The sequence below is a fragment of the Polyodon spathula genome, chromosome 13 (genome assembly GCF_017654505.1).
Source record: "Polyodon spathula isolate WHYD16114869_AA chromosome 13, ASM1765450v1, whole genome shotgun sequence".
NCBI classification, from domain to species: domain Eukaryota; kingdom Metazoa; phylum Chordata; class Actinopteri; order Acipenseriformes; family Polyodontidae; genus Polyodon; species Polyodon spathula.
In genome coordinates this window covers 27,399,743-27,471,099 of record NC_054546.1, presented here as the reverse complement: position 1 = coordinate 27,471,099, position 71,357 = coordinate 27,399,743, and the positions used below count along the sequence as shown (strand labels likewise).

The window sequence follows — 71,357 nt, the reverse complement described above, 5'->3', positions numbered from 1 at the left end:
ACAAAACAAGTCTTTTAATAGAAAGATCGCTTGTGGTTCTTCTGCTAAATGACCGAAGACGTGAATGACGTCTTTTAGATAATTTCTGTGCTGACATCAGTGGGTGACATTGCTGTCAGTGCTCAGCCAGCCTGGCTACAGTAATCAAGGATAGGAAGTATTCTCTAAATACCAGTGTAGAAGGGGAGATCTGTGCTGACTCTGCTGGCGTGTTCACGTACTGCAGGAAGAGGGAGGCAGTCTTCCAACAACTGCCTGTGAGTCATGGCAGTGACATGGCTGAGAGGTGAGTCTTGGGAAATTGCTAGCCCTATAAAAAAAATGCTCTGCTGTTTCCTCAGGTCTGCCTTTGTAGATGCGCTGTGTGTGCGGAAGTGCTGGTCGAGGATGGAGAAACCAGCTGGGAGCAGCGAACAAACCAGAGACTGACAGCGGGGAACCCTTGGGCAGAACCCCGAAATATTGTTTAGAGCAGGCAGGGAGCCGCTAGAGAAGGATGGTGATCTGGGTCGTGCGGGTAGCGGCGACCGGGATAACGCTGCCGAGTGCAGCACCTTTTATTTGTAGTTTTATTTTTCCTTGTTCTTTTCGCCTTCTGTTCTCTATATTATTTTGAGCACCTGTGAGTGCGCCCACAGTTAATTCAACTTACCAGCTTTGGTATTACCGTGGTGTTGTTTATCATTGTTGATAGGCAGCCCACGGACAACAGTGCACTCTACGGGTAAAACAGTGAAAGTGCCGAAAATAAAACTGGGCACCTGGGTGGTGTTCCAAGTACAACTGTTCTGTCTCGTGTGTCAGTGAATTACCCACCACCCTTCCACACGTGGTGTCAGGGTGGGATTCACTGGCATTATCCGTAAAAGCAGTGCACCCACAGAACCGGGACACAGAAGCTATGTATGCCACCCAATTTGCAGCCCTGATGGACCTCCTGCTCCAGACTCTCACTGCCATGACTCACAGGCAGTTGTTGGAAGACTGCCGCCCTCTTCCTGCAGTACTGTGAACACACCAGCAGAGTCAGCACAGATCTCCCCTGCTACAACCAGACATCAGCCATTACTGCAGCCTGGTTATCAAAACGTACCCAGGGACTGACTAGCTATATAGCATCTTTCAGACACTGTTCTGAAATTAGTCCCGTGTGATGGTTAGAAAACTCCAAGTCTGCCTATTTTTCAATAGTTTTCTATATTACACAGTAGTGGCACCAACAATGATTCACACAGTCACCCTGAATTTCAATCTCCATAGTTTTATATATTATACAACAGTGGCACCAACAATGAGTCAGGCAGCTCCCCTGGATCATCGTCATCATCATCACCATCATTTTCTTCTTCTTCTTCTTCTTCTTCTTCTTGGATTATGATCTGCTCAGATCTCAGACAGACCAGAAGCAGCAGTAGGCTCAGACCTGGTCAATGCGATTGTGAAACTTTGGTGTCCTCTAGTGGTGCTGAAAATCATACCAAATCAACTTTATTCAATGTTTAAAAAACCATGGTTTTGTAATATTCTAGTTATCCTAAATATGCCATGAATGAAAAAATAAATAGTGTTTTTACACACTATAACCTATGTACAACTATTGCAATTTAAACATGACAAACAAATACCCCACCCCCAGTCGATCTGCAGTCATTGTAAGCAGGACGTTTTGGATTATAGCTAATGAGTCTTGTTAAAAAGTAAATGCGTGGATTTTAAATGAGTCTTGGTTAGCACTCCTTTAACTGCTAAGACGTAAGAGAATGGGTTTTAAAGGTGATTATCACTCCTTTAAAGGAGGGCGGTGATCATGTTAATAAAGCTAAAAAGAGGTTATTAGTTCTAGTCAATGTGCACGAGATCAAGGATTTACAATGAACAACACAGACTAGACACAAAGGCAGGATCAATTAATAACATCAGTTTATTAAACACAAACACACAAACTGACAGAAAAATTACAAGTCATAGGTACATCTTTAAGTCTATTCTAGGTTATAACTTCATGCATTACTGTCTAAATGTCCTTGTCTGCAAATAGCAGGTCAGTGGTAACTTTATTACAGTTACTGATACTATTAACACAAACGTCATTCAAAAGGATCTAGACAGCATACAGAACTGGGCAGACACATGGAAAATTACATTTGATATAGAAAAGTGTAAGGTACTGCACTTGGACAACAGAAATGGCCATTATAATTACCATATGTAAATGTGACAGAGCCTGAATGACGCTTGGTGTTAGATCTCCCTCATGACCTCAGAGGGTGCTAGATAAAGGGAGCAGAATACCCTGGACTAAAAGGCATGACACTTTATTGCCATGGGTAGGTCGAAGTCGGCCGGCTAGAAAAGGGATTGAGCTACAGTACCCGAACTCAATGACCCGAATGGGAAACCGCATGGCATCCGCGCATTGAAGGAGTGAATGCGCTCGTTAACAAAGGGGTCATGAGCGAGGGTATAAAATAGGGGTGTACCAAAGTAATCTGCTCCTTTGTAAATGGTTGGCGTTAACCTAAAAGGAGTAAACATATTTCTGAGAACCGTGAGTGTTTGTTTTGTGTTTGTGTAAGGTTGTGTGATTGGGCGGCTGGTGTTTGTGTAAGGTTGTGTGATCGGTCAGCTGGTGTTTGTTTTGTGTTTGGGTAAGGTTGTGTGATCGGGGAGGCTGGTGTTTGTTTTGTGTTTGTGTAAGGTTGTGTGATCGGAGCGGCTGGTGTTTGTTTTGTGTTTGTGTAAGGTTATGTGATAGGGTGGCTGGTGTTTGTTTTGTGTTTGTGTAAGGTTGTGTGATCGGGGGGATGGTGTTTGTTTTGTGTAAGGTTGTGTGATTGGTGGGCTGGTGTTTGTTTTGTGTTTGTGTAAGGTTGTGTGATCAGGGGGCTGGTGTTTGTTTTGTGTTTGTGTAAGGTTGTGTGATCGGGGGAATGGTGTTTGTTTTGTGTAAGGTTGTGTGCTCTGACAGTTCCTCAGCCTTTTATAAAAATACATAGGAGTCTGCCCACAATGTCCCCACTATCACTATGTTTCTTTCTTTTTGTTTCTTTTCAATTTCATTCCCGGTTTGTCTCTGTCCCGGTCTTTCTCGGTTCCTGACCCGGGCTTCCATATACCTGGTACGTCCTAGAAGGGCAGATCTGAGGAAACAGTAGAGTGTTATTTTATAGGGCTAACAATCCCCCCTAGACCCACCTCTCAACCACTCAGAGAGAGGGAAAGTCCACACACACCCTTTCCCCCCTCCCCGTGTCACTGCCATGACTCACAGACGGGTATTGGACAACTGCTGCCCTCTTCCTGCAGCATTATGAACACGCCAGCAGAGTCAGCATAGATCTCTCTCCCTGTTACATCATTAAACCAAACAAGCACCAGGTGTAAAACACAAGACCAGAATACTCAACTATCTTATACTTTCACTATTAGAGCATTTGCAGGAACATTGCTACCTGCTGTTTCCTTCTAGAGATCCCCCCCTTTAAATAAGCCACCCTCTCCTATTTATAGAGGCTGGCATTATAACCACACCCATGGACTGGTCCAATATAAATACAAGCAAAACATTATCATCTTGCGCAAAGTGCTTTCATAATGCTTAAACTTCCTACAGTTCTCTAGCAGCATTAATATTACAACAGTTAAACTTTTTTCCCCAATTGCATAACCCACTCTACACAACTAGTTATACATTTAGAGCTATCTTCAGCTCCCTCCATTCACTAACATTCGTCGCGTGCCCGTGTATTTGAATGTGGTCGTCAGTGCGCACTGCCCCTTAATGGCCTCTCCTACTATTATCATGCCCATGTGCACACACGCTCTGGATTCAAACCAAATGGTAAGTATTTTAAAATAAAATGCAAGCAGTACTGGGCATTAACTCACACAATATGTACACCTATTATGCAAAATAGTTTCTAGCATGCCATGCCAGCTGTGTTACTATTTTATTTGCATTTGTTTTTACAGGTCTTCCTGCATCCCGATTCTCCGGGCACCGAGGTAAATTAACAACAGGTATTATTATTCACATTTCTTTTAACATGTATATAGAATATTAACATTGACAGTCAGCAGCAAACCTTTTAAAATATTGTTGATGTTTTCAATACACATTTTAAAGGGACAGTATACATAGTAAAATGCATGGCAGGTTTAAAAGAGTCAGTGTTCCGCGGTAAAGATGGACAAGGGAATCTGCTCCATCACATTTCCCTCACCCTCTGGTTTCTCACTCTCAGGGATGCAAGAAAGAAAGTCTGCCATTTTGTTCTGACTCCCGGCTCTGTACCAGATTTTAAACTGCTACGACTGCAAGGCCAAGAACCAATGAGTAATCCTCGCATTTGAGTCACATTTTCCCCAGCCCCTGAAGTGCATAGTGGTTGGTCTCCAGGAAAAATTCTCTTTCCAACAAATAGTAACAAAATGAATCCAGTGTCCACTTAATAGCTAAGCACTCCTTTTCGACAGTTAAATATCGATTCTCTCTTGGAAATAGTTTTTGGCTAATATAGGTGACTGGTTTCAATTTCCCTGGCTCCCCTTGTAGCAACACTGCTCCAAGACCAACCCTAGATGCATCTGTTTGCACCACAAATTGATTTTTAAAGTTGGGGCTGCAAAGAATTGGTTCGTGGCACCTTGTTTCTTCTACAAACTGAAAAGCTTTCTCACAGTCTTCAGTCCAGTGATTATTAGGTTCTGATTTCCTAGTCAAATTAGTTAAAGGGGCTGTTATAGTTGCAAATTCTGGCACAAGTCTCCGATACTAGCCTGCTAAACCCAGAAATTAACAGAGATGCCTTTTTGTGACGGGTCGTGGACATTTCTGGATGGCCTCCACTTTCTCTTTTTGGGGTCGAATTTTACCAAAACCCAGGACATATCTTAGATACGTGGCCTACCTCCTTGCCAAGGCACAGTTGTTTTGATTAACAGTAAAGCCGGCTGCATTTATTTTCTTTAAAACACTATTGACATGTTGCAAATGTTGTTCCCAGGATTCACTGTAGATGACTATGTCATCAAAATAGTCTGCTGCAAAGTACTCAGCTCCCCATAGAACTTCATCCATTAGCCGCTGAATGGTTGTAGATGCCGCTGAATGGTTGTGGGTGCCAAATGGCATAACCATAAACTGAAACAGACCTTTCTTGGGAGTCCTTGGTCAAAGGGACCTGCAAATATCCCTTGCATAAATCAGGTGTGGTTATATATCGAGCATCTCCCAGTCGTTCTATGAGATCTTCTAATCGTGGCATGGGATATTGATCGAATTTGGACAGTCCATTAACCACATGAAAATCTATGAAGGACCACATACTGTTTTTGGGAACTAAATTATGGGGTTGCACCACTCACTAGCAGAAGTCTCAATGATGCCTTCTGATGGCATCAGCTCCACCTCTTCCCACAACCCTGGCAAAAGACTGTGTGGGATTTGATACAGTATCTACCTCACTGGCTTAGCATCCTTTACCGTAATCGTATGCTGTACTAGATGAGTTCAACCTGGCTTTTCTTGGAACAGACCAGTGGCAAGAGAGCATTGAATTCTTGTTGCCTTTTGGTAGGTAAATGACTGAGGTCCAAGCTTCCAGTAGCATAGCTGCAGGGAAAATACTGCTCCGGAGTCTCCTCTTCTTCCTCTATGGCTCGCACATAAAGCTGTTGCCCGCTGGTTTCCTCTCTAGCCTTCCACTCCTTAAGTAGATTAATGTGGAAGGTCTGCTTGGGTTTCTGGCATTCCGGCATGTCTTTCTCATAAGTGAGGGGACCCATTTTCATAAGGACCCTGATAAGGCCCCTGCCATTTTGCAAGCAGCTTACTTTCTTCAGTAGGTAGTAACAAAACCTAAAAACAAAACATAACCTGCTTCCCTGGCTGGAAAGTTAGAGTCTTGTCCTTGAGGTCATACCACGCTTTTTAAGCTTGCTGGGCCTTCTCCAGGTTGTCATGTGGTAGTGCAGACATCTCCTCCAACTTATTCCACATGTGAAGTACATAGGATACCACACTCATGTAATCAGTTTGATTTGATTCCTACATTTCTTTGAGAACATCAAGCGGTCCTCTTACCTGCCTTCCATTAAAAGTTCAAAAGTTGAGAAGCTGGTGGACGCTTGTGGCACCTCCCGGTATGCAAACAGTAGATAGGATAGCCACCGGTCCTAATCCTTCCCGTTCTCAGCCACATATCTGTGCAGCATATTCTTTAACGTTTGATTAAAACATTCAACAAGGCCACCTGTCTGGGGATGGTAAGGGGTAGTCTTTATGCCCTTGTGACAAAGACGACTGTAGTGGGGACATCAGACCAGAAGAAACACAAAGATCCCACCACTATCATCAAATGTAAGGTTGTCTGATTAGGTGGCTGGTGTTTGTTTTGTGTTTGTGTAAGGTTGTGTGATCGGGCGGCTGGTGTTTGGAGCAGAAAGGCGTCAGGAGACAAGGTTAAATTGCAAACTTGAGAAGTTTATTTAAGTGCTGAGTGGCACATGAGCATTGTTTATCATCCCGAACAGCTTTCAGGTTAATAAATAAATACAAAAGTGCAGAGGAAAATAGTAAATACATTTGTGGAAGGGTGGTGGGTAATTCACTGATACAGGAGACAGACAGGTATACTTGGAAACACCGCACAGGTGCCCAGTTTTATTCACAGGGTGCTTTTTACTTTTTAGCCCACAGAGAACACTGTTGACCATAGTCTGCCTACCAACGATGGTAAAAACAGAACCAAAGAAATATCACAGGGGGTACATGGCAAGTGAGGACGCACTTACAGGTGTTCAAAACAATAATTCTAAAACCAAAGGTGAAAGGAAAAAGGAAAAGAAAACACAGTAATCAAAACTACTGAATGGTTGTAGATGCCGCTGAATGGTTGTGGGTGCCAAATGGCATAACCATAAACTGAAACAGACCTTTCTTGGGAGTCCTTGGTCAAAGGGACCTGCAAATATCCCTTGCATAAATCAGGTGTGGTTATATATCGAGCATCTCCCAGTCGTTCTATGAGATCTTCTAATCGTGGCATGGGATATTGATCGAATTTGGACAGTCCATTAACCACATGAAAATCTATGAAGGACCACATACTGTTTTTGGGAACTAAATTATGGGGTTGCACCACTCACTAGCAGAAGTCTCAATGATGCCTTCTGATGGCATCAGCTCCACCTCTTCCCACAACCCTGGCAAAAGACTGTGTGGGATTTGATACAGTATCTACCTCACTGGCTTAGCATCCTTTACCGTAATCGTATGCTGTACTAGATGAGTTCAACCTGGCTTTTCTTGGAACAGACCAGTGGCAAGAGAGCATTGAATTCTTGTTGCCTTTTGGTAGGTAAATGACTGAGGTCCAAGCTTCCAGTAGCATAGCTGCAGGGAAAATACTGCTCCGGAGTCTCCTCTTCTTCCTCTATGGCTCGCACATAAAGCTGTTGCCCGCTGGTTTCCTCTCTAGCCTTCCACTCCTTAAGTAGATTAATGTGGAAGGTCTGCTTGGGTTTCTGGCATTCCGGCATGTCTTTCTCATAAGTGAGGGGACCCATTTTCATAAGGACCCTGATAAGGCCCCTGCCATTTTGCAAGCAGCTTACTTTCTTCAGTAGGTAGTAACAAAACCTAAAAACAAAACATAACCTGCTTCCCTGGCTGGAAAGTTAGAGTCTTGTCCTTGAGGTCATACCACGCTTTTTAAGCTTGCTGGGCCTTCTCCAGGTTGTCATGTGGTAGTGCAGACATCTCCTCCAACTTATTCCACATGTGAAGTACATAGGATACCACACTCATGTAATCAGTTTGATTTGATTCCTACATTTCTTTGAGAACATCAAGCGGTCCTCTTACCTGCCTTCCATTAAAAGTTCAAAAGTTGAGAAGCTGGTGGACGCTTGTGGCACCTCCCGGTATGCAAACAGTAGATAGGATAGCCACCGGTCCTAATCCTTCCCGTTCTCAGCCACATATCTGTGCAGCATATTCTTTAACGTTTGATTAAAACATTCAACAAGGCCACCTGTCTGGGGATGGTAAGGGGTAGTCTTTATGCCCTTGTGACAAAGACGACTGTAGTGGGGACATCAGACCAGAAGAAACACAAAGATCCCACCACTATCATCAAATGTAAGGTTGTCTGATTAGGTGGCTGGTGTTTGTTTTGTGTTTGTGTAAGGTTGTGTGATCGGGCGGCTGGTGTTTGGAGCAGAAAGGCGTCAGGAGACAAGGTTAAATTGCAAACTTGAGAAGTTTATTTAAGTGCTGAGTGGCACATGAGCATTGTTTATCATCCCGAACAGCTTTCAGGTTAATAAATAAATACAAAAGTGCAGAGGAAAATAGTAAATACATTTGTGGAAGGGTGGTGGGTAATTCACTGATACAGGAGACAGACAGGTATACTTGGAAACACCGCACAGGTGCCCAGTTTTATTCACAGGGTGCTTTTTACTTTTTAGCCCACAGAGAACACTGTTGACCATAGTCTGCCTACCAACGATGGTAAAAACAGAACCAAAGAAATATCACAGGGGGTACATGGCAAGTGAGGACGCACTTACAGGTGTTCAAAACAATAATTCTAAAACCAAAGGTGAAAGGAAAAAGGAAAAGAAAACACAGTAATCAAAACTACAAATAAAAGGTGCTGCCCTCAGCAGCATTACCCAAGCCGTTGCTACCATCACGGCCTGGGTTTTCGTCCTGCTCTAACCATTCCTCAGCCTTTTATAAAAATAGACAGGAGTCTGCCCATGATGTTCCTGCTATCACTACATTTCTTTCTTTTTGTTTCTTTTCAATCTTGTTCCTGGTTTGTCTCCGTCCCGGTTGTTCTCGGTTCCTGACCTGAGCTTACGTACACCTGGTATGTCCTAGAAGGGCAGACCTGAGGAAACAATAGATTGTTATCTTTAGGGCTAACAATCCCCCCCAAGACCCGCATCTCAGCCACTCATAGGGAGGGAAAGCCCACATCCCCCTTTTCCAACCTCCCTGTGTCACTGCCATGACTCACAGGCGGGTATTGGATGACTGCTGCCCTCTTCCTGAAGCACTATGACCACGTCAGCAGAGTCAGCACAGATCTCTCCCCCGTTACAACATTAAACCAAACAAGCAGCCCCCCCCCCCCCCCCCCCCCCCCCCCCCCAGAAATGAGCCACTCTCTTCACCAGGGAAATAGGAAAACCACCAGGGAAATAGAACGTCAGAATAGCTGGGTTCAGGTAGACAGAAGCAGGGAAAAAAAGAAACTTTGTCAAACACAACCACCAGAAATCAAAACAACCAACAAATTTGAGTCACTTCAAAATTTTAATGAGCAAAACCAACAACAAGAGCATGAAAGGAAGAACATCCAGGACTCTATTGACAGTGGTGGCCAGACAGCAAAAAGAAGGGAGGTCATGATTGTTGGGGACTCCATATTGAGAAACACAGCAAGTTCAATTCGCAGTTTGGACCCACTTATTACAACAGTGTGCTGCCTTCCGGAAGCCTCTGTCAAGCACATCACTGAGAACGTGAACAGGCTCCTAGAACGAACAGGGGACGAACCGGTAGTAGTCAGCTACATCGGTACAAACAACATTGGAAGAGACAGACCAAAATCCCTGCAAAACAAATTCATAGAGCTAGGAAGGAAATTTAAAGACAAGACCAAAACTGTGGTATTTTCTGGTGTACTACCGGCACCTTGCAAAGGACCATATGGACAGCTGGAAATAATTAATCTAAACGCATGGCTGAAGATGTGGTGCACACAGGAAGGCTTTACCTATCTTGATCATTGGACCACATTCTACAACAAGGACTATCTGTATAGACGGTACGGACGCACTTAAATAAAAAGGGAACCAGTCTACTTGGAGAAAAGATCCTCGAGCAGGTTCAGAAACATTTACACTAGAAAGGAAGGGGGGAGAAATCAACAAAAAATTTTAGAACTTGAAGCTACTGCACTAACAATTAACTATGATGTGATAGGTGTTACAGAAACTTGGTTGTCTGAGAGTGATGGGGACGAATATAATATTTGTGGGTATACACTGTATAGGAAAGACAGGCAGGATAGAAGAAAGAGAAGGAGGGTAGCGCTATACATAAGAAACAGTCTTGAAGCCGAGGTGATAAACCTGGACAAAGAAAATAAAGCCAAATCAATATGGGTCAGAATAACGGACAAAAATTCAAAGGGCATAATAAGATGAGCATGAAATGCGTGTAGCAAAGGAGAAGCCATATTAATGGGGGATTTCAACTTCCACTATATAAAATGGGAAAACTCAGTGAGGAGCACGACGGATGAAATTGAAATGGTGGAAATGACAAATGACTGCTTCCTAATACAATTTGTCAAGGCACCGACTAGAGGGGAGATACGCCTTGATTTAATCATTTCAAATAAAGAAGACAGAATAACTAAAACACAGGTCAGAGAACCACTGGCAAACTCAGACCACAACATGGTCTCATTTGAAGTGTTTTTTAAAACCCCCAAAGTATTGACTAAAACTAAGGTTTACAATTTTAGAAAAGCAAACTATGAAGGTATGAAACAGAGACTAACAGAAGTAGATTGGAGTAAAATAGAGAAAACATCCACAAAAATGTACTACTAGAGGCGCAAAACAATTACATCCCTAAAGTAGATAAATCTAAATGTAAAACTAAATTGCCAAAATGGTTTAAAATAGATCAATTAAAAAAAAATATTCAGTGAAAAAATGCACTTTACAGAGTGTGAAAAAGGGACCAAAAAGAAAGTACACAGAAAGAGTACATGGAATTGCAAATGCAAGTCAAAAAAGAAGTTAGAAAGGCCAAGAGAGAAATAGAAATGAACATTGCTAAGGGGGCTTGTGGCAAAGTGCCTGCCCCTGTGTATATTTTGTGTTATGTGTTGTGTTTTAATGTTGGTGTTTAGTCATTGGTACACAGGATATAAACAGGTCTATGTAACATGAGTGTTTAAAATGTATATTTGTATTTAGGCACAAGGATTGCACAACACTTCACGTGCAACTAAAATGTAATAATATGTGACCACGGGGAATTGCACTTTATTAATTCACGTGCAGTTGTACCGCGACTGCAATTGAATGATTGATTAGCAGTCGAGTCTCAGTACAGCTGCATAAAAGCAGCATGTTTTCACCCACACGGGGTTGTGTGTTCGGTAAGTGGAGAAAGGGATTGGAGACGGAGGTAATACTTGTGATAAGAATAGTAGTTAAATATCTGCTTACCATGTTTTGTTTATTCCATTTTCTTTGTCTATTTATTTTGGTGAATGTGCCGTGTTCTGTTTTTGTTTGTTACAACCGTTTATTTTCTGTCTGTCGTTTCATTCATTAAATGCTGAGCAAGACCATTCGCTCAGCTCCACCAAACTCCTCCTCTCTGTTGCTTATTTCCTGGCTCTGGTCTGACATCACCCACTCTGGCCGTCTTTGTGACATGTGGTGTCAGAACCAGGATTACCAGTGCCCCCTAAACGCAGACCAGAGCAGAAACCACAATTTCTTGTTTAAAAAAAAATGTCAGAAGACGTCGTCAGGCTGAGGGACTGGATCCGGGACAATGCTGGGCTGGAGGCACAGTCCATGCCCATAGCCATCCGGGTCCTGTGGCTGATGGACAGGGAGCGATGGGAGACGTACGAGAGGGAACGCACCCCAAACTCCCTGGAGGAAGGGGTGAAGTTGGTCCTTTGCTACCTGGAGGCAGCTATAAATAGAACAACAGCCCAGGTAGCAGGGTCTCCAGCGCCCAGGCGGGTGGACCGTGGGGATCCAAAGCCCGAGAGGGAGCTATCCCCATCTCCACCAGCAGTGGGTGAGTGCCTGCTGGGAACACTTCCCCTACCGTTACCACCTGGAGAAGAGGAACAGGTGCTTCCTCTGCCTCCATCACCTTCCCCTGCAAGTGAGGGACAGCTGCACCAGTCCCCTGCAAGTGAGCGAGAGCCACACCATTCCCCTGCAAGTGAGGGAGAGCTGCACCAGTCCCCTGTAATAAGGGTAGACTACACGCCGCTCCCACCTCCGCCGCCAGGAGACTACATTCCGCTCCCACCTCCACCACCAGAAGACTACACACCGCTCCCACATCCCCTACTGTCACCACCTGGAGAAGAGGAGCAGGTGCGTCCTCTGCCTCCATCACCTTCCCCTGCAAGTGAGGGAGAGCCGCACCAGTCCCCTGCAAGTGTGGAAGAGCCACACCAGTCCCCTGTAATAAGGGTAGACTACACACCGCTCCCACCTCCACCACCAGGAGACTACACGCATCCGCCACCTCCACCGGCAGGAGCAGAGCAGCAGGAGCTGCCCCTGCCTCAGCCACCTCCACCGCCAGGAGCAGAGCAGTAGGAGCTACCTCTGCCTCCGCCACCAGCAGAGGGTGAATGCCTGCTGGGTCCCTGTTCACCAGCAGAGAGTGAATACCTTCTGGGTCCCTGTCCTCTAGCAGAGGATGAATGTCTGCTGGTTCCCTATCCACCAGCAGAGGGTGAGTGCCTGCTGGTATCACTTTCCCCACCATCACGAGGAGAGGAGCAGGAGCTGCCTCTCCCTTCACCAGAAGGACCAGGACTAGATGCTGGCGGTCCTCAGCAGCCCTTGTATAGGCTGCTGAGGGAACCACAGGGAACAACCACCCGGCCGCAGTGGCTGAGAAGAGGGCCAACACCCACACCCCAGCTTGTCCTTGTCTCGCTTCACCCAAGGATGCCTGTCTCGCTTCGCCCAAGGATGCCTGTCTCGCTTCGCCCAAGGATGCCTGCTTCGCTTCGCCCAAGGATGCCTGCTTCACTTCGCCCAAGGATGCCTGCCACACTTTGCCCAGTGATGCCTGCCACGCCTCACCCAAGGATGCCTGCCAGGCTTTGCCTGGGGTTGCCTGTTGCTCCTCATCGCCTGGGGTTGCCTGTTGCTCCGCATCGCCTGGGGTTGCCTGTTGCTCCGCATCGCCTGGGGTTGCCTGTTGCTCCGCATCGCCTGGGGTTGCCTGTCGCTCTGCATCGCCTGGGGTTGCCAGCTGCTCCACATCGCCTGGGGTCGCTGGAACTGCTTCGCCAGGGATTGTACTCAGCTCTGCTTGGCCGCAGGGGTCAGTGTGGCCAGAGCCCCACCAGAGGGAACTGCCAGCTATGAAAAAGGGGGGAGAGGTCAGGAGACCACCCTTCCCCGCAGCAATTTCGCTGCAGGAGTTCTGGGGGCTGGAGTCCCCCCAGAGGGAGCTGCCAGCTATCAAGGGGGGAGAGGTCAGGAGACCACCTTCCCCCGCAGCAGTTTCTCTGCCGGAGATCTTGGAGGAGGTCTGGAGACCACCAACCCCAGCAGCTTTTCCGCTGCTTCACTTTCCCCGTCTGAAGGAGTCAGTCTGGGAGCTGTCAGCACATCTGCTGACAGCCGCTCCTTTAACAGCATTTCCGCTGCCAGTGGTACAGAGGGAGAAGAGATTTGCCCCACTGTCAGCACGTCTGCTGACGGCATTGCTAGTAGCAGCCTGGCTACTCAACATTGCAGCCCATCAACCCCTTAAAGTCCCTGTTATTGGCCAAGGATTTTGAGTGAGACTGTTGGGACTTTAAGGGGGGAGGTGGCCATTGAAGCAATGTGTGCTTTGCACAAGGGGGGGTATATGTGGCAAAGTAGCCACCCCTGTGTATATTTTGTGTTATGTGTTGTGTTTTAATGTTGAAGTTTAGTCAGTGGTACACGTTATATAAACGGGTCTGTGTAACACGAGTGTTTAAAATGTATATTTATATTTAGGCACGAGGATTGCACAGCACTTTATGTGCAAGTAAAAAGTAATAATATGTGAGCACAGGGAATTGCACTTTATTAATTCACGTGCAGTTCTACCGCAACTCCAATTGAATGATTGATTAGCAGTTGAGTCTCTGTACAGCTGCATAAAAGCAGCATGTTTTCACCCACTCACTCGGTGTTGTGTGTTCAGTAAGTGGAGAACGGGATAGGAGACGGAGGTAATACTTGTGATAAGAATAGTAGTTAAATATCTGCTCACTGTGTTTTGTTTAGTCCGTTTTGTTTGTCTATTTATTTTGGTGTATGTGCCCTGTCCTGTTTTTGTTTGTTGCAACCGTTTATTTTTTTTCTGTCTGTTCACTTATTACCAAACTCCACCTCTCTGTTGCTTATTTCCTGGCTCTGGTCTGACGTCACTCACCCCGGCCATCTTTGTGACAGGGCTAAAACCAATTCCAAAATGTTTTTCCAATATTACAACAGTAAGAGAACATTCAAAGAGGAGGTTAAATGTCTAAGAGATACAAATAGCAAAATCATAGATGAAGAAAAAAATAGCAAATATATTAAGTAATTACTTTTCACAAGTTTTTACAAAGGAGGATATGGACAACATGCCCCACATGTCATCCAGTTCCTATCCAGTTTTAAATAACTTTAGCATAACCCAGGCAGAAGTGTTAAGGGGACTAGGAGCTCTTAAAATAAACAAATCTCCTGGGCCGGATGAGATCCTCCCAATAGTACTCAAAGAAATGAAAGAAGTTATTTACAAACTGCTAACCAAGATCATGCAACAGTCTCTTGACACAGGGGTGGTACCGACAGACTGGAAAATTGCAAACGTAATACCGATCCACAAAAAGGGAAACAAAACTGAACCAGGTAACTACAGACCAGTAAGCCTGACTTCTATTATATGCAAACTTATGGAAACTATAATAAGATCCAAAATGGAAAATTACCTATATGGTAACAGTGTCCTGGGAGACAGTCAACATGGTTTTAGAAAAGGGAGATCGTGTCTAACTAACCTGCTTGATCTTTTTGAGGATGCAACATCAATAATGGATAATTGCAAAGCATATGACATGGTTTATCTAGATTTCCAGAAAGCTTCTGACAAAGTCCCGCATAAAAAATAAATTCTCAAACTGAACTCAGTAGGGATTCAAGGAAACACATGTACATGGATTAGGGATTGGTTAACATGTAGAAAACAGAAAGCACTGATTAGAGGAGAAACCTCAGAATGGAGTGTGGTAACCAGTGGAGTACCACAGGGATCAGTATTAGCTCCTCTGCTATTCCTAATCTACATTAATGATTTAGATTCTGGTATAGTAAGCATGCATAATTGCAACATACCAATTAAAGATGCAGTTGTTGATTGCCATGGATTTGGTTGCACTGCCAGCTCTGCTTCCCTCATGTTATACTGCAGTTGATGACATGGTCCACAATTACTGCCCGGATTTCATTTGTTACAGCAATACACTGTGTCGAATACCACAAAACCACCACTCCCATGTGTGGAATGTGTATTTAAATTGTGTGTGTTAACCAGAGAAATGTGTTTGTAGTTTTGCAAATGAGGAGTCAGTTTTGGTGTTTGTGTTACCTGTTTTGATTGTGCTAATATTTTCAGGAATTTTGATTTAGCAATTGAGAAACTGTAATGAGCTAATGTAACTGAATTTGTTATTCAAAGAAAGAAAGAAAGAAAGTAAACACGGGGTGTGAGTAGTGGGCTGAAGCTGTCTTTCTATTACAATATGGTTAATCAGTCTCTGTTTCTCCACACTGGGTGCTGATATGACTCTGACATCATCAGCAAACACATACCTTGTTGTGGGGTATTGAGGCGAACTCTGCTTTATTGATTGAGGTATTAGTGCTGTCAGTCCCTGCAGATCCCACACAGCATATCACTCTTTAATGAATTTTATAAAACCTTGACATGACTTCACTAAGCAACACAAGCCTGTCTATTCACTACTGTGACACAGATAAAGAAACAAACCTTTTTATCTGAGGCCCTATCAGGTTGTACCATCCAAGAAGTAGTACTCACCAGGCAAGTCACTCTCTCCCTTTCTCCCTCTGTCTCACCAGGCAAGAAACTGTCCCTTCCTCTCTCCCTTTCTCCCCCTCTCTCTCACCAAGCAAGTCACTCTGCCTCTCACCAGGCAAGTCACTTTCTCCCTTTCTCTCACCAGGCAAGTCACTCTCTCCTTCCCTCTCTCTCACCAGGCATGTCACTCTGTCTCTTCCTCTCCCTCCTTCTCTTCCTCTCTCACCATGCATACAACTCTCCCTCTCACTCTCCCTCTCTCTCTCTTTCTCACCCGGCATGTCACTTTCTCTTTCCCTCTCTCCCTCCCCCTTTCCATCTATCTCTCTCCCTCCCTCTTTCTCCCCCCCCTCCCCCACTCGCCATCTCTCACCAGACATGTCACTCTCTTTCCCTCTCTCCCCACTCTCTCCCTGTATTCATTTATACATATTTTTATTGACATTTTATTGACAAGTATGATAAATAACAATAAGGATTCTAAACCGGGCTGTACACACTAATTCAGTACATCCTGTCTCTATTGTGGGACGGCATTGCCAGTATTCTATTGCTAGTACTTTACACAGCCTCTCCTTTCAACACTTTGATAATATAAGCAGTCATTCAGTCAGTCTCACACATGCACAGCCTTGCTTATCTCATGCAGTAAAAAAAATAATAATAATCAGTATAAAAACAATCCTTTTTCTTCAGAAGAATTGGAAGAGATTCAGAGCGTGGAAGTGGTTTGTGCTCTGGTCTTGTTTGCATAGAGGCAGTCTGAGCTCAAATAAGCTCTGCTGTCTAAACAAACATGCTCCCCTGCCCAGTGTGCCGTGAACGCTGTGTTGACTCCGTTCTCATCTCATCTTTCTTGTGTGCTGCTCAGTGAAACCCTACTGCGCAGATTGTCAGATGCACTTCATTAAATCTCGTCATTTATTCAAAGTCAAAGTCATTTTGTAAAACTTCTCAAAGGCTGGTTGCAATGATGCAGCAAGCTGAGTGGCTATCCCAGAACTAGAGAGAGTTTCTTGTGTGAAAAGGTTAGTGTAAAGTCTCTACTGTCTGTCTATCTGTTTACCTGTTCATCTGTCTGCTATAGTAAATATCTGTCCATTAATCCACTATACTTATCCTCAGAATCTATCTCTGTACTGCCTGTCTATGTTGTCTATCTATCTATCTATCTATCTATCTATATATCTATCTATCTATCTATCTATATATATATATATATATATATATATATATATATATATATATATATATATACTATATATATATATATTATATACATAAGCTGTCATTCTGTGTGCCTGTCTATCGGTTCTTAGTGCCTCAGTGTATCTGTTGGTCTGTCTGTGAGTCAGTTATAATCACATGACGCACACAGTGACTTTTCTACTCCTGTGTCCCCCATGCATATGTACGTTTGTCACACTTCACGTTTTTCCAAATAGCTGGAGAACCGCTTCAATCCAATTGTCATGAACATTGTTTTTAATGATAACTTTTTAATCGTGTCAGATTCTGTGGTGTAGGGAGTGTCTTGTATAACATTTGCATGTTTGCATATACTGGAGAATCGCTTATATAACTGATTAAACACGTCATTGCATTTCTTATTGTACGCTGCTTTGTTGATGTATGTCATGGTCATGGACTATCCTCACACCGATGGCTCTGATTGTGAATGTGCTGCCATGGTGATGAGGGGGGTGGGGGTGGTGGATGTTGCTGACAGGCTGGTTTCTGTTCTACAGATCTTCTGTGAAAATGGGTCAAGCCAGGAGTGATGTTTTTTTAGACTGCTGATTGCAAACTCACAATAACCTGAAGACTTTCTGTGTATAGTGTACACATAAAAAAGAAAAAAAAAAACAGATTAAGCTGTTTCCCATCAACCGTCATAAACTGCAGTAACTGCAGACAATATATACAGCTGGAATTTGCCCAACCAAGGAAACAAACTGGAGTTACAGCATTTGTCCATCAGTAGTGGCAGTGGCACTGCCTGTTATGCAAAAACATAATTATCAGAAAATTGTGAATAAATATACAGATCACAGAAAGATAATTTCAGCTGTAATATCCAGACTGGTTTTTGCACCAGAAGAAATTTGGATAACTTACCCAGTCTGATAAGTCTGATTACAAGTCTGCTGAGACACTGAAAACTCACCGGATCTTGGATAAAACACCACTGCAATTGTTCATAGCGTAGACACTTTGAAAAAATATCAGAATTGTTTGGATTGTGCTGCAGTCTTGCAGAATCTTGTAGGACACTCCACGGCGTTACTCTAAAATGAAACAGCCCAGCATCTGGGGTGTGCCCGTGGACATTCGCAATCTGACTATCAGGAGATCCCAGCAGCGCCTCACAAACCAGAGCTACGTGTGGGGCGAGCTGGGAGACACTTCGCTGAATCACAAGGTCTTCATAGCCATCATCTTCCCTGCCTGCCTGGTACTCATCCTGTTCATAGCCACCGGGAACGTGTCCATTCTGAAGGTAGGTACCTTCCACTGACAAAGTTTGAATTATTGATGTGTATGTTGGAGGGAAAAAAGTTTTTTTTTTTTTTTTTCTGGATTTATGCAAAATGTTTAAATGATTATGATTTTCTTTCTACACAACTGAAGACTTTTGTCTGAAACATCGTGAAATCTACGCATGTCTGTGTCCCTGTCTCTATCCCTGTCTCTCTGTGTCCTTGTCTCCCTGTCTCTGTCTATGCCTGTCTCTCTGTGTCCCTGTCTCTATGCCTGTCTCTCTCTCTCTCTCAGGTGCTGCTATCTCGGCGCTGTTCCTCTCGTGATGTCACCACACTGGTTGTGATCTCTCTAGCGTTCACTGACCTGGGTGTGTCTCTCAGGTGCTGCTATCTCGGCGCTGCTCCTCTCGTGATGTCACCACGCTGGCTGTGATCTCGCTGGCATTCGCTGACCTGGGTGTGGGGCTGTTCTCTCTGCCCCTGCTGTTCCTGCTCGCACTGGAGCTGCCCCTGCCCTTCCGCTCCTGCCTGTGGCTGGCCTGCCTCACCTTCTCCTGGGCCGTGGTCTCCACCCTGCACCACCTGCTCATCGCAGTGGACCGCTGGCACATTGTGGCATACCCCACCCAGTGAGTAGCGCGGGAAACCGCAAGCCAAGCACCGCCGTCTTAGCTCTGGAGTCTACAGCCTCGAATAGGAAGAGGCTCCACAGGGAGTCAAAATGGAGCATGCAAAAATGCTACTGTCACAGTGCAGTGTTATTCTGTGTGCCATTATTACAGTTTTTCCTTGTGCTTTTCCGATGGTTATGTCATGTTGTTGTGTGAAATTGAATTACTTTAAATTTAAAATGAAGTTGATGTGGAAGTAAATAAGACAATTACTTCACAGAGTAATTTCAAAAGGTCCTTTATTATTTTCACACACACACACACACACACACACACAGTTACATACACAGATGCTATACTGCGAATAACGATATCCCTAACGGGACACAACCCAACAAGGTTACATACAAAGATTATATTAATCACAGATCAATACAATCCATGAGACGCAACTGAACTAATTCTTACCCTTCCAAGCGGATCGGGAGAGCCCTTCGACCCTGGTAAGAGAAAGCAGCTGTCTCCAAAAAACACCGAGCAGGACTGCGCGCTAATCCTCACGGCTGACTCTCATCAGAGCAGGGGAGAACCCCGTCCTTTATAACTTACCAAGTTAGGCTTGTGCGTGCAAGAGAGTAATTGGCCAGATCACTCCCTCGAGGCTCGGCCCTCTGAAAAAACCATACCTTTCCCTAGAACATTCTGACAAAAACGAGTTATATAAGCGTGACAAAAACAAGTTATATAAGATACAGGGTTATTATAGGGCAAGGGCACAGATGAACTCGAACGCATTTCTAGAACTTTCTAGAACACACTTTTTTTTTATTACACATGTATTTACCATAGTTTACCATGGTTGGCAATGTTTTTAATATGCTTTATCAAACCTCTCTGTGCTTCAGAGTGCTATGCTCGGCTATGCTTTTCCTGTGGGACGGTGCTATGCTGTGCCCTGCTTTCCCTATGGGACTGTGCTATGCTCTGCTGTGCTTTCACTGTGGATTGCCCTGTGCCCTGCTTTCCCTATGGGATTGTGCTATGCTCTGCCATGCTTTCCCTATGGGACTGTGCTATCTTCTGCCATACTTTCCCTATGGGACTGTGCTATGCTGTACCCTGCTTTCCTTATGGGACTGCTGTGCTCCATTCTTTCCCTATGGGACTGTGCTATGCTCTGCCCTGCTTTCCCTATGGGACTGTGCTTGCTCTGTCCTACTTTCCCTGTGGGACTGTGCTATGCTATGCTCTGCCCTACTTTCCCTGTGGGACTGTGCTATGCTCTTCCCTGCTTTCCCTATGGGACTGTGCTATGCTCTGCCCTGCTTTGCTTTCCCTGTTGGACTGTGCTATGCTCTGCCCTGCTTTCCCTATGGGACTATGCTACGCTCTGCCTTGCTTTCCCTGTGGGACTCTGCTATGCTCTGCCATGCTTTCCCTATGGGACTGTGCTATAGGGCTGCACTGATCCCTGCTCTCCTACTCCTCTAGGTACAAGTCCCTCATGACTCGTGGGAGGGTGGTGGCTCACTTCACTTCCTGTTGGCTAGCTGGCATCGTCGTCTCCTTCCTGCCCGTTCTGGGGTTCAACAACTACTCCAAACAGAGACACCCCCATGAGCCGGGCTGCCGCGCGGGGGACCCCCGAAATGACACGAGCAGCAGTCCCGTCCCCGGCTGCAGGTACCGGGAGGTGATGGACTTGCGCTACCTGGTCTACGTACTGTTTGTGGGCTGCATGCTTCTGCCCCTTCTGGCCATGTCTGGCCTCTACACCAGCGTGTTCCTGAAGGTCAGGGCGCACAGCCGGCAGGCACGGCGCCGGCTGGGGAAGCTAGGGCAGTTCTACTGCCGGCAGCGGCGCATGGCCTTCGCCATGGTGAAGGTGGTGAGCCTGTTCTCTCTCACCAAGCTGCCCTTCCACCTGCTAAACCTGGCCCTGCTGCTCTGCCCTGCCTGCACCCTGCCCTTCTGGGCTCTGCCCTCCGCCACCCTCCTGGCACTCTGCAGTGCCGCTGCCAACCCCTTCCTTTACTTCTACGAGAATCAGGACATGATGCTGGCCCTACAGAGCATGCTGAGGCAGCCCGAGGGCCGGGGAGGCCAGGGCAGGGGGCCCGAGGAGTTCTGATGCTTTCTTTACATCATATTATGTATATTATGTAGCCCATTATTAAATTATCATTTCCTCTTATTATTCGTAATATAAATAGCCTGTGAGAACCATCATAATTCAATTAATAAGTGCGTTCTATAGTTGTTATCCCTCTCATTAAATGTGTGCTTTTTAACAAAACAGCCCGTGGTTAAATGCTTGTTTGATCTTCTTATGCAAGTAGCCCATCGTTTCTCGTGATGCATATCATGTCATCTGTCACCTGCATATCGTTATATCCCTAGCTGAGAGTCTGGTTCTTTACCCGGTGCAACTAATCTTTGAATACCTTGTTGAGAAGTATTAGGTGGCTGATAACTGACTTATGACTAAGAGAACCTAATGAGGCTGCCTCTAATCAAGCTAAGAGTGTTTTATTCTCACACACTTTGCTGTGTTGGGGGGTTAAAACAACACTCTCCACTAGATTAGCTCTAGCCAATGTAGAAACACAAGTCATTAAGTAGGCATTTTAAGTTATTTATTATGGATGACACTGTGTAACAATTTTTTTTTTTTTTTTTTTTGTTCCTGGGTAGTAAGTGTTATTTCCTAATTGCTTATCCCTCAAAATCAAGATTTACAATTATACTGACAAAATAACTTCACTGACAAAAGTTTCCACTAGAAGTCTTTCTCAGCGTCTTCAATGCAAGTTCTGTGGCAGAAGTTTCCATTAGAAGTGTTTCTCAGTGTCTTCAGTCTCTTCAGGTTTGTTAGTGTGTGTATTGCAGTAGGTTTCTCGTTGTCTTCAGTCTCTTCAGGTTTGTTAGTGTGTGTATTGAACTAGAAAGGTTGACACTGGAGCACTGCAGTACAACTAAAGGCTGACAGCAGAATGCTCCTGAACATACAATATAAGACTGTTGCATAAACGACTGCCTTCTGATTTCTCTCACACATTTTAATCTTGTGTCTCTTGTAATCCTGAAGACATTGTGACAGCTGTTTCAATGTAATTCCTTATCATTCAAAATAAACTTTACTTGCACTATGACTTCTGTTTATTCTGTGTCTTGTGTTACCATTATTATGACACACTCGTGCAGTTAGACATCACAAGTTATATTTTTGACACCAAAAAATTAGATGACCCACAGAGCTGGGAAAATCTATCTGTTTTTTAATTTTTTTATTTAACATTCCTTTTTGTTCAGTGTAGCACAACAGGGCAAGAATTTCAATTGTAAAAACACCCGCACACTGATGCATGCAGACACACTCCTTCCAGTTCTTTCCTCTCGCCCCTCCCACTGGTTCATCTCCCTGCTCCCTGCTTTTCTCTCCTCTCTGGTTCATGTCCCTGCTCCCTCCAGTGCCCTCTCCAGCTGCTCTGTCAGCAGTCTGATCTCCGTCTCGTCTCCATCCCTCCTGGCTGCGCTCAGCTTCTGTGTCAGTGCTATGACCCTGGAGTCGCTCATCCTTGTGAGGAGGTCCTTCAGGTCTCCCTTCACGGGGTCACGGGCTGCGCTCATGCTTCCCACGGAAACGACCTTGGGGTAACCCCGCCCCTCCCCCCCCTCAACCCCACCACTCTGTGTTACCGGCTCCACACTCCCCCCTGGCTTGTTCCCAACGCCCCCCTCTCTTTGTCCCTCTGTCACTCCGATCAGCACGCTCTCCTGCAGCCCCCCCTTCATCCCCAGAGGAGCCTCCCTCCTCAGCGCTGCCTCCTCTCCCTCTCTCCCCAGGGGAGGCTGCCCCCTGGTGGTGGGGTTGCTCTCTGAGCTGGTCACTGCAGACAGGGTGTAGGTATCCTCAATGAACCTGCCAGTGCAGATTGGGGACAGTTAAATATTTTCAGTAAGTTCATCCTTTACAGCCATCCGTAACTATTAAACATTCAATTGTGATGAATTTAGAAACACTTTAAAGAAACTGACAAACTGTGATAGTAGACTGGTACAATACAGTACAATGCAGCTGTGACACAGTGCGAATGGTACAATATAGTACAGTACAGCTGTGATACAGTGTGAATGTATAGACTCCAGCAGCCGTGTTGATGGAGCAGGATGTGTGCAGGTTACAAGGTTATTTATTCAAAGTCTTCTAATGTTGTAGTGCATCATAGAAATACTGAAAGAAACTTCCTACATTCAATGACTAACGCTTCCATTACAAGTCTTTCTCAGTGTCTTCAGTGTAAATTCAATACAATCATCTGTAATTATGAAGCAACATTTAAAACTGTAAAAGGATTAAGGTTTTATTTTTATGCAAGATGTTTCATTTTTCATTACATTGTTTTTAATTATTTTTCATTGGTATGTTTTGAATACTTGTGTGAATTTGTGGAAGGAAATCCCAGTGCTGTTAATCCCTTAGTCCAATTGTGTGTCGCCGGATATTTTATAAAGCTTGATTAAGAAGAAGAACGTCACACAGCGAGCTGGCAGGACATGCAGAACAACAAACCGCTCATGTGAGCATGGAAGCCTGGGCTTGGTAGTGAGAGCGGCAGTATGGGTTTTGACGAAATGCTACTTTGTGTGTGAAACGGGGTGAGCTGTATGTGCAGTTTCTAAACTAGTGTATACTGGCAGTGGTGTGTATCCACCTACAGCAATTGTAGCTCATGTGTTGCTACTACTGTTCAATTCTTAGCCCAGCATCGGCTCTGACTGTGGGGGGGGGGGGGGGGGGGGGGGAATTAGAATGGCTCCTGTGTGAATGTTTATCCTGTAAATTGAAAATCCAGTTCCTTTCTTTGACAAATGTGAGAATGGGATTCTTTAGCCCATAGATTACGTGCCCGATGCTCGATATCTGAAGTCCATTGGTGAGATTGAGGTAGGTTTTGTTCCCGGTTCAGTTAGAGCTCCAATTTATTTGGATTTGAATATCTTTCGATGAGTCATCAACCACATCTCCAATTCACCATTTTATTCTGCTTAGGTGCCCTTCAGTACTTTACAAGCTGTGGGGATGACGCTGTGCTCCACCTTGCATGTCCGATTTAACATTCCCAATATGTTAAAGTTTAGCCCTTTCATGTGTGAAATATTTGAAAATAGGTTAAAAAATAAATTTAAAAAACAAATTCAATTCCTTTATATGGCGGGAGAAGGCATCTTCATATGAGGCTGTCATGTATTTGCGTCTTCCATATCAAGTTTTGTGTCCGTCCCCATATGAGGTCGCCATGCATGAAAGGGTTAAAGGTTTTACCGAGTTTAATCCTACATTTGAACGGTCTGGGTAATGATGCGCTCTCCCCCTCACCTGGCAGCCTGATCCAGTCCCGTAGCTTCCAGCGCCCCCCTGCTCAAGATGGGAGGGGTCGTCCTGGGCCAGGCCCTGGGGGAGGGGAGAGTCAGACGGGGGGTTAAGAGGTACTGCTCCACCATCACGCTGTCACAGTCAACCCTCTGAAAGCAACAAGACAACATGCTGGTATTAGTATTATTAGTAGTATTTCTATTACTCAGACTATTATTATTATTATTATTATTATTATTATTATTATTATTATTATTATTATTATTATTCTCTTTCCTCATTAGCACAAATAACTAGTATCACTGCCCCCCTTTAAAGTGCCAACCAAGGCTTCTTTAAAATTAATTCTCTTACGTCTGTTTAGGTAACAAAGCTAATAAGAGGAAAATATTACACAACAGCAACCCTTTTAAAACTTTACCACTATAAATGTGCATGCAGTATTCCCAGCTTTTCAAATGGTTATGCTATACATTTACTGCAGTTTCTACCATACCCTTCTGGGCTGCAATTCTAAACTGTGCCTGCTGACCATGATTTTACTACTCTTTGTTACTTTGCTGTGCTATTGCACTGTGCTGTGCTGTTACACTGTGCTACCTGCTCTGTGTTTTAATGCCTATTTCCCCTGGTTATTGTTGGCTCTACTGTATGGTCTCATCTTACCCTGGTGAAATACTTCTTGTTGGTGCATCGATAGACTGCGAAGGCGCAGAAGTCTGGGAAGGTGGGGTTACTGCGAAGAGCTGCACAGACCAGGCCTGCAGATCAAACACAGTCAGAGCTGCACAGACCAGGCCTGCAGATCAAACACACAGTCAGAGCTGCAAAGCCACAATCACCAAGGCAAAGCAACTGAGCCTCTTAGAAAAAGTTACTGTAGTAATATTACATGGTAAATTTGTAGTTTCCCCCATGCTTTTCCCATTGTTATACAGTACTTTGCTTTTACCAGTTTCCCTGGTTTGTCGTGTTCTTTTACTATGCTTTACCACACCTCTCTGTGCCTTACAATGCTTACCTATGCTACAACATGGTTTCACTCTGCTTCACTACACTTTGCTGTGGTTTTACTGTGGGCATTTTTATAAGAGGTGCTAAATTTCTCCTTAATTTCAGAAGAAGATGAAGTCTATTTCAATAAATAAAAAGAAAATGTATGTTCATGGGCTATACCCACTTTACAGTCCCCAAAACCTCAGACCCTTGTACATCTAATAACATGCATGACAAACACTATATGCAAACACACCCTTTCTTGTGGAAGGACATCTGGGTTATTTACTATGTTGTCATTTAACTTTAGTATGTGTTGTAATAGATAGACCCAAACCCTCTGAGAAGAGCATCAAGAGGCGATTTCAGAGCCTTAGAAATCGCCTTAATTCAGTGGTAACCCCACTGTAACTAATATGTAATTTTAAATGTATTATTAATAGCGTTTTAATTAAATTATACCAAATCACGTTTTTATTTATAATGAAAGGAAAACATAATATATGTTTTCAATATAAGCATCTGGGCAACATAGTATATGTTCCCTTCATTGTAAATAAAAACGTGATTTGCTATAATGAAAACGCTAATAAATGAACAATGGTTGTAGCATCAGTTTTTAAGTACTCTGTAAATATTCTGTCTAATAGTTAAAAAGTACAACGCTTATGGGGCTGTCTTGTTTTCAATAGATAGAGGCACGGGCATTGCATCCATGGAATACCTTGTGTGTCTTATATATGGTATGAGTGGAGTGTCTGGGGGGGCTGAGCAGACCCCCCCCCACCCCCAACGAACCTAAAAGAAGCTCAGCCTTGCTATAACGTTTCTTTCAGCAAGTTATACAGCATCTGTGTTGTTTTGCTGCACACAAGACTGACAGCTCAAAGTGTGGCTACCAGACTCTGTGTTCTGTGATTGGATGTTTATGTTCTGCTCGTGTGTTAGGCACACTAGACTTGCAGGCAAAAGGACAGAACTGTAGGGAAGGGTTAGGGTTAATAATAATGTCGGTTTTGTACGGTCACGGAAATCATGGAAAAGACATGGAATATGAAAACAGCGATTTCCAGGCCTGGAAAAAGTATTGTAAAAGTCATGAAAAAATAGCCTGAAAAGGTTTGCACTATATCTTGTTTAAGACTACCATTTTTTTGTTGTTTTTTTTTTTCTGTCTGTCCGTTTCCTTGGCTGTTTCTGCGGATATTATTTGTATTTTCTGTGGTTGCTAAGTAACTAACTTGGTAACAAAGGCATATTCGCCATTGTTTAACCATTGCCAGAAAAGTGAGGGGGTTAATTATTTTTTATTTTTATTTTTTTAACGCATTGTAGTACACGTATGAATAGACCACGTGTACAATTTTTAATTGGTACAAGTTATAAAAAATGACACAAGCTACGTATTTCCTACGTTGGTGGATAGTAATTTTACATTAGTGGTGGCTTGTCATGACAGCGTATTCGCTTGTAACCGCTTCTTATGCACAACGTAATTGGCATAGTAGCCAATATTTGGTGTATCGTTTAGACAATAAGACATCAGTTTACAATAAGGAATATCACAAATATTGGCGAAAGGTTTTCTTCTGCGCTGCAAGCATACATTTGCTGAGTACAGCCGTCTCATTGAGGTTTGGCATTTGTTATTTTACGTGGCGTGACAGGAACCATATTTATTATCAAGTATAATACATTTGATAATAATTGTCTATCAGTCTCCTGCTTTAGTGTTATAAACAGTAAGGGTAATCACAATCTATTATTATTATTATTATTATTATTATTATTATTATTATTATTATTATTATGCTGATGATGTACAGCGCCAGGGGTGATGTAACATCACTAACATCTTCAAATACTAATATATTCAAATGCAATCATGGAGAAACCATTAACATACAACCTTATAGCATTAACATAACTAAATTGCAACATTCCAGCAGCATCGTTAAAAAGTTCTGCAGTGGGTATTAAGTAACAGTTATGTTTTATAACACAATGCCACTGTATTGTACACCCCCAAAGTATAAAGCAAAATATAAACAAGAATATGCAAAACATTAGAAAATAAACAAGCAGAAGAAAAACTGAATTGCATCTACCACTGTTAATAATAACAAAAACAATAAAATCCACTAAAAAGACCACATTCATTGTAATGCGCACTTAACTCGCCGTTTACAAAAGACCCTGCGATTATTGGAAGTTTTAAGGTGACAAGTAAAAACGTATTGCAGGAAAAGTAAAAGGCATATTAAAAAACATTGTATAAACATAAGTTAAATAATTGGAAAGACACGTTAAAAAAAAATGTTTTGAGACGGCTTTTAAAAATATTCAAAGGCTCAGATTCCCTGATTACTTTTGGAAGAGCATGGAACATGTGAGGCGACTTTTCATTGGATCACTAGGACACGTACTATTTTCTTTAAATTCAGTGGCCCAAATTTGTGCACATAGTAAAATAGTACGTGTAGTTTACAAAATAGAATGCATAGTGTATCACAGTACTCACTACATGTATTCATTTACTTGAAACGCGTGCTTAACAGCACAAGTTTTTAGCGCGGATGGCCTTCCATACCTTCTCAGCTTGCTCCGTTTTATCCGAAGGTAATGGGTAGAGCTCTTAATATATACCCATGTGACTTTAGCTATATTTGTGAGATAGCAGGGAGGGGGTTAAAATCCTTCCCTGCTAAAAACCTTGTGAGAATGCACATTTGGGTGTTATGGGGTTTAATTGGGTAATTGTTTTATTGTTTAGTAATCCCCTGCACCTGGTGGTAATTGTAAATTAGAGCCAGGTGCAGGGTATAAGAGAGGCAGCCAGTCTGTTCCAGGCTGCTGCTGAGAGAAGAGCCCGACTGTGTGAGTGAGCAGTCGTATTGAGGTATTGTGTGAGGGTGTGTTTTTGAATGTTTGTGGCAGGTAAACGGTTTAGCCGTCCTGCGTGATAGTTAGGTTCCTGTTTATGTTTAGTGAGTGCTCCAAATAGGAGCTAGGTGTTTGTTTTGTGTTTATTTCATTTTGTGTTTATTAAAAGTGCGCGTGAGCGCTGTTTCAGTAGAATCCTGTGTGTTGGGTCGTGATTCAGAAGGGAGAAGAACCCGTGAGACGCTGGCAAAGGCTTACATTTTTGCTTCAAGATATAGGGGTAATTCTATAGGGGCAGATATCGGTCATACCCGTGGCGTTATTATTGTCAAGTGTTTACCTGTCGGCACCAAGCCGTTGTTAGCTTAGACGCTGGCAAAGGCTTACATTTTTGCTTCAAGAGGAGGGGTTTCTGGAGGGGCAGATATCGGTCAGACCCGTGGCGTTATTATTGTCAGTGTTTACCTGTCGGCACCACGCCGTTGTTTTCGAACTGGTCCAGACGCAGCATCCATTTGTGGCTACACCCAGAGGCCAGCCGGATGCTGCAGATGGACTCAGCCTTGTGTTCTGGGCGCTGGAGTTGGAAGAATTCAGCGTACTTCCATCGCGGGAGCGGGGAGCCGGGAACACCCTCCCACGAGCCCAGTTGACCGGCTGTGAGAGACTGCGACCCGGGCACTGCGCTACACACTGCAAAAAGTCTTTATTTTATTACTTTGATTTGTTGGCTGCCAAAAGCAGTGAAAATAAACGTTTAATAGGTCAAAATGTCAAGGTTATTATACACATACATACATACATACAGTGGCTTGCAAAAGTATTCAGACCCCTGAGCAATTCTCTCTACTGAATTACAAATGGTACATTGAAATTTCGTTCTTTCGATATTTTATTTTAAAACACTTAAACTCAAAATCGATTATAGTAAGGTGACATTGGTTTTATGTTGGGAAATATTTCAAAGAAAAATAAAAAACTGAAATATCTTGCTTGCATAAGTATTCACCCCCAACACATTCATATTTGGTAGAGCCACCTTTCGCTGTATTAACAGCTTTAAGTCTTTTGGGGTAAGTATGTACCAGCTTTGCATACAGTGTCAGAGTGATTTTGGTCCATTCTTCTTGGCAGATTTGCTCCAGGTTGTTCAGGTTGGTTGGACGACGCTTGTGGACTGCAATTATCAAATAGTGCCACAGATTCTCAATGGGATTGAGATCAGGACTTTGACTTGGCCACTGCAGGACATTCACCTTTTTGTTCTTGAACCACTCCAATGTTGCTTTGGCCTTGTGCTTGGGATCATTGCCTTGCTGAAAGGTCAATTTCCTCCCAAGCTTCAGTATTTTAGCGGACTGAAACAGATTCTCTTGCAGTATTTTCCTGTATTTTGCTCATTCCATTCTTCCTTCAGTTGTAACAAGATGCCCAGTCCTTGCTGATGAGAAGCATCCCCACAGCATGATATTGCCACCACCATACTTCACTGTAGTGATGGTGTGTCTTGAGGCATGGGCAGTGTTAGGTTTGCGCCACACATAGCGCTTTGAGTTTTGGGAAAAAAGCTCTATCTTGGTCTCATCTGACCACAAAACCTTTTCCCACATTGCAGCTGGGTAACTCTCGTGCTTTCTAGCAAACTCCAGACGTGCTTTCAGATGGTACTTTTTGAGTAACGGCTTCTTTCTTGCCACCCTCCCATACAGGCCAGTGTTATGCAGAGCTCTTGATATGGTTGACTGGTGCACCATTACTCCACTCCCAGCTATTGAACTCTGTAGCTCCTTTAAAGTGATTGTTGGCCTCTCTGTGGCTTCTCTCACAAGTCTCCTTCTTGTTTGAGTGTTGAGCTTTGAGGCACGGCCTTTTCTTGGCAGTGCCTGGGTGGTGTGATGCAGCTTCCACTTCTGATTATTGATCCAACTGTGCTCACTGGGATATTCAAACACTTGGATATTATTTTGTACCCTTTCCCTAATCTATGCATTTGTATTACTTTATCTCTAACTTCTGTAGAATGCTCTTTGGTCTTCATTTTCCTTCAGATTCACAGCCTTACCAATGATCCTTCAACAGTGGGGTTTTTATCCAGAAAATGTGACAGCAACTTTAATGGTTCACAGGTGGAGGCCAATGGTGAGGTAATTGTGTCCTCGTTAGGGCAATTTCTTTCATCGGTGCAAACTGGGAGCTTCCACAGCACAGGGGTTGAATACTTATGCAAACAAGATATTTCAGTTTTTTATTTTTCTTAAAAATATTTCCCAACATAAAACCAATGTCACCTTACAATAATTGATTCTGAGTTTCAGTGTTTAAAAATAAAATATCAAACAGAACGAAATTTCAATGTACCATTTGTAATTCAGTAATATGAGAGAATTGGTCAAGGGTCTGAATACTTTTGCAAGCCACTGTATATATATATATATATATATATAGATAATATATATATATATATATATATCACGAAGAAAATATGTGTCTTGCTTGTTGCAGTGCTTCTTTTAGTACACAGGAATGGCTGATACATGTTGGCATGGAAATGTTTCCCTGCCAATGCTACTGGTCACTGCAGTTACGTAAGCTTGTTTCAAAGCTTGTTCATCACGCCTTTTAAACCAATTATGGCTCAATGCTGACACCTACTGAACACAAACACGGGCCTTCTATATACAGTATGTGTGTGTGTGTTGTTTCTAATAATGCTGTAGTCGTAGTAGTAAATATAGTATAGAAATATTGTACTGCTACTAATAATAATACTAATACAGTACTAATAACACTGTAGTAATATTAATAACACTAATAAATGTACTACTACTAATAATAATATTTCATATTCTTACCCACATATAGAAGAACAGTAAGAACCTTCATTTCACTTCTCTAATATAATATTTCATTTATTCAACTAAGTTGTCAATTTAAAAAAACTGAAAAATTAGTTAAAAGCTGAACTCCACGCTGTCTTGGTTGATTCTGTTGGCTGAGAGGTTGCTAAGTAACAAAGTGATTGTGAGCTCATCAGAACGAAGAAAAGAACAGTGCCATTGTGACATCAAAGGGGTCACTAGTAAAGCTGCCACCTCCTGTGAAAGTTTCCATTTAGTTTACTACTAATAAACTTTTCGAAAATCCATAAACTACAACATTAAGCAGCTGACAAGTCTGTATCACCTTTCACCGGTATGCAAGTTATTTTTAAGAAACTACAGCCATGCACCTGACTAGACTCAGCTTAGTCCCATAAGAAGTGTAAAGTACCTTACTGTATATCACGATGTAGTATCAGCATTTTCAGATCGTTCTTTTTTCATCCAAGTTTGGAAAAGGAGACCACATAAAAAAACATAATCACAGTTCAGTGATGTTGTTTCAGATGATATAATAACCCCCTCCAATACGATCGCTAATAATATATATCTTTTAAAAAGAAGCCCAGTCTTGTAAATCTAAAGCAGTTTTGTGTCCAAATAAGATTCTTTTTATTCTTAATTTGCTTGTGGAAATGACCTGTAGATTTGGAGTTGATGTGTGCTGAACATCAGGATTGTTACCAGCACCAAGACAGCTGATTCTATTCTGCTGCTGCCAGTAGCTGCACAAAACACTTTCTTAATATAACCAAACATTTCACTTTCATTAAATGTAGTCAATATAATGTCAACATTTCTCTTTCTTCAGCCCTGGTGTTAAACTTTTGGCAGCAGTCTTTATGGGGCTTCTTACTGGCAGCAGAATTTGTGCTGGGACCAGGAAACCCCCAAAACACTGCTGCCAGGAGACTTTCTACTGTTTCTAATCACTGTTCTGTTAATCAGACATGAGGTTTTCCAGGTGCCCTGTACTTCAACACGGAAGCACTGACTTTTCCTTATGTATCAAATGTAAATGTGGTAGCCTTTGTCACTTGTGATGGAGATTGAAACTGTCTAAATCACTGTTGGTGCCACTTCTGTATAATATATAACGATGGAGATTGAAACTCAGGGAAGCTGTCTGAATCATTGTTGGTGTCACTGCTTTATTTATATATATATATATATATATATATAATTTTAATAAACTTTTGACAGTACCAGTCAAAAGTTTGAGTACACTTGCTGAAAACTAGGTTTTTTTCATAACTGACAATGTTTTACAATATACAAAACAAAACAGGAGTATCAGAGCAATGTTCAAGAAAATTTAAAATTGTCTCTAAATCTTGGATTCCTCAAAATAGCCACCCTTTGCCTTAATAACAGCCTTACAAACATGAGGCATTCGGTTAACAAGTTTCAGCAGGAAATCAGCCGACATGTCTTCTCAGCTCTTCTGCAGCAATTCCCAGAGATGCAGGGCTTTGCTTTGACTCTTCTGTCCAGGCCAGGTCATTAGATTGAGTTGTCCTTCACTTTCCTTCTTTGCCAGATAGTTCTTGCACAACTTTGAGGTGTGTTTCGGGTCATTATCTTGCTGAAGAATGAAGGACTGCCCAACTAGCCCTAATCCTGATGGAATGGCATGCCTCTGAAGTATGCTATGATAGCCATGCTGGTATGATAACTCATGCGCTCACACTCTCTGCGTCTTACAAATACTCAGCGATTGGACCCAAATACTTCAAATTTTGACTCATCGGTCCATAAGGCCGACTTCCACTCCTCAAACGTCCAGTTTCTGTGTTTTTTGGCCCAGACAAGTCTTTTCCTCTTATTCTACACGCTAAACAATGGTTTCTTTGCAGCAATTCTTCCAGTTAGGCCAGCTTCACGCAACCTCCTCTGAACAGTTGATGTTGAAACACCTGTACTTCTAGTAGCATTTAGCTGAGCTTGTATTTCAGGGGCAGTTAATCGCCGGTTTCGCAGGTTTGTGACTCGAACGAACTTGTTCTCTGACTCTGAGGTCACCCTTGGCCTGCCTGACCTTGTTTGGTCCTCATGAGTGCCAGGTTCTTCAAATTGTTTGATGGTCTTGGCCACAGTAGTTACAGACACTTGCAAAGTTCTTGCGATTTGTCTTAAAGATTGACCTTCATTTCTTTAAGTAATTAAAGAAAAAGCAACGCTGATGTACAGGTAAGTAAGCTGGGCTGAGCTGAGTGGGGGATGGAGGGGGGTGATGCTGGGACACCAAAATCACGGTTGAGTCCTCTTGAGGTGTCGTGGGCTAGTTAACGAAACACCAAGGATGGAAGGTGCCCACTTTAAGACCCCAGAGATGTACCCTACTTAGTTCAATCCAGACGGTTGTCATGCTAATGCGCTGGGGAGACCACACTGGGTTGATCCCCGGAGCCAGCATCGCAGCCGTTGTGTGTGCTGATCCCTGGAGCCAGTATTACACTTCAGCAATCAATACACTTTGCCTTCAAAACAGCATCAATTCTTCTAGGTACACTTACACAAAGTCACGGATTTTGTAGGCATATAGTCAGGTGTATGATTAAACAATTACACCAAACAGGTCCTAATGATCATCAATTCAATATGTAGGTTGAAACACAATCATTAACTGAAACAGAAACAGCTGTGTAGGAGGAATAAAGCTGGGTGAGGAACAGCCAAACTCAACTAACAAGGTGAGGTTGCTGAAAACAGTTTACTGTCAAAAGTTATACATCATGGCAAGACTGAGCACAGCAACAAGACACAAGGTAGTTATACTGCATCAGCAAGGTCTCTCCCAGGCAGAAATTTCAAGGCAGACAGGGGTTTCCAGATGTGCTGTCCAAGCTCTTTTGGAGAAGCACAAAAAAACAGGCAACGTTGAGGACTGTAGACGCAGTGGTCGGCCAAGGAAACTTACTGCAGCAGATGAAAGACACATCATGCTTACTTCCTTTCACAACCGGAAGATGTCCAGCAATGCCATCAGCTCAGAATTGGCAGGAAAGTGGGACCCTGGTACACCCATCTACTGTCTGGAGAAGTCTGGTCAGAAGTGGCCTTCATGGAAGACTTGCAGCCAAAAAGCCATACCTCCGACGTGGAAACAAGGCCAAGCGACTTAACTATGCACGAAAACACAGGAACTGGGGTGCAGAAAAATGGCAGCAGGTGCTCTGGACTGTTGAGTCAAAATTTGAAATATTTGGCTGTAGCAGAAGGCAGTTTGTTCGCCGAAGGGCTGGAGAGTGGTACACGAATGAGTGTCTACAGGCAACAGTGAAGCATGGTGGAGGTTTCCTGCAAGTTTGGGGCTGCATTTCTGCAAATGGAGTTGGGGATTTGGTCAGAATTAATGGTCTCCTCAATGCTGAAAAGTACAGGCAGATACTTATCCATCATGCAATACCATCAGGGAGGCATCTGATTGGCCCCAAATTTATTCTGCAGCATGACAACGACCCCAAACATACAGCAAAAGTCATTAAGAACTATCTTCAGCGTAAAGAAGAACAAGGAGTCCTGGAAGTGATGGTATGGCCCCCACAGAGCCCTGATCTCAACATCATCGAGTCTGTCTGGGATTACATGAAGAGAGAGAAGCAACTGAGGCTGCCTAAATCCACAGAAGAACTGTGGTTAGTTCTCCAAGATGTTTGGGCCAACCTACCTGCTAAGTTCCTTCAAAAACTGTGTGCAAGTGTACCTAGAATAATTGATGCTGTTTTGAAGGCAAAGGGTGGTCACACCAAATATTGATTTGATGTAGATTTTTCTTCAGTTCACTCACTTTGCATTTTGTTAATTGAAAAATATAAACTATTTACATGTCTATTTTTGAAAGCATTCTTACTTTACAGCATTTTTTCACACCTGCCTAAAACATTTGCACAGCACTGTGTGTGTGTGTGTGTGTGTGTGTGTGTATATATATATATTCCATTTGGAATCAAACTTGTTTTCGAATTTAAATGCTAAAGGTAGGCCAGTAAATGCTTCGCTCATTCTATATGGGAAAATAAATGGAATAGATGTGTATTATACACACACACATGCACACACACACATACACATAGAGACATAGTGTACAATGTCTCTGACTGACCCTCCCTCCCGATGCTCAGGGGGTTTCCGTGCCCACCCAAAGGACATGATCGTGGCGCCGGTCTGACTGAAGGGCTGGCGTGGGAACAAGCTGGAGCGCTGCATCTGCAAGAATAAGCTGGTTGGAGACCGCACGTTCACAGAGGACCAGCACAACCTGAACAAGAGGATCAAGTTTCTGTACAGGAGATTCAACCACTACTGCAAGCATCGCTGAGCAGAGCAGCAATACAGCAAGCCAGCACCACCCGCTCTCTATTCTCTGTTACAAACACTCAAAGAAACATATAAAGCTCTGGAGATTGAAACTTAGGATGACTGTCTGAATCATTGTTGGTAACTGAGGCAAAGTGGCTTGCATTGGTCAGGTGTAGTGGTGATGCAGTGCTCAAACAACAACAACAAATTCAGTTCACGGTCCAAATAGTTCTTTATTTTGTTGCATGGTTTGGCACTGTTAAATAATAATGCTGGCAACTACACAGAAATGTTTAATTGCACAGCTAAACAAGACAGGGTTTCAGTCCCAAAATAATAACAATACAGGCATGGCTCTGCGTCCTTTCTCACGGTGCTCCCGTGCTGGTGGTGAATACAGTGATTGTGATTGGTGCAGTATTTATAATCCAGGTTGGATGCTGGATTGACAGTGACAGCTCCCGGTTGTTAGCCGTCTACTAATGACAAAGCAAACACTATTAATACAAACACTCACAAAAACACTCATAGTTAGTTTACAGTTTTTGGAACGATAACCATAACAAAGGAACAGATCGCTCAGCCACATCCCGATATACCCTCAGTCACGCCCCTTTCGGTAGTGAGTGCAATCACGTCTCCTCCAATACATAACTGACACATCGCCTAATGCAGTAAAGCAATGACTTCTGGTATTGTGGCTCCGGCCCCTTCCTGGATGGCTGACTTCCAACTGACATGGGAATTAATTGTCAAACCATTCAGTCCAGGGCACACTGTTCCTGGTATGCAGCACCCTCACAGGCTCGGATTCATTCGCTCTCTGTCACAGTGCCACTGCTGTATAATATATAAAACTATGGAGGTTGCATCTCAGGGGGACTGTTTGAATCACTGTTGGTGACACTGCTGTATAGTATATAAAACTATGGAGACTGAAACTCAGGGGAGCTGTCTGAATCATAATCACTTTATTTGAAAATTTATATGATGCTTCACAACAATATTGGTCAAATGAACTAATTGATGTGAGGATCATCATGAGCACTTATCCTACAGGCTCATATAATAATATTGATTAAAAGTCACATCCCCACTGGAAGCCATTAGTGACAATTACGTTTATAACGTTGCAGAGCATGTAGATCTCACATTTAGAATGCATTAGAAACATTGAAACCACAACTGGTTCTATAGAAACAAGAAGTGTGTTAATATGAGCTTTTAGCTTGATCTTGCTGCCTTTGTGCTTGCTGATTACATGTCTGATATTAAGAATTGGATGTCACAAAACTTTCTGCATCTTAAGTGTGACAAGACAGAAGTTATGTTGCTAGGTACTGCACACCAGTTACATAAAAGTAATGCTGTAAACTTGTCAGTCGATGGTACTATGCTTGAGTTTAGATCCAAAATGAGAAATCTGGGAGAAATGTATTATCCTGGATTAACTTTTGAACCTTGTGTGCAGAATACTGTTAAGGCATCATTTTTCATTCATCGCTAGAGTGAGACCTATGCTTTCTGCTTCTGTAGCTTTTGTTTTTTGTTTTTTCGTGGATTGATTATTGTAATGCTCTGCTTGCAGGCATCTCCAAAAGCACACTGTCCAAATTACAACATGTTCAGAACTCAGCAGCTCGTATCCTGACAAGGTCACGTGCGAGGGATCATATCACTCCTGTTGCAGAGTCCCTGCACTGGTTGCCTATCAGGTTTCATGTTGATTTTAAAATTGTACTTCTTACTTTTAAGGCTTTACATGGTTTGGCTCCACAGTGTTTATCTGCTCTCACAGCTTGCTATTTCCTTTCAGCCTCTCTCCCCTCTCAGTAATACAGACAGAGCTCCACGGTCCCTCTCATGCTCTCTGCCCCAGGGAGAACGAGAGAGAAAGAAGAGGAAAAGGAGAAAGAAATAATCAACGTTCGGTTTGACTCTACAATGGAATTGCTTAAGCCCAATTCACACAAGACTAAAACCACATAAAAGATTGCCTCTGAATTTTTACCGACACCGCTGAAATGTAGTGCTGTGCGAATCTGCCATTTAATTTTAGTCCAATCCCATGCTTTTTTCTTCATCTGAATGCATTTCAATATAATTTTAGTGGATAAATTTAGTGGCAAAGTGTAAATTTGACAGCGGGCGCAGAACAGCAGGTGAACACCATTCTTTACATACAGTAAAATCAGACTTTACAGCTGCTAAACATGATTTATGGCAGCATTATGGGGAGTTAGCACTCGCAAATCACTTTGCACCTATCCTTACATCACCCCTGTATCTCTTTACCTTGAAGCCAGTCTCTCTGCAGCAGTAGTGGAGAATGGCAGGGAGCCACTTCTTTTTCTCTCCTTCTCATTCTTCTCTGAAGGTTTTTCTTGAGTTGCAGAAAGCAGTGATTTACCTAAAAATCAGCATGAAGACACAGTAGAGATCAGGACAATGGCTATGGAACTGTTACAATCACCAATAGTCAAAATTTGTTTTGAATGCTTGGTCATTGACACTCTGAGTGTGAGATCGACACTCTCAGTGACACTATAAGTGTAGCTGCTGCTAATAGGCTCTACTGTGGACTTGACTTGTAATCATGTTTTTAAAGAGTTTTGGAACGTGAAGAGTGATGTGTGACCTGCGATGTGCTGGCTGGAGCTGTTGAAAGGGTTCCCTATGTCCCTGTTTCTCTGCTGGGAGACACTGTCCCTGTGTCTCTGCCAGAAGACACTGTCCCTCCCTTTCTGCTAGGGGGCACTGATGTTCTTGTTCTTGAAGTCCCTCAGGAGCCCCAAGCTCGACTCTGGAGGTGAGGGTGTCTCCCTGTGCGGGGCAGCAAGGTTGCTACTCTGGGTCTCCTTCTCCAGAATCATCTGCAGAAGATCCTGCAGCTCTGCCAGACCCCCGCTGCTCCACAGAGTCTCCTGAAGAGGAGATGCAGCAGTCAGCATGGCTACAGCAAAACAAGTAGCACTGAACAGAACACACAGGTCTGTGTGACTTTACTGCATTATCAGGCGTGACACACTGCCATTACACATTCTCTCCCCTGACAGTGAGATGAGATGAGGTTAAAACTCTAGAACAACGAGTGCAGATAGAAGACAGGCAGGTACGTAGGACAGGCATACAAGCTGGTATGTAGGACAGCAGACAGAACACAAAAAAGTCCATAATGTCAAAGTGAGAAATAAAATCTACAAATTGTTCTAAATGAATTACAAATACAAAACAGGACTTCTCTGTACTATGCTGCATCCACTTTGCCCTCTATCTTCACAAGCTTTCCAGGCCCTGACGCAGAGAAGTATCCCCATAACATAATGCTGCCACCACCATGCTTCATGGTAGGGATGGTGTTCTCAGGATGATGTGCGGTGTTAGGCTTGCGCCAAACATAGTGCTTTGCGTTGAGGGAAAAAAGCTCTATTTTGGTCTCATCAGACCACAGAATCTTCTTCCACTTGGTCTCAGAGTCTTCCACATGCCTTCTGGCAAACTCTAGTTGAGATTTGATATGAGTTTTTTTCAAAAATGGTTTTCTTTTTGCCACTGTCCCATAAAGGCCAGTTTTTTGAAGAACCTGGGCTATTGTTGCCGTATGCACTGTGTCTCCCAGCTGAGCCGTGGAAGACTGTAACTCCTTTAGAGTTGTCATAGGCCTCTTGGTGGCCTCCCTGACTAGTGCCCTTCTCACACGGATACTCAGTTTTTGAGGACGACCTGTTCTAGACAGATTAACAGTTGTGCCATATTCTCTCTGTTTCTTAATAATGGACTTTACTGTGCTCCGGGGGATATTCAATGCCTTGGAAATGTTCTTATATCCTACCCCTGATTGGTGCTTTTGAAGAACCTTATTCCAGATTTGCTTTGAATGTTCCTTCATCTTCATGATGTAGTTTTTGTTAGGAAATGTACTAACCAACTGTGGGACCTCCCAGAGACAGGTGTGTTTAACCTGAAATCATGTGAAACACCTTAATTGCACACAGGTGGACTCCATTCAACTAATTATGTGACTTCTAAAGACAATTGGTTGCACCAGAGCTTATTTAGGTGTGTCATAGCAAAGGGGGGGAATACTTAAGCAATCAATTATTTTCTGTTTTATATTTGTAATTAATTTAGAACAATTTGTAGATTTTATTTTTCATTTTGACATTATGGACTTTTTTGTGTTGATCAGTGACAAAAACTCCTAATTAAATCCATTTTGATTCCATGTTGCAAAACAATAAAATATGGAAAAGTCCAAGGGGGGAGTGAATAGTTTTGAGAGCCACTGTATGTACGACAGGTGGACAGACAGGCAGCTATGTACGACAGGCAGACAGGCAGGTATGTAGGACAGTCAGACAGGCAGGTATGTAGAACAGACAGACAGAAGCTATTTAGGGCAGACAGACAGGCATGTATGTAGGACAGGCAGAGAGGCAGGTATGTAGAACAGACAGACAGAAGCTATTTAGGACAGATAGACAGGCAGGTATGTAGGACAGGCAGACAGGCAGGTATGAATGGTCCTAAATAAGTAAAAAGAGTCCAGCATCTTTGTGAAGATTCCAGGATCTGGAAATTACAATTAAGAAGGGAGTTGGAGACTAGCTGGCCTCGTCTCTATGACAACGAGAGAGCTAAAGTGAGGCCCCTGTTCTTTTGGGTTGAACTCATTTCTAAATGCACTGCATCTTCAACATTGTAACAAAAAGATGAGAAAGGGAGAAGGGCTAGCTCGGTAACTATAGCAACAAATGATAATGTGAGGCCCACTGCCCAACCAAGAGGGCCTCCTTCAGATTCCCAGGTGCTGGTGTCCGAATTCAATCAGCTATTGGAAGTAAGGTCAGGAAAGAGTTTTGTTTGCTCTTAAGGAACACAATAAATGGGTGTTCAAATATTTGTTGTGCCGTGGTTCTAATCAAAGGACAGCAAATTTTAACAACAGACTGCTAAAGAATTGATTATGATTTCATAACATGCCATTAATTAGAATTCACTGTATTTATATTAATTTATTTACTGACTCCTATTTACTCAAACAGTTATCCCGCTGGCATATTAATGAAACATCTGCTGACTTAAGAGCATTATTAGTTCTTATAGAAAAGACAACATATAGCTTTATATTGTAGCTTTCATGCATAGTTAATATTTGCACTGAAGCAGAGAATTTGCCTGATCATTATTGCACATTTATGCTGTTTTCAAATGAACCCTCTCTTCTATTTTTCTGCTGTATTTTTAAAACTTTTGATAACATTTCAAAAAGATATAACAATGATGCGTATTTTGTTGCACATTTGTTTCCGTTGCAATCTTGAACTCGTTTGGGAGAGGTTTGTAATTAAGTGCCAACTGAGTTAAAGCAGTATCTAAACACCAATTCTCCCTAAAGACAGAGAGATAGACAGATAGGCAGGCAGACAGACAGACAGACTCACATGGAGAGCAGTGCTGTTGCCTCTAGTCTGGGGGTCCAGCTGAGGGGGGGGGGGGGGGGGGGGGGGGGGGGGGGGGGGGGGGGGGGGGGGGGAGAGAGGGGGGGGGGGGGGGGGGGGGGGGGGGGTCTCAATGGCCAGCCCCTCCAGTGCTCTCTGTGCAGTTCCACTGGAGCCCTGCCCCTCCATCCCCAGCTGTGCTGTTTCACGGGAACCCTCTCCCTGTGTCCCCTCTCCCAGTCTCTGCCCTGCTGGCACTACAGTGTGGTGCGCCTCCTCTCTCTAAGACTCTGCCGTGCTGCCAGCTCTTGTGGAGGTGTAAGTGACACGGGGGCGGGGAGGTGAGCCATCAATCTCATAGCCCACCGGACAGACCACCCTCTGGAACAGAGCGAGAGAGACAGAGCAGGAATGAGACAAATCAATCGATGACATAGGGACACAGTGTGGGCAGGAACAGACCCGTATATCTATATATAGCAGAGCTGACAGCGGGGTGCTGCGAAGTGAGGACCCAACCACAGGGGGAAGCAGAGATGCACAGCAACACAGCACTACACTAAAACATACAGACAGGACAGTCACTACAAGACACCCCAACACAGACAGGGACAGCACTGCTACTGAACCAACACAGACAAAACCAGCACTGCTACTGAACCAACACAGACAGAATCAGCATTACCACTGAACCAAAACCGAATGGACCAACCCTGCTACTGAACCAACACAGATAGGACCAGCCCTGCTACTGAAACAACAGAAACAGGACCAGCCCTGCTACTGAAACAACAGAAACAGGACCAGCCCTGCTACTGAAACAACAGAAACAGGACCAGCCCTGCTACTAAACCCCCACAAAGACAGGACCAGCCCTGCTACTGAACCCAAACACAGTCAGGACCAGCACTAGCACTGAAACTACACACACAGTACAAGCACTGCTATTGTACCCCAGCACAGAGAGGACCAGCACAGCTACTGAACACCTACACAGACAGGACCAGCCTTTCAACTGTACCAACACAGACAGGACCAGCCTTTCAACTGTACCAACACAGACAGGACCAGCCATGCTACTGAACCAACGCAGACCGGATCAGCATTGCTACTGAACCCCAACACAGGCAGGATCAGCATTGCTACTGAACCCCAACACAAACAGGACCAGCCCTGCTACTGAACCAACACAGACAGGACCAGCACTGCTAGTGAACCAACATAGACAGGACCAGCACTGCTAGTGAACCAACACAGACAGGACCAGCACTGCAACTGAAAACCCACACAGATAGGACCAGCCCTGCTACTGAACCAACACAGACAAGACCACCCCTGCTACTGAACCACCACAGACAGGACCAACCCTGCTACTGAACCCCAACACAGACAGGACCAGCCCTGCTACTGAACCCCAACACAGACAGGACAAGAATTGCTACTGAAACAAAACAGACAGGACCAACCCTGCTACTGAACCCTAACACAGAGAAAACCAGCCCTACTATTAAACCAAAACAGACAGGACCAGAACTGCTACTGAACCCCAACACAGACAGGTCCAGCACGGCTACTGAACCAACACAGACAGAACCAGCACTGCTATTGAACCCCAATACAGACAAGACCAGCACTGCTAAAGAACACCAACACAGACAGGACCAGCCCTGCAACTAAACCAACACAGACAGGACCATCCCTACTACTGAACCCCAACACAGACAGGACCATCCCTACTACTGAACCCCAACACAGACAGGACCAGCCTTGCTACTGAACCCCAGCACAGACAGGACCAGCCCTGCTACTGAACCAACACAGAGAGAATCAGCCCTGCTACTGAACCAACACAGACAGGTCCAGCCCTGCTAATGAACCCCAACACAGACAGGACCAGCCTTGCTACTGAACCCCAATACACGACAGGACCATCACTGCTAATGAACCCCAGCACAGACAGGACCAGCCCTGCTACTGAACCAACACAGAGAGAATCAGCCCTGCTACTGAACCAACACAGACAGGTCCAGCCCTGCTAATGAACCCCAACACAGACAGGACCAGCCTTGCTACTGAACCCCAATACACGACAGGACCATCACTGCTAATGAACCAACACAGACAGGTCCAGCCCTGCTAATGAACCCCAGCACAGACAGGACCAGCCCTGCTATTGAACCAACACAGAGAGAATCAGCCCTGCTACTGAACCAACATAGACAGGACCAGCCCTGCTACTGAACCCCAAAACAGACATGATTAACACTGCTACTGAACCACAACACAGATAGGATCAGCATTGCTACTGAACCAACACAGACAAGACCAGCACTGCTACAGAACCCTAACACAGACAGGACCAGCCCTGCAACTGAACCCCAAAAGACAATACCAGCCCTGCTACTGAACAAACACAGACAGAACCAGCACTGCTAGTGAACCAACACAGACAGGACCAGCACTGCAACTGAACACCAACACAGAGAGGACCAGCCATGCTGCTGTACCACAACACAGATAGGACCAGCCCTGCTACTGAAGCAACACAGACAGGACCAGCCCTGCTGCTAAACCCCAACACAGACAGGACCAGCCCTGCTACTGAAGCAACACAGACAGGACCAGCCCTGCTACTAAACCAACACAGACAGGACCAGCAGTGCTACTGAACCCCAACACAGACAGGTCCAGCACGGCTACTGAACCAACACAGACAGAACCAGCACTGCTATTGAACCCCAATACAGACAAGACCAGCACTGCTAAAGAACACCAACACAGACAGGACCAGCCCTGCAACTAAACCAACACAGACAGGACCATCCCTACTACTGAACCCCAACACAGACAGGACCAGCCCTGCTACTGAACCAACACAGACAAGACCACCCCTGCTACTGAACCACCACAGACAGGACCAACCCTGCTACTGAACCCCAACACAGACAGGACCAGCCCTGCTACTGAACCCCAACACAGACAGGACAAGAATTGCTACTGAAACAAAACAGACAGGACCAACCCTGCTACTGAACCCTAACACAGAGAAAACCAGCCCTACTATTAAACCAAAACAGACAGGACCAGAACTGCTACTGAACCCCAACACAGACAGGTCCAGCACGGCTACTGAACCAACACAGACAGAACCAGCACTGCTATTGAACCCCAATACAGACAAGACCAGCACTGCTAAAGAACACCAACACAGACAGGACCAGCCCTGCAACTAAACCAACACAGACAGGACCATCCCTACTACTGAACCCCAACACAGACAGGACCATCCCTACTACTGAACCCCAACACAGACAGGACCAGCCTTGCTACTGAACCCCAGCACAGACAGGACCAGCCCTGCTACTGAACCAACACAGAGAGAATCAGCCCTGCTACTGAACCAACACAGACAGGTCCAGCCCTGCTAATGAACCCCAACACAGACAGGACCAGCCTTGCTACTGAACCCCAATACACGACAGGACCATCACTGCTAATGAACCCCAGCACAGACAGGACCAGCCCTGCTACTGAACCAACACAGACAGGACCAGCCCTGCTACTGAACCAACACAGACAGGACCAGCCCTGCTAATGAACCCCAACACAGACAGGACCAGCCTTGCTACTGAACCCCAACACAGACAGGACCATCACTGCTAATGAACCAACACAGACAGGACCAGCCCTGCTACTGAACCCCAACACAGACAGGACCAGCATTGCTACTGAACCAACACAGACAGGACCAGCCCTGCTACTGAACCAACATAGACAGGACCAGCCCTGCTACTGAACCCCAAAACAGACATGATTAACACTGCTACTGAACCACAACACAGATAGGATCAGCATTGCTACTGAACCAACACAGACAAGACCAGCACTGCTACAGAACCCTAACACAGACAGGACCAGCCCTGCAACTGAACCCCAAAAGACAATACCAGCCCTGCTACTGAACAAACACAGACAGAACCAGCACTGCTAGTGAACCAACACAGACAGGACCAGCACTGCAACTGAACACCAACACAGAGAGGACCAGCCATGCTGCTGTACCACAACACAGATAGGACCAGCCCTGCTACTGAAGCAACACAGACAGGACCAGCCCTGCTGCTAAACCCCAACACAGACAGGACCAGCCCTGCTACTGAAGCAACACAGACAGGACCAGCCCTGCTACTAAACCAACACAGACAGGACCAGCAGTGCTACTGAACCAACACAGAGAGAATCAGCCCTGCTACTGAACCCCAATAAAGACAGGACCTGCCCTGCTACTGAACCAACACAGAGAGGACCAGCCCTGCTATTAAACCAACACAAACAGGACTAGCCCTGCTACTGAACCAACACCGACAGGACCATCCTGCTACTGAACCCCAACACAGACAGGACCAGCACTGCTACTGAACCCAAACATAGACAGGACCAGCACGGCTACTGAACCGAATTACAACAACAGCACCATAATACTCTAGCAGTGAAAGTTTAATAATAATAATAATAATAATAATAATAATAATAATAATAATTACCATTATATAGAAATACATGTATATTCTTCAGTGAGAACGATGTGTAAACAAACAGCAACCGATGTATTTTTTTACCATTCATTTTCTTGTTTTGAGGAATTAAATTGTCAAAATATTTACAGAAACAGCTTAAATTAAAAAAACGAAGTATTAGTTTTATAAAACTTTGTTTCCATAGCAACACTGCCATTGTGATGAAAACTTTGTGATGTCACAGTTCAAGTCCTGTGATTTAGTGGCAGCTATGTTCTAATAAATGATGTTATCATCTAGAATACACATTTACAAGTGTAAATAAATAAATAATTAAACTTAAAATAAACAAGAGATTAATAATCACTTATCAGTTTTTTTTCAGTTAGTATAAGATTCTCCCCGAGCTGTTTGTTGGTTCCTGTCGCTTTAAGGGGGGACGAAGAGGATTGTGGGATTACTACAAGATGGCTGCGCCCTGTGCAATGTCATGTTAGAAATAGAAATATAGAGGAAAAAACTCCAAAAACATTCACATCTTTATTCGAACCTCAATCAGAAATAATTTCTTGATAATTCCTTTTTAATTTAAAAGAATCGACTTGGACAGGTAGGTTGGTAGCGAATGTTCGTTTAAAGTGCTTTCAGAATATATACATTATTATGCGGTACATCCTGTACGCCCAACGTAAATTAGCGTGGCTTAATCATGCCCTTCAATTCAAAACAGACCGATTCAAATGGCAGGTGTAGCACTTGACAGTACCACCGTAAAACAATCTGGGTTTTCATTGAGATACACAATAGCATAAGCACGTTAACCCGACACGACAGCTCCATCATGTTAACTTGGCTTACAAAAAGCGCTTAATTTACAGAAAGTGAAAGCAAATGTCTAAAGGCTTTGCAGTAAACAACTAAACACTACCGTTCCAAAAAATGAGGTTCTCAGTAGCTAGGTTTGCTATTCTCAGTTTCTGGGGGTTTGCTTAAGCCGCGTTAAGCGTTTTAAGATGTGCCTGGTTTAATTGTGCATTGGTAAATGCAGTTTCATTTGAAATCTCTGTTTCTTTCAAAGTGAAATGATCCCTTTTTTTTGTTTGTTTTTTTGTTTTTTTGTTTATATGCACTGTAGACTGCGGGAATGTGCTCTGCGTCTGTCCTGTTAACTTTTTTTAACGTGATTTATACTTTTTTTTTTTTTTTTTTTTAATGGATACAAACTAATATTGCCACAGTGAATAATTGTATAGGGCGGTGGTGTCTATTTAGTGCGTTTAAAATAGTAAAACTGATTTATAGTAGGAAATCAGTAAAATCATCGGCATCAGTAAAAATGTTTTCAAGCTTAGACTTTATCTCTATTCTAATACCGGGTTTCACTTGAGTTTATTATTTAATGGCAAGTGTTAGTGTATCGGGAGATTCTTGCCGTCTGTAAGCAGCGATGGAAAGAAGACTCCTACTGCACACCAGTTAGTCTCATTCCAGGTTTAACTACCATCTTGATTAGCCACAGTGTGTTGGTAGCAAGCTCAGGAATGTCTCAGTAGACTCATGGTAAACCCAGCAGTGGATCAAACTGCTGTGTAACGGGTCCTATTTCCACCCCTGCTAAGGCAACTGATTTTGCTGCTGCCAGTAACTGCACAAAAAAACACATTCTTAATATGCACATATACACTTTCTCTCAACTCACAATAACATATCAGCATTTCTCTTTCTTCAGCCCTGATGGTGTTCTACTCCTGGTTTCTATGGTTTCATACCAGCCGTAGTATTTGTCCCGGTATCAGAAGCCCCAGTGAGGCTGCTGCCAGTGGCTTGTTGATACTGGTCCGCTTTGCTCAGTAGAGTTTGTTCTTGATCTTGCAGGTGAATCATGGCCAGTCTGTTTGCTCTGCTCAGTAGAGTTTGTTCTTGTTCTTGCTGGTGAATCATGGCTAGTCTGTTTGTTCTGCTTAGTAGAGTTTGTTCTTGTTCTTGCTGGTGAATCATGGCCAGTCTGTTTGCTCTGCTCAGTAGAGTTTGTTCTTGTTCTTGCTGGTGAATCCTGGCCAGTCTGTTTGTTCTGCTCAGTATTGTTTGTTCTTGTTTTTTTCAGGTGAATCGTGGCCAGTCTGTTTGCTCTGCTCAGTAGAGTTTGTTCTTGTTCTTATTGGTGAATCATGGCCAGTCTGTTTACTCTGCTCAGTAGAGTTTGTTCTTGTTTTTTTCAGGTGAATCGTGGCCAGTCTGTTTGCTCTGCTCAGTAGAGTTTGTTCTTGTTGTTATTGGTGAATCATGGCCAGTCTGTTTACTCTGCTCAGTAGAGTTTGTTCTTGTTTTTTTCAGGTGAATCGTGGCCAGTCTGTTTGCTCTGCTCAGTAGAGTTTGTTCTTGTTGTTATTGGTGAATCATGGCCAGTCTGTTTACTCTGCTCAGTAGAGTTTGTTCTTGTTGTTGCAGGTGAATCATGGCCAGTGTGTTTGCTCTGCTCAGTAGAGTTTGTTCTTGTTCTTGCAGGTGAATCATGGCCAGTCTGTTTGCTATGCTCAGTAGTTTGTTGTTGTTCTTTCCGGCGAATCATGGCCAGTCTGTCCCAGGGGCGGCGCCACCCTTGGGCCTGTGTGGCCTGGGCCCACCCAGTTATGGAGCGATTGAAAATTAAAAACATTTCATGCCAAACCGTATCAGGCTGTAGCTCATCCTCGTGGTTCAAAAGTATATCCGTCCCACCCATCTCAGTACCGTTGTCATGGTTATGAAAAAAAGATTGGTGATTGGATAGCTGAGATATGAGATCTTGCATCTTTGATAGTATAGTATCGAAATTAAGCGCGTCAGCAGCAAACGTACAGGAACTTTTCATTCATTGCAAGGCACGCAAGCAACCAGCTTGTGCAGCTACTGTTTAGTTATTTATACTGTATAAATGGGTAATTGTATGTACAAAATAATGTGATATCTTGTAACAATTGTAAGTTGCACTGGATAATGGTGTCTGCTAAGAAATATAATAACAGAACGTTTAGCCAACTTTGCAGTAAACCAGAGCTATATATGTATCTTAGGCATTAGCTACTGTATGTCCTGACAAATTTTGTAAAAAGAAAACACAGACGATCAACAAAAGCGCCAGAAATGTAAGTACCTACATTTAATTAACAATTTGAATTCAGTTGACTGATGCAGCTGAGATGTATGTTATGCTCAGTTCATGCTTCTATTCCTGTTTTGTTTTTGTTCCCATATAACTGATACTTTTCTAAAGCTCAAAGGGAAGTATTGACATTCACTTTTAGTCACTGTATGAGAGCTTTGTAAATTTAAGTTCATTTTGGGAAGTCGAATGTACGTTTGAGAGCTTTTGTCAGCTTTTGTCATTTTCTTTGTGTGGTAGTGACTTGTAGCTCACTAACGTTACGGAATTTGTGCTGCAATCCCTGTTGGTGGTAAATCGGATGTCTGACTATCAGTGTTTTGGTAGAGGGTGCGTTCTTGGAGAATATGGTGCTATTTCTGACAGTATAGACTGAGTGTCCTCAGTACGCATATTGGTAATTACATAATTACGTTTACGCCATTACGTCATAAACGGCCCGTCCGTAAAAATTTGGGGCCCAGCCAGGAATTAAATCCTTCCGCCGCCAATGGTCTGTCCGCTGTGCTCAGCAGAGTTCGTTCTTGCAGGTGAATCATGGCCAGTCTGTTTGCTCAGCTCGGAGTTTGTTCTTGTTCTTGCAGGAGAATCATGGCCAGTCTGTTTGCTCTGTTTAGACCTGGTCTGTCAACTTTCAAGCCGCTGGCGTCGAGGGAATTCTCCACAGGTGATAAAATAAACAAACAAACAAACAGTGGACTAACTTGTGAGCACCCACTGATGTGATTCTAGGTTTTATTAGTATTGTTGTTATTATTATTTTATGCCAATCACTAGGAATTCTGAAAATCACCCTCGCATTTAGTCCTGGGTCTCTCCCTCTGCCTGAAGTGTTTTCTGTGGACAAGCTGACACACAATCCACTGTGTTAATCCTGGAGGACATCTCAGCTCAGAGCCTGGCTGTTTCCCCTCATAGACCACAATGTTAAACCTGATTGTTTCACTCCATAGACCCCAATGTTAAAGCCAGCCTGTTTCACCAGGTTTCAGGTGCAAGGCTACTAGAAAGAGCAGGTCAGTGATTCTATAACGGGGATATTATTGCCAGCTGTTAATCAATTTAAATAAATATTTTCTAAAAATTAAAATGTTTGTGCTGGCCATGCAGTGCCAAGAAAAATATCTTATTGCCAACTTCTCATTTTTAAATAAAATAAAAAAGAGAGTTTTTTTTGGGAGGCTTCCGATTTCCCATTCCCGTTCTGATTGCGATGTCTGTGTTTCCCGTCAGGATCATCGTGTTTAATCAGGATGCACGCCATCCCTGAGCCCAAACAGATAGACAGGTGGACGGAGAAGAGAAACATGTTCGGAATATACGACAACATCGGAATTCTAGGTGAGCAAAAAAATACGTATTGTCAATTAAAACTATGTGGTGATCGATTTTATAATGTATAGTAAAAGTGAATCTGTCCAGTTGACCCCCTTTCACAGTCTCTTTTGGTACAATATTATATACAGGGATGGAAATCGGACTTTCATTGCATAGCATTTAAATCCATTCCTGGTTTTACTGTGAGATGCATCTGAGCTTGTCACCTATACAATGGGATTAAAACTTGGAATGGGTGAAACTGCTACTCAGTAGGAGTCTTCTTTCCACCCCTGATATATAGTGTCTCTGACCTGGGGTCAATTACAATTATAAACGCAATTACAGAATGGTTTAAAATTACAATTATAATGGTATTTAATTAAATTACAATTAGTTACACTAAAAAGTAACAAATGGCACATTAACATGTTCACTAAAAGTGTATGCAAATATAAGAATAATGATCGAATGACAAATCAATGCCTAATTGAACTGTGATTGATCAATTCTGTGGTATAATTACAATTACACAGGTGTGCTGAGATTGAACTGCAGTCACCATTACGTTGTCACTGCAGTGAAGTACAGATTGCACAGTTTCAATTGGGATTGTTTCATTTTATATGACTGACTCTCCCTCCCGATGCTCAGCGGGTTTCCGTGCCCACCCGAAGGACCTGATCGTGGCCCCAGTCTGGCTGAAGGGCTGGCGTGGGAACGAACTGGAGCGTTGCATCCGCAAGAAGAAGCTGGTGGGAGACCGCATGTTCACAGAGGACCAGCACAACCTGAACAAGAGGATCAAGTTCCTGTACAGGAGATTCAACCACTACGGCAAGCATCGCTGAGCAGAGCAATACAGCAAGCCAGCACCGCCCGCTCTGTATTCTGTTACAAATACTGAAAGAAACGTTATAAATTCCAATTGAACTCAACAGGTTTCTTTTAGTATTTCCAAATATAGACTCCCTGCTTCGTCAACACGGCTGCTGATGTTTGCAGGTTACAGGGTTATATTTATTCAAATATGTCTTTCTCTGTGTCTTCAGTGTAAATTCAACGACTAATGTTTCCACTGGAAGTCTTTCTCAGTGTCTTCAGTGTAAATTCAATGACTAGCGCCTCCACTAGAAGTCTTTGACAATGTTTTGAAGATATTGCATGTATCCCAATTTCTAAATGCAGCACTGTTGACTGTGTAATTGTTTGGTGTGTCTTTATTCATTGGTAAGTTGAAGGTAGCATTTACATTGGTGTAAATCACAGCAGTTTAAATGAAGTGTCTGACCTCTTCGGTGCAATATAAAAAAGGGTCACCGCAGTCTTTGAACATGTTGAAGAATCAGGAGCCCTGATCCCAGCCCTGCACAATGCCCAGCCCAGCACAGACACACAGCAAAGTGTCCTTGTAGATCATCATGCTGCTGAGGACAAGGAAGAGCCTGTAAGGCTGGTGCTGTCCATACCTCTGCCCTGCTCTCCATGCTCTCATTTTACATTAGAAGTCCCGCCCCCATTGGAACCTGTTAGCAGCAGCTACATGAATAGCGTATCAGAGAGTGTAGGTCTCAATCTCCATGACAAAAGCATTTGAAACGTTTAAACCACAACAGATCCTACAAAAACAGATTCAATACATGAATAGCAGCTTTTTGTCTGTTTTTATTTCGATATAACAGACTCTGTTTCTAAGTGTTCTCTGGCTCCCTCTAATCAAGCTGAGAGGATGTGCTTTTTCCTGCACTATTTGTATGACAGACACTGCAAAGAGTGCAAGAGAATGAAATCCATTCTCAACTTGATTAGAGGGAGACACTCAAACATACATGACGGGCCAGGCACCAAGAAGACCTTCATTTAATGTTTTGTAGATGAAAACCAGTGAAACCATTTTGTTTCTTGCACTGGACCAGCTGGGAGCAGTAAACTAGGAATTTAGAGCCAAGATGGCAACATAGGGCCACAGTTTCATAACAGCATTCAATGAGTGAATGGTTTTGGATTGAGGTGGGAAAGGCTAATAAAATCAATATATCCCTGGTTCTTGCAAAACAAGAGAGGTGCAAGTCTACTAGTAAACAAAATGATTACACTGTAACAAAAAAAAAAAAAAAAAAAAGTTGTTCCTGGGTAGTAAGTGTTATTTCCTAATTGCTTATGCCTCAAAAGTATAGAACATGGCTATTATTCCCCACAAACTTTGCTTTTGTGACCAGGACAGTGATATTTCAAAATATCACTATTTCCAATGGGAAAATGGGCAAATATGTGTCTTTTTGTTCACATAAAGTCAGAAAAAAACAACATATGAATCCAAATTAACATGTATTTATACTAAAGTAATACAAAGATGACTACAAAAGATTTAGAAGTGAGTAGTTTTTCGAGATTTACAATTATAGTGTAAATACAGTATAATTGTAAATCTCGAAAAACTAGTAGTTTTTACCCCAGTTTTCTCCCGAATTTGGAATGCCAATTATTATTTTTATCCCTGTTCACCACTGCAACCCCTGGGCGACTCTGTAAATACAGGTGTTTGCCGAATGCCTAATGTCATTGGCTAGTGTTGCTTGGTTTTTATACATCAAGTTCCAGATGTTTCATCACAGGCAGACAAAGAGCTTAAACACCTGCTATGTGAGGATGCATTTCCTTTGTAGCCAGTATGATACAGAACTGGACCCGATAGCCACAGGCAGCCCCTTGGACGAGCCATGGAAAAACACTGGTTATTAGTTGCTGTGAGCAGCCATAGCCGGGAGTGCCAGGCAATGGAAATTTCATTATTAGTGATCACATACTGGTAAGTGGGCAATGCATGCCTGTGGTTCTTCACTGTCTTTTCCATGTATAATGAAATGCTGTAACACATGCAGTCTTACACATAGATACATGTTGCAGTGATTCATAAACAGTGCTTGAGGGCTGCTTGTAATGCTTTCCCGATTGTTTACAAGCATTCCCAACATGCTAAACCTGAAATTAATGGAGAACCTGTAATAAATTAAATAAGCATTTCAGCTACACGTCATTTTCAGTGTCTTCAATGCAGTCTTCTTATTCTGCTATGGTATCCCACTTCAGATAACTGTTAGCAATGATAAGGGCTTGAATACGAGTTGCTATCATCTATGTGAAACCCGTGCAACTGCTTCGAGGGGGAAAGCACTGCTGCTGCTTCTATCTGGAATAGACGGCGCTCCCCCCCCCCCCCCCCCCCCCCCCCCACAGTAACGAATTCAGACAGGAAGTTGTGCCACAGTATACCACTGATGGCTTTCACTCACATTTCCGCATGCACAGAGTCACTTTGGAACAGCTGTATCAGGAACTGAACCAAACAGATCCTGGTTTAGCAAAGGAGTTTAGTGGTAGAAGTACTCCTGTGACACTTGAAAAATGTGCACTCATCAACTCCTCTGTGTATCAGGTAACTGCTGTTACAGAGGATGGCTCTGAAGTACATAAAGTGGCCATAAGCTCATTGTATGAACAGTGTGGCATTAAAGACAGCTGGATTTCCAGGTATGGATGTGTGACAAAGACGGCTGTAGTGGGGACGTCAGACCAGAAGAAACAGTACTGCGAGATGAAATGATAAATGGATGCAAAAAAAAAAAAAAAAAAAAAAAAAAAAAAAAAAAAAAAAAAAAAAAAAAAAAAAAACTGCTGTGGGGTTTATTATAAAATAACTACAAAAAACAGGACACGACACTTGATGCCAAAATAAATAGACAAACAAAATGGACTAATACTTAAACAGTGCACTAAAAGACAAACACGTCTAGTCAAAACAACGGTTATATATTTACGTTTAGTTATAGTTTTAAATTCTCTCCACACCCGTTCTCCACTCACTGACCACAACCCCAAATGAGTGAAAACATGTTGCTTTTATGCAGCTGTACCAAGACTCGATTGCTAATCAATCATTCAATTGGAGTCGCAGTACAACTGCATGTGAATTAATAAAAGTGCAATTCCCTGTGCTCACATATTATTTTACTTGCACGTGAAGTGCTGTGCAATCCTCGTGCCTAAATACAAATATACATTTTAAACACTTGTGCTATACACACCCATTTAGATCCCATGTACTAATTACTACACACCAACATTAACAACACAAATAAATAGACCAGGGGTGGGGAACTTTGCCACATATACCCCCCTTGTGCAAAGCACACCTGTCCTCAATGGCAACTTTCCCCCTTAAAAACCCAGCAGTCCAGGTCAAAGTCTTGGGCTGGGAAGGAAGGCTTCACTGGACCAATGGCTGAAAATGCTGCCAGCTCCCCTGCCGGTAGTGGCACGGCTGACAGCATGGTGGTCCACTCCCGCAGCGGAAAAGCTGCTCTGTCCTGTTGCACCCCTGGCAGCGGAAAAACTGCCAGGGGCAATGCTGTCAGCAAACCTGCTGACAGGTTCCCGGCTGACTCATTCACCCGGGGCAGTCCTGGCAGCAGAAAGGCTGCTGAGGAAGGTGGTCTCCCTTCAGGTGGAGACGTGATACCAGCAGGCATTCACCCTCTGCTGGTGGAAGTGGGAACAGCTCCCACTCGGGCTTTGGATTCCCATGGTCCCCCCAGTCTGGACGCTGGACTACCGTGTCCGTCTCCTCCCTCCCGCCTGGTCGTTGGAGGCCCTGCTACCTGGGCTGCTGTTCTGTTTATAGCTGCCTCCATGTAGCAGAGGACCAACTCCACACCATCCTCTAGGAGTTTGGGGTGTGTTCCCCTCATAAACCTCCCACTTCTCCCTGTCCACGTGAAGTGCTGTGCAATCCTTGTGCCTAAATACAAATATACATTTTAAACAACTTGTGTTCCATAGACCCATTTATATCCCGTGTACCAATGACTATATATATATATATATATATATATATATATATATATATATATATATGATATATATATATATATATATAGAGATATAATATATATATTATTTACTAAATGCATTTTTTTTTTTATTTACTAGTTGCCAAAATTTTATTTTTTGTATTTTCTCCCAATTTAGAATATCCATTTATTTTCAGCTCACTACTACCACCCCCACGCTGAATCAGGAGCTCCGAAGACAAATACATGCTGTCCTTCGAAGCGAGTGCCGTCAGCCGACCACTTCTTACACACTGCAGACTCACCATACAGCCATGTCAGAGCTACAGCGTTGGAGGACAATGCATCTCTGGAAAGCTTACAGGCAAGCCCGCAGGCACCCTGCCAGACTACAGGGGTCGCTGGTGCATGGTGAGCTGAGGACACCCCATGGGAGCTCCACAGTTGGCAATGGAATAGCCTGGACTCGAACCGGCGACGTCCAGTCTATAGGGCGCATGCTGCACTCCGTGCGGAGTGCCTTTACTGGATGCGCCAATCAGGAGCCCCGATAAGCAATGTATTTCTGAATATTGTAAGATATTAAGGAAAAAACAACAACAAAATTAACATGCAATCTGATTTTTAAAAGTAAATTACTACTCAATTTAAAAAGTCATTTAATGATGAAAGTAAGTCACATTGTTTGTATCTTTGAAACATGAAGTACACTTCAGGTAGAATATTTCTCTATATAAAGGTGTTTTTGCTTAATGGTAATTTCTGTAACTACTGATAAGTTTAATTATTATATGGACCATGTTCTGTTACAGGCCTTCCAGGGTCAGCTCATGATGCCAGTGCTCAGCCAGTCCAATTGAGGAAAATCAGCAGGAATTTTCTCCTAATGATTTGCACATTGTTGGTGACAGTACTTACCTGTTGAAAAAGTGGATGATAGTCCCATACAAAGACAATGAAAACTTAACATTAGAACAACTCAGATACAACAGGAAACAATCACAAACAAGAATTGTCATTGAAATTGCTTTTGGCCATTTAAAAAAATGATTCTGCAGACTTAAATACATTGATGCCAAAGTTAATAACATTTGCCAGATTATTATGGCCACTTGTGTGTTACACAATTTTTCTAAGTTGAATGATGATGAAGTACCAGAGTTTGAATGATGATGAAGTACCAGCGTTTGAATGATGATGAAGTACCAGAGTTTGAATGATGATGAAGTATGAGAGTTTGAATGATGATGAAATACCAGGGTTTGAATGATGATGAAGTACCAGAGTTTGAGTCTAACAGCAGTCAGGACCTAAGTGTAACACAAACAACGGAAATGCAAGCAGCACTGCTGGCTCCTTAAAACGACACCACATCAGCAACTGCTCACTGACAAGGTAAACACTTCTGACTTGAATGGAGCTCCATAAAGCAATGGTTTTCAATCCTGGTCCTGACGACCCACTGTATCTGCTGGTTTTAATTCCAAATGAGCTCTATTGCTTCACCAAACCTTTCATTAAACTAATAAAGTAACTAAATCATACATTTTTTATTATTTTCAGCTCTTAAAAGTTTGTTGACTGAAAATCACTGCCATGAGGTACCACATCTTAACAAATGAACAAATGAAACATGTACATACATTTAAAGTCAAAGCATCTGCACACCTATATATACTCAAAACGTGTGTAGTAGAGAAGAGTAGAGAAAATGAATAATAAAAAAGTAACTCCGGCACACTGTATTTTGCACATCTCAAAAGTCTTTATTTAACAAACAGATTACCTTTTGGTCATACAGTGTATATTCTGCAGCAAGGCTAGTTTACAAAAATAAAACTTGTTTGTATTTATGTAAAAAAGTAACTTGTTTTATATTAACAGAAAAAAAATGCTTTACTTGTTATAACTTGTTGTAATCTGACCAAATTAAAATGTTTGGCATAAAACAACTAACATAAGCCAAGTGTCTATATTTGTTTGCATTTACATTTTCACTTGCTTTTTTATGGACATATGTGTACTGATCAGGTGTTTTTTTAAACATCTGAGTGCTTTGATCACCTCCACCCTCTCTGCATGCTGCTGTTGTAGCATTGTGTGCAGCCTCTCAAATTTTGCTTCCTCCTTCCTTTCTCTGTGGTTCCACTGCCAGAAGATTCTTCAGAAGATAAGGCTCTGATGCATTAGCAGAGAGATGGCTTTCTACTGACGAGGAGGAAATTGGTGAAATAGATGTGAGGATTTCCAACTGGGTGCAGTCTGATGACTGGTGCTGTCCTTTGGTAGATACTTCCGCAGCAAGGGCTGTGGTTTGAGGAGCCCTTGTTGTGTCACTTAGTGCCACTGGTTTTAAAGTGTGTTTTTGGACAATACTGGCATGGAGTTGTTAAAAAAAGTCTGACTTCTTTTTTTTGACTGCACCCGTCTTTTTCTAGTTAAAGCTAGAAGCTGCGTTCAAGATTTTTATACTTCTGGGGGCATCTTTCTCATCCTTTGCTGGCAACATCACTTCTCTTGAACCCTCGTGCTTCCAAAAGCCTGGATATTGCTTTAAATACAGTTTTTTATCCCTCAGTAATATCTGTACATCTGGCGAACCATAAAATTTCAATTAATGCTTGCGTCACCCTCCTGTCCCAAGTGGTCACATTCCAGGGGTTCAATCACACAGGCCAGTTCTCTTCAGATTCAGCAGTTGAACAGAGAATATACTTCTCACAGTATTTTGTGCCTATAGCAATAAATAACCCTGCAATAATTTGGATATTTTTTTTATCAGGACAGTTATTCAAGTAGGACAACTTTAGAAGGAAAAACAAATAAAATACCTTACACTTCTGTCAACCACCCATAACAGCAATGACTTCACATTAAACTTTCACTCAGTGACTAGATACATTTTCATTGCATTTATATATCTTATACTTTAAGCGAAACATGCATAAAGCTCAGTGGGGGTACCTGAGGTCACTGTTGCAGCCATAGGCGGTGAGTTATGGGCCCGTGGTGCCATGTTCTACCAATATTCAGGAACGTGGACCCCACTCCACCAATGTTTGAGCTTATATTTTACATACATTTTGATGTGGACAATATCTCTATTCACAGCTGTCCGCTAAGTGTCAGCTTGGGGGGGCATACAGAGCTTCTGGGGGCTGTTGCTTGTGACTGAGGGCCTCATTCTAAAAGGAGACGCGACCACAGAGTGAAAAAAAGCTTGAAAAAAATCACTGTGCCTTAAAAAAAGAGGCCCTGATCCGGCTTCATTTGAATTCATTTGAGGAAGAAGATCATGCAAACCTCATTTCCCTTTCAATTCGAAGATGGCCACCAAAACCTTGCTATGGGATACACGCCTGCTTATTGGTAGGTGCCTGTGGCTAGTAAAGGGGAACAGGTGTAGCGGTGATGCGATGCAGGTGTGACAGGCAGACAACGGTATCCAGTGAAAAAGGTGAAATAATTATAATCCAGGTCTGGTGACTGTAAAATAATAAATCCCCAGCTATACACAACAATGTGTAAAGCACGGAGATAGCAATAACAGGGCACAGTCCCAAACAAAAAACAAACACACGGTCACCAGTCCTGCGTGAGTGCAGACGTGCGTGTGCGGTGGTGAAGACACAGGAAATTCATGACGGTTGGTGCAGCGGTGATCCGGTTAGTGCTGACCCTCGCCGACAGCTCCGGATTTGTGCGTTTAGCTGTCTAGTGGTGAAAACACAGACAGTTATTTACACAGACACACAACACTCTTTCTTTAAATGAGAGCTCCTCTCTCGGTCCTTCTCTCTCTCCAGTGTTTACCCAAACGAAGGAAAAGATCAGCGTTACCCTGGCCCCTATATGTACTCCCGCATGACATCTAGGTAAACGGTTGCAGCTGCCTTATTACTTACAGCTGCCCCTCATTTACCTTTCAGGTCAATACGGTCTTACAACAGAGTCTCGCTTCTTTCCAGGCTGACCAACTTCCCGGTCCCGGAAACGAACTGTCAGGCCAGCCTTTCCAGATACTTCTCCTTTCGTTCTTTAGCACCCTCACAGGTCGGGAGGGAGATTTATCACCAGAACTCATTGTATTTCTGTCACAGTGCCACTGAGCTCTTTCTATCAAAGCTTTCGATAGGCCCTCTCCCCTCGGTGACCCCCTCGGTCCCGCTTACCGAGGGTACTTCACCGTCACGCAGGGGAGGTTCGTTCTCTTTTCGCTTCTCAAGATTGGCATGGTAAGACCTCTCTGTGTTGCATTGAGCCCTTTTTTTCATCTAAAAAGCGCTGCGTAAGCTATTGCTAGTTCCCCTGCACTTCGTGCTGAAAGCTGGTTTTCACCGCTTTTCCTCGAATCAGTAGTAGTAAATTTGTAGCGTTTTTATTCTATTTCTGACTATCAGCACCTGCACTCTCTGCGTGTCAGACTGCTTCTCTCTGTCCGTCTTAGTACGGTAAGTATTATTATTAAGAATTGTGTGTGTTTTCACCCTTTCTTGCTTCGGAGAGCACTGTTACTCCATGGGGCTGTTCTTGCCTTGTCCCCGTTGTCGTGTTAGCCCACCAGCCGCCTGCTGCTTCAGCCGGGCCAGTCGTATTCTCCTCACGCGGTGCACATTATACCCGGTGATGCACGGCACACAGTGCTCGGTGCTTGGTGCATGCGGTGCACATTATACTGGTGCTGCACGGTGCCCGGTGCACGAAGTGCACACAATATCTATTGTTGCACATTACTCAGTGCACGTGGTGCACGCAGTACTCCATGCACCTTAGACCCGGTGCTACACGACAGTCTATGCCCACGGTGCACTCGGTGCACACGGTGGTCAGTATACTCCGTGCTATGACGGGCAGGACTGACTTCCATGCCTGTGAGGTCTGTGAGACTAATATCCCACAGGAGGACAGGCACAACATGTGCGCTTGGTGCTTAAGCCTCAAGCATGCGTCCTTTTAAGCCTCGCTTGCTCGCTAATCACCAGGAGAGAGTCGTACGGGGGCGTTCCTCGTCCCCCGCAGCGGGCCCCTCCCAGCCACCCCTCCTGGCGCCGTCACAGAGCCCCTTCGGGGAGATCTCCTATGCACAGGCATCTGTGTCCACTCGCAGCCGCTCCCCACCGCCACCGGCTAGACGGATGAAGAAGTCCCAGCAGGCACGGGACATTATAGACATGAAAGCTCAGATCGGCCAAATCATGGAGCTTTTGGAGAGGCAGGCCCCACCGGCTCCGGCTGTGGGCCCCCATGTGGCATCCCCCCCACTCCCTGTGCTGGTCGCAGTCTCTGTACCGCCTCCTGACCCCTCCATGGGAGAGCAGGGCGAGCAGATCGACCGGGTGCTTTGTTTGGACAAGGACATGCTCTCCATCGCCCCCTCATGGGGGGAGTCCGCTTTCCCTCCGAATTTGGAGGTCGAGGCAGATCTTGAATTCCCGGCTGAAAAGGCCCTTAGTTCTGAGGTTGCCTGGACAGTGCAGGCAGAGACACACCGTTATGTCTTTCAACCGCATGACGTGGCTCCTCGAGTTTAACCCTTCCCAGCTTTTTATGGAGGAGGTGCGCTCCTCTTGGAACCACCCAGCCACAGCGCCAGCGCAATTGAAACATGGTTCTCCACTGGCCTCGCTGGAGGGGGCAGAGAAGCTGAGCCTGGTCAGGTTTCCCCCTGTGGACTCCACCTTCACAGCCTTGGTTAAGGCTCCACCTTTAGGAGGTATGCCCAGGGTCCCTGTGTGCCCGAACCTGCAGTGCAGGGTGAGACACATGTCTGGAGGACTTACATGGTGGGAGACTAGAGTACCCGCTTAGCAAACACATCCAGAATGTTGGTTGCGTACTTAGATGGGATTTTGCGTGACGCCCCGCTCCTAGAGCCGGAGTTGTGATTATTACCGCATACGTTGCTCCAGATCTCCAGCCTAGAGGAGCAGACCCTGGGCCGGAATCTAGCGGGTCTGGTGGTTGCGCGCAGACAGTTGTGTCTGTCGCAGGTGCGGATGCCAGGTGACCTTAGGCATCGCCTACAGGCCTCATCTCAGGCGAGAGGCAGGACCCTCCCTCAACGTGGTGGACATGGTCGTAGCCAGCCCACGCAGCAACAACCTAGAAGGCGGTTTCAGGGTTTCCACCCGAGGAAACCGCCCCCGCTAGCCCCACCCCAGCAGGGCCCCTGAGGGCTGGCGGTCTCAGACACAATTCACGGCACAACAGCTGCACTACTAGCGCGCTTGCACCTCCAATGTGTGGGTGCTCGCAACTATGCAATATGGTTCAGTTTCGCTTGGGACCCCCTCCTTTTCATGGTGTCACAACTACGTATGTGACGGATCCGCTTCAGGCCTCGGTGCTCCAGACCGAAGTGGCAGCCTTGCTGGACAAGCACGCCATTCGTCTCGTAGATCCCACCTCTCTCAGAGAGGGGTTCTACTCGAGATATTTTCTGGTACCGAAGAGGGACGGTGGCTTTCGCCCCATCCTGGACTGGCAGTTCCTCAACCAGTTTCTGAAACAGAAAGGGTTCCGCATGTTGACTCATCGTCACATACTCCAGTCTGTCCGGCTGGGCTACTGGTTCACCACGGTGGACTTACGGGACACGTATTTTCAAGTTCCCATTCATCCACAGCACAGGAAATACCTCCGCTTTGCCTTTCAGGGCAACACGTACAAGTTTTCCCTGCTGCTGTTCAGCCTCTCCCTAGCTCCCCATATGTTTTCAAAGTGCGTAGACGCTATCCTCGCCCCCTTGCGGCTGCAAGGAGTCAGCGTGATGAATTACCTCGATGACTGGTTGATCTGTTCCCAGTCACGGGAGAGAGCGGTGGTCCACATGGCACTAATGACGGAGCATCTAGTGAGGCTGGGCCTCACCATCAGTGATGCCAAGAGTCAGCTGATGCCGGTGCAGCGCATAATGTATGTGGGGCTCGGGCTGGACTCCACTGCGATGTGCGCATACCTGTCAGGCGACAGGGTAGGAGCTCTATAGCACCACCTCTCCCTGTTTCGACAAGCATCGAGAGTGCCCCTTGTTTTTTGCCAGCAACTACTGGGTCTGATGGCAGCAGTGGTATCAGCCATCGAGCTACAGGTGTGGCTCATTGTGTTCCAATTACATCCCAAACGTGACAGGCACCGTATGCTGACAGTGTGCCTTGCATGTACGGCGGCCTTGCACTGCTGGAGGATTCCCTCTCACCTGTGCCAAGGAGAGGAGTCTGAATGGGAGTGGTCTACAACCGTAGGGTGGTGACGATGGATGCCTCCAATTCAGGTTGGGGCGCGGTCTGCGAAGGCAGAGAAGTCAGCGGACCCTGATCGGGCCGTTGGACATCCCTGCATATCAATATGCTGGAGCTGCAGGCAGTGCTCCATGCCCTCCAGCACTACCTACCCGTTATGTGGAACAAACATGTACTGATCCACACGGACAATACATCAGTGGTGGCATATGTCAACCACCAGGGTGGCCTTTGGTCTCCGGGGTTGCATCGCCTAGCCTTCAGGCTGCTGATTTGGGCCCAACGGAACCTCCTGTCGCTTCGGGCGATGCATGTTCCGGGCGTGGAGAATTGGGCAACGGACCGACTCTCGAGGGAGGGCCTGCATCCGTCAGAGTAGCGGCTCCACCCTCAGGTGGTGGAGCACATTTGGGAATGGTTTGGGAAGGCGCAACTTAATCTCTTCGTACGGCCCAGAGAGCTCCTTTAAGTGTTCCTGCCTCTGCCATTACTCCCGGCCTTTCTCGAAAAAGCCTGGTCAGAGAAGGCGTCAGTTCTCCTAGTGGCCCCCAAGTGGCCCAGGAGAATCTGGTTTTCATCCATGTGCCAGCTATTGAACAGCCCGCCCTGGGAGATCCCGCTTCGCTGAGATCTCCTCAGCCAGGTGAGAGGCACACATTGTCACATAGAGTCGGGCAGGCTCCTCTTGTGGGTCTGGCCCCTGAAAGGGACCGCTGGTCAGCCTGCTGTGAGACGCAGTTGTGGGTACACTGCAGAATGCTAGGGCACATTCCACTGGGTCGCTGTATGCCTATACGTGGAATATTTCCAGGATTTGTGCCAGACTAACGGTCATGACCCAATCTCTTGTCCCATGCCTATCATCTTGCAATTGCTGCAAGATCTGTTTGAGGCTGGTAGATCACCTTCCACACTGAAAGTTTACCTAGCAGCTATTTCTGCTTGCCATGCCCCCATTGACTCAATGTCCCCAGGCGTGCATTTTCTAGCTACCCGGTTTCTCCGAGGCGCTCGGCGATTGCACCCTCCTAGGAGGATTACTCTCCCCGAATGGAGCCTTGAAATTGTACTGGAGGCTCTCACACAGGCCTCGTTTGCCCCTATATACTCCATTGAGTTGAAGCATCTGTCCATGAAGACAGTCTTCCTCTTGGCTATCACCTCCGCAAAGCGGGTTAGTGAGCTGCAGGCGATGTCTGTGCATAGCTCCTGCATGCGTATTTGGGATGATGGTAGCAGAGTGTCACTGCATGCAAACCCTACTTTTCTCCTCAAGCTGGTCACAGCCTTCCACATGAATCAATCTGTGGAACTGAAACAGTCTGAGTCTTTTCATCCTTCAGGGTTTGCTACAGAGGAGGATAAGAAGTTGAACCTTCTCTGCCCGGTTCGGTATGAGATGTTATGTGGATAGGACAAGAGTGCTGCATCAATCTGACCGGCTCTTCGTCTGCCATGGAACACGGACCCAGGGACCGCCCCTTTCAAAGCAGCGATTGTCGCATTGCGGGTGGCCGCACGTTCCACGAGAGGTGTGGTTACGTCATGGGCCCTCTTTCGAGGTGCCTCCATGGCTGAGATTTGTGATGCGGCTAGCTCAGCTACCCCGCATACCTTTGCCAGGTTCTATCATTGCAAAAAGAGAGCGAGTCTCTCCTGCGTGATGGTTAAGTTCCCTTGGGAGGCGGGACTGAGGGGTTCATCGAGGGGAGAGGGCCTATCGGCAGCTTTGATAGAAGGAGCTCAGTGACACCTACCAATAGGCAGGAGTGTATCCCATAACGATGTTTTGGTGGCCATCTTCTCATTCAGGGAACCAGGCTTACGGTAGGTAAACTAACGTTTAGCGGGTAGTTTGAGGTGTGATTACATTTAACACTTCAGCCTATACTTGATTATTTTCTAGTCTTTAAAAATAAATTGTTTAATATAAATTTGGACAATATAGTGGTGTTTTAACATATTCTATATTGTTTTATAACGAGAGTTATACATGGCCTAACAAACAAAAACAAAAAAAACGTGGCGCCTTGATTCCAGAGCAGGACGACAGGCTTGTATTCATGGCAAACAGCCAGTAAATAAATTGTGCACCTTGAAAAAAACTGACTGTATATAGTTTGTGTTTCTTTGGAGTTTCATAATGAATTGATGTATAATTAATATTTAACAATATTCAATAATGTTAAAAATAAATAAATACAGAAACGATCAGAGATGTTAAACGCAATTTTGGAGTGGCTGTCCTGCCAAAATCTCTCCAAGAGCACGGCGTAAAATCATCCGGGAAGTAAGGACCCTAAAACAATATCCAGGGATCTGCAGGCCTCTCTCACCCTGGCTAAGGTCAGTGTTCATGACTCCACCATCAGAAAGACACTGGGCAAAAATGGGATGCATGGAAAAGTAGCAAAGTGGAAACCACTGCTCACTAGAAGAACATGAATGCTTGTCTCAAGTTTGCCAAAAAGCACCTGGATGATCTTCAAGAGTTCTGGAAGAATGTTCTATGGACAGATAAGTCAAAAGTCAAACTTTTTGGCCAACATGGGCCCTGTTATGTCTGGCGAAAACCAAATACTGCATTCCACAGTAAGAACCTCATACCAACGGTCAAGCATGGTGGTGGTAGTGTCATGATTTGGGGGTGCTTTGCTGCATCAGGACCTGGACGACTTGTCATCATTGATAGAACCATGAATTCTGCTCTGTATCAGAGAATTCTACAGGAGAATGTCAGGCCATCCGTCCGTGAGCTGAAGCTGAAGCGCAGCTGGGTCATGCAGCAAGACAATGATACGAAATACACAAGCAAGTCTACATCAGAATGGTTGAAGAACACGAAACTTAACGTTTTGGAATGGCCTAGTCAAAATACAGACCTAAACCCCATTGAGATGTTGTGGCAGGACCTGAAACAAGCAGTTTATGCTTGAAAACCTACAAATGTCAATGAGAGCAATATGTATGAAGGCGTGGGCCAAAATTTCTCCACGGCGCTGTGAGAGACTGATTAATAACTACAGGAAACGTTTGGTTACAGTTATCGCTGCTAAAGGTGGCATAACCAGTTATTGAGTCTAAGGGGGCGATTACATTTTCACACTGGGGCATTGGGTGTTGCATGACTTTAATAAATAAATGAAATAAGTATCAAAGTGTTGTGTTATTTGTTCACTCAGGGTCCCTTTTATCTAATATTAGATTTTGGTTGAAGATCTGATAACATTCAGTGTCAAAAATATGCAAAAATGCAGAAAATCAGACAGGGGGCAAATACTTTTTCACGGTACTGTAAGTTGGAGGAGTCCGTTGTCACTACCCGGTGGTTGGAAACTACTCCCATTCGGACCCCTTTGCGCAGGGCCGCCGAGCACACAAGACACACTATCAGCCGACGGTGTCTGTCACGCTTGGGATGCAGATGAAATGCAATTAGCCATGCATGCAGCGGGTGCATGCGCAGTAAGCCCAGCTCGATGGCTGATATTGCTGCAGCCAACAGAAGTAGTTTCTGACACAAGACAAGGGGCACCCTCGATCCATGTTGAAACAGGGAGATGGTGCTGGAGAGCTGCTACTCTGTCGTTTGACAGGTATGCGCACATCGTAGTGGAGTCCAGCTGGAGCCCCACATACGTTGTGCACTGCACAGGCATCAGCCGACTCTTGGCATCGTTGATAGTGAGGCCCAGCCTCACCAGATGCTCCGTCACAAGCGTCGTGTGGGCCACCGCTCCCTCTCACAACTGTGAACAGATCAACCAGTCGCCAAGGTAGTTCATCACTCTGACCCCTTGCAGCCACAAGGGGGCCAGGATAGCATCTACGCACTTTGAGAACGTACGGGGAGCCAGGGAGAGGCCAAACGGCAACACGGAAAACTTGTAAATGCTGCCTTGAAAGGTGAAGTGGAGGTATTTCCTGTGCTCTGGACGAATGGGGACATGAAAATACGCATCCCACAAGTCCATCATGGTAAACCAGTTGCCCAGCCAGACAGACTGGAGTATGTGACGATGAGTGAGCATTTGGAACCTCCTCTGTTTCCGAATACTGGTTGAGGAGTCCAGGATGGGGCGAAAGCCCCCGTCCTTCTTCAGCACCAGAAAGTATCTGGAGTAGAACCCCTCTCCGTGAAAGGTGGGGTCTACGAAACGAATGGTGTACTTGCACAGTAAGGCTGCCACTTTGGTCTGGAGCACTGAGGCCTGGAGCGGATCCGTCACAAACATAGTCATGACACCGTCAAAGGGAGGAGGTCCCAAGCGAAACTGAAGTGCGTAACCGTCTTATACCGGTCGCGAGACCTCAAACATCTGAGGTGCAAGCGCGCCAGTAGTGCAGCTGTTTTGCTATGAACTGGGTCCGAAGCCGCAAGCCTCAGGGGCCAAGCTGGGGCCACTGAGGCTGAGGCAGTGCTGACTGAGGAGGATGCCTAGGGCGATTGCCCTGGAGCCACCTTCTAGGGTGCTGCTTCGTGGACTGGCCACAACATGAGCGTCCTTCACGTTGTGGGAGAACCTTGCCTCTTGCCTGTGGTGAGGCCTGTAGACGACGCCTAAGGTCACCCAGCAGGGCTGTGGGGACAGGCAACGACATTGTGACCGTCCGCGTTGGCGATGCATGCAAGCGGCTCGACCTACCCTGCACCGGAGCAGGGGAAAGGAAGGAATGCGGCCACCTGACTAGACGCCTCGCGTTCTTGGAGAGACTGCTGCAGGATCTACTCCACTGCTGGACCAAAGGTATGGCCCGGTGATATAGGTGCATCCAAAAGCGCAGCTTTATCAGGCACCCATGCCTGCGACAACCACAGCTGTCTGCTCACAACCACTAGGCCAGCCAAGCTCCAGCCCAGGGCCTGCCCCTGCAGGCTGGAGATCTGGAGCAACGTGTGCGACTCTGTGGCCACCGGCTCTTGGAGCAAGGCGTCACACAATATGCTATCCATGTATGTGACCAGCATACTGGATGTATTCGCCAGACAGGTACTCTGAGCCTCCACTACGTATGCCCTACAGACATATGTCTCCATAACCCTGCATTGCAGGTTCAGGCACATTGGGTCCTTGGGCAGACACCCATCGGTGGAGCCTTCACCAAGGCTGCAATGGTGGAGTGTACCGGGGGAAACACGCGGGGCCTGCTGCGTCTCCAGAAGATCCATAATCCAAGCAATCTGGGCTTTCATATCCATAATGTCCCGCACCTGCCGAGAATTCTTCACCCATTTAACCATAGGCGACGTGGAGCGGCTGCGGATGGACACAGGTGCCTGCGCACAAGGAATCCCCCCGGAACAGCTCTGTGATGGTGTAAAGAGGCGTGGCTGGGAAGGACTCACTATGGGGGACGAAGAATGCTCCCGTGCAACTCTCTCCAGGTGACTGGCGAGCACTTGAGGCTGTGTTCTGTGCCTAAGCACCGAGCACACAGGGCATGCCTGTCTTCTTGTTGGATGTTAGTCCCACAGGCCTCACAGGCATGAAACCTAGCCCTGCCCGCCATCTCTTGGTCGCACAGCGTGCTAGGGGCACCCATAGCAGAAGTGCGTAACACGGGCAGCGCGTGCACTACTTGCACCAACTACCATGTATATGGCAGGCACCAAGTACCGTATGTACCACGTGCACCAAGTATTGTGCACACCGCTTGCACCAAGCATGAACGTATCGCGTGCACCGAGTACCATGCAGTGCTGGTATAGCGCACCACGTGCACTGAGTGCCATGCAGCACCGGGTACAATGCGCACCGCGTGCATCGAGTACCATGCAGCACCCGAAGTAGCACAGGCCGAGCATGCACCGCAGTACTTTATAAAACACCTGGGGCAGGTATGCAACGGTGCCTACCTTAACCGCATGATCACACACCTGGACAGAGTCAGCGTACAACAGGGGGACACAAGGGCCGAAGCCGGGTCGGGCGATTGACAGCAATACAGCAAAACACAATACAATAATACACCAGTACAAATGGGGGAGAGCACACTGTCTGTTCGATTGTAAGGCCCAACACACATGGTGGTAGGCCAGCGCAGCCTGAACGTCTATCTCAACTCAACAACGGGACTGGCCCTGGTGAGGAGTACACGGCTGGTTCGGCTGTAAGCAGCCACGCTGCAGCTAGTCCTCTGCGCAAGCACGAGGGCGCGCAGCACAATCAAAACAACAAGGTCCGACCAGCGGCCCGATGGCAGCTGGTGGACTAACTCGACTACGGGGACAAGGCAGGCCTAGCCCCAGTGGAGTAACAGCGCTCTCCCAAGTAAAAAAAGGGTAAAAGACACACACTCACTCCTTTAAAAGCAATACTGCATGGGCAGTCGACTCACAAACAACAGACAGTAAAGATAAAGCAGCCTGCAACGCAAGCGAACAGGTGCTGAAGGCAGTCTAAGAAAGAGAAAAAATGACTACAATTTAAGAGCTACTGCGATAATAATAGAACTGATTTTAAAGCCAAACTGAACACGATTGAGGGGCATTGCCTGTCTGTCTGCAGTTTGAAAAATAAATAAATAAATAAAATAAGTGGAACATTACGCCTTAAGGCGTCGCAAAACAAACTCATCGGCCAACAAAACAAGATGCTGCCTGTCTGCCGTCGCAGAAGAACTTTAACGGCACGCGTTCCCTTTGATAAGCAGTTTCCCCCAGGCTGACCCGTCTGACCTCAAGACGGTCAATAACCCCGTCTCGGGCCACGTCAACAAACAGTGTTTAAAAATTTCAAAACAAAGAAAACTAATGATGTGCTGCATATTACAACGAGATACAATTCAATAATCTGGAATATCCACATCGTAATGCTAACCTATTAGTGCACCTTAACAAAAGGTATTTTTTTACATGTCTATGTAATGTGTTCATTATAAAGTAATGTTATTTATTTTTTTAATTAAATGTTTGTTTATCTATTTACGGAAAATGGCCTACATCGTAAACACAAGCTGTAGTGCTTAGTATCATCTTCCCTCTTCCCAGGCATTTTTTACAAATAAATTAATTTTGCAACTGCATTCTCATCCCCTATTGGTCAAAAAGACATGATCTGCATAATATATGCGATCTTTATTTGCATACCGGAGCTTTGATTGGTTAAACCCAAAGAATACATGAATATATTTGAATAAATTAAAATTAATATTTAAACAGACACGCCCTTCTTTGAAAAGAGAGAGAGAGAGAGAGAGAGAGAGAGAGAGGAGGGCTAGGAGGTGACAGACCAGCCGCAGTGACGTCACCGCCTGCCTGGAATAAAGGTTCTGCAGTAAAAATTATCTGCACCGGCGTGCGCCAGGGCATGCTCCAGCAAAACTCCCAAATACTGCATTACACTGGACGGGATTTACTCCAGTACTGCGGCGGCTTTTCTATCATTTTCTACCCATTTATTATTTTCTAGAGAGCGTTTTTTGTCTTTTTTTATCTTGTCGTATGCTTATCTTAGCCTCGAATATATTTTTCTTTTCATCTTTTCTATCACCTCGTTTCTTATGTTCTGTCGCTTTACCTGCAAAAAACAAAAATCATAATAATTTATCCCTAAAGAATACAACTCGACCAAGCTAAAAAAAATAAATAAATACAATGTAAGTATGCAGCTAAATCATGTTTTTCACTATTTCCTCTGCAAGCATACCATCATTATTTCAAAATGTTCTTTTATAAGTACTGTAGTAGCCTATCTAAATGATAGATTGTACGACAACAATACATTTTTACCGAACTGGCTCATCAGATACTGGGTGTGCAGTATTGGCTGTTGCGATAAGCATGTTTCTTTATTATAATACAGCTGCTGGCAGACTGTAACAAATGCTGAGGTCCGCGTTGCTGTGTAGTGTAGACGCTGCCTGTCTGTCTGTATGTCTATCTATCTATCTATCTGTCTGTCTGTCTGCACGAATGACTGACGTTTTGAAAAGCATTTTCATGAAAGTAAGCCAAATCGTATAGTATCGACGGTAAGGTTGTTTTTTTTTTTTTTGTTTGTTTTTTTGTTTGTTTGTTTGTTTCGGGGGGCATTATGTACTGACACAACATTGTAAAATGTGTTAACAAAGGTAAACAATACCGCAATACCGACAGCCAGCACGATGTACTATGTTAGGTAAAGCGCAGGAATTAATAATAAAACAAAAGTGAAATTAAAGAGACGCGTGGTGAAGAATACCAAGAGTGAACCTGTGAGGTGATAGCATGCTTACCCTCGTACCACTAAACGACATGGTCTATTATTGTTAATATGCGATGTTTATATTATTAGTAGTAGTAGTAGTCCTATTTATAACCCATTAAATGGGACCGTCCAATGTAGAGGACATCTCCAGCCGGCAAATGACGGCTGGAGAAAAAGATTCTCATTAACATCCTCAATTTGAGGATGCTAAAAGGAATGGGCTATAACTAATTTAAAGAAAACCGGTTTGAAAAAAGGACTGCAAATTAAATGTTCAAAGAAAACGGGGAGGTGGTACAGTAGTAGTAGTAGTCGTATTTGGAGAGCCATACGTGAGATATGGACTGGAGGGAGGGTGGGGTGCGACAGCGAGACTGCATCATGTTTTTCAAAAGCCAAGCGGTTTTTTTTGTTCTCCTCGGCTGTGTTTTGTGTTGAACGCCGATCCCTCCAAGGTGATAGGGGTTGCGTATTCGAGAATGTGATGGAAAGAGAACCTGTGTAAAAAGAAGGCGTGGAGCCCCGGGCAGGCTTTGCTTCGCTTTGTGTTGTCGATGTTGTGTAGAGCTGGGCTCGTTTGAATTAGACAGTTTGGTGGGTTAACGCCGTCAATATCGCGCGGTGATAAATCAAACGCGAGTCGGTGAAGGCGTTTCACGGGAAAGGGCCGGATGATTCGTGAAGCAACCACATAACATACATGAAAAGATAACAAAGAATGAAAGAAAGATAGATAGAACATGGGATTGATTTACCTGCCATAGCACTGTCAATAGTATGTACACCATGGGACTGATTCACCTGCCATTGCACCGTCAGTAGGGCGTGAGAAATAGTTTAAACAAACAAATACACTTTTACAAAACAAAAGGGCATGTTGGCCAAACAAAAAAAAAAGCACAGAACAAATTAACAAGTATAAATCTAAATATAGCAATTGTTATTGTTTTTAGGTTGGTTCTCTCAACTCGCGATTTGGTCTGTCCTCCAACACTCTCCCTAATGAGCCGAGAGTGGGTCCTTTTATATTTGTGGCTGGAGCCTTAATTAGCTATTAATAAATGACCTTATTAAGTCTCCAGCCACATTCTTACGAGAGTTTTCAGGGATTGGGTATTAGCCCTATCCACACTGACTGTACATTATAAGACCGGCTTTTCGCCAGTCCCAAATAACATGACAGACAGCTTTCATCCTCCCGCACCCAAACAATATTATAAATAATAATACAACACCAATAATAATGCATAAATAACAC

General features: G+C 44.4%; 4 protein-coding genes across 12 annotated transcripts in view; 3 read left to right on the top strand and 1 right to left on the bottom strand.

Annotated features, from left to right (window-relative positions):
* The first annotated feature begins 17,887 nt into the window (after nt 1–17,887).
* LOC121326290 (adenosine receptor A1-like) lies at nt 17,888–21,626 on the top strand. Its single transcript, XM_041269540.1, has 3 exons — nt 17,888–18,371; nt 18,736–18,983; nt 20,457–21,626. Exons 1-3 carry the CDS (start codon nt 18,165–18,167, stop codon nt 21,094–21,096), a joined length of 1,095 nt encoding a protein of 364 aa, XP_041125474.1. The 5' UTR covers nt 17,888–18,164; the 3' UTR covers nt 21,097–21,626.
* A 140-nt stretch (nt 21,627–21,766) lies between these two features.
* LOC121325457 (acrosin-binding protein-like) lies at nt 21,767–47,229 on the bottom strand. Of its 7 annotated transcripts, XM_041267940.1 has the most exons (9): nt 47,060–47,229; nt 37,698–38,326; nt 37,151–37,272; nt 35,206–35,309; nt 31,497–31,534; nt 28,687–28,914; nt 25,009–25,103; nt 24,346–24,491; nt 21,771–22,887 (listed from the first exon to the last, which is right to left on the bottom strand). In XM_041267940.1, coding segments are annotated over exons 5-9 (942 nt in total). In that variant the 5' UTR covers nt 31,498–31,534; nt 35,206–35,309; nt 37,151–37,272; nt 37,698–38,326; nt 47,060–47,229; the 3' UTR covers nt 21,771–22,415. The 7 variants fall into 7 exon arrangements, with proteins under 7 accessions (XP_041123876.1, XP_041123877.1, XP_041123879.1 ...); XM_041267942.1 differs by lacking the exons at nt 31,497–31,534; nt 35,206–35,309; nt 37,151–37,272; nt 37,698–38,326; nt 47,060–47,229 and adding an exon at nt 31,074–31,481 and having other exon boundaries at nt 21,767–22,887; nt 24,346–24,420; nt 25,009–25,141; XM_041267943.1 differs by lacking the exons at nt 31,497–31,534; nt 35,206–35,309; nt 37,151–37,272; nt 37,698–38,326; nt 47,060–47,229 and adding an exon at nt 31,074–31,480 and having other exon boundaries at nt 21,767–22,887; nt 24,346–24,420.
* On the top strand, nt 45,593–51,021 carry LOC121325458 (39S ribosomal protein L51, mitochondrial-like). 3 transcript variants are annotated; one of them, XM_041267947.1, is made up of 4 exons: nt 45,593–45,970; nt 49,087–49,169; nt 49,736–49,843; nt 50,474–51,021. In XM_041267947.1, the coding sequence occupies exons 2-4, from the start codon at nt 49,094–49,096 to the stop codon at nt 50,668–50,670; spliced, it is 381 nt and encodes a 126-aa protein (XP_041123881.1). In that variant the 5' UTR covers nt 45,593–45,970; nt 49,087–49,093; the 3' UTR covers nt 50,671–51,021. The 3 variants fall into 3 exon arrangements, with proteins under 3 accessions (XP_041123881.1, XP_041123882.1, XP_041123880.1); XM_041267946.1 differs by lacking the exon at nt 45,593–45,970 and adding an exon at nt 48,318–48,485; XM_041267948.1 differs by lacking the exon at nt 49,087–49,169 and having other exon boundaries at nt 45,598–45,970.
* An 18,112-nt stretch (nt 51,022–69,133) lies between these two features.
* LOC121325126 (vesicle-associated membrane protein 1-like) overlaps nt 69,134–71,357 on the top strand; it is a 15,771-nt gene continuing 13,547 nt past the window's right edge. The window contains exon 1 of the mRNA XM_041267417.1: nt 69,134–69,509. Coding sequence (XP_041123351.1) covers nt 69,508–69,509 — 2 coding nt within the window. The 5' untranslated portion in view covers nt 69,134–69,507. The remainder of the gene's footprint in view (nt 69,510–71,357) is intronic.

Bases quoted from the DNA above. Each gene is read 5' to 3' on its own strand.
- LOC121325458 (XM_041267946.1), top strand. The intron at 49,170-49,735 runs GTGATAAAATAA...GTTTCCCGTCAG, and splicing joins GTCGAGGGAATTCTCCACAG to GATCATCGTGTTTAATCAGG. The intron at 49,844-50,473 runs GTGAGCAAAAAA...CCCGATGCTCAG, and splicing joins CGACAACATCGGAATTCTAG to CGGGTTTCCGTGCCCACCCG.
- LOC121325457 (XM_041267939.1), bottom strand. From the start codon at position 31,104: ATGAAGGTTCTTACTGTTCTTCTATATGTGG. The intron at 28,915-31,073 runs GTAAGAATATGA...GACTTTTTGCAG, and splicing joins TACTGTTCTTCTATATGTGG to TGTGTAGCGCAGTGCCCGGG. The intron at 25,104-28,686 runs GTAAACACTGAC...TTTGATCTGCAG, and splicing joins CAACGGCGTGGTGCCGACAG to GCCTGGTCTGTGCAGCTCTT.
- LOC121326290 (XM_041269540.1), top strand. From the start codon at position 18,165: ATGAAACAGCCCAGCATCTGGGGTGTGCCCGTGGACATTCGCAATCTG. The intron at 18,372-18,735 runs GTAGGTACCTTC...TGTGTCTCTCAG, and splicing joins GGAACGTGTCCATTCTGAAG to GTGCTGCTATCTCGGCGCTG. The intron at 18,984-20,456 runs GTGAGTAGCGCG...CTACTCCTCTAG, and splicing joins ATTGTGGCATACCCCACCCA to GTACAAGTCCCTCATGACTC.